At 54.6% G+C, this 65,639-nt stretch overlaps 7 protein-coding genes across 13 annotated transcripts in view; 5 read left to right on the top strand and 2 right to left on the bottom strand.

The window, feature by feature from the left end:
* Positions 1-647: 647 nt before the first annotated feature.
* PITPNM1 (phosphatidylinositol transfer protein membrane associated 1) lies at positions 648-13,523 on the top strand. Of its 2 annotated transcripts, none has more exons than XM_074230931.1 (24): positions 648-896; positions 1,833-1,976; positions 2,242-2,456; positions 2,613-2,734; positions 3,189-3,413; positions 3,570-3,896; positions 4,130-4,225; positions 5,146-5,262; positions 5,563-5,636; positions 6,153-6,400; positions 6,507-6,696; positions 7,860-7,967; positions 8,188-8,348; positions 8,934-9,112; positions 9,393-9,563; positions 10,414-10,578; positions 10,656-10,804; positions 11,120-11,230; positions 11,308-11,424; positions 11,661-11,809; positions 12,037-12,186; positions 12,299-12,482; positions 12,592-12,720; positions 13,053-13,523. In XM_074230931.1, exons 2-24 carry the CDS (start codon positions 1,899-1,901, stop codon positions 13,311-13,313), a joined length of 3,726 nt encoding a protein of 1,241 aa, XP_074087032.1. In that variant the 5' UTR covers positions 648-896; positions 1,833-1,898; the 3' UTR covers positions 13,314-13,523. The 2 variants fall into 2 exon arrangements, with proteins under 2 accessions (XP_074087032.1, XP_074087031.1); XM_074230930.1 differs by lacking the exon at positions 648-896 and adding an exon at positions 944-1,060.
* Positions 13,524-14,155: 632 nt separating this feature from the next.
* Positions 14,156-20,399, bottom strand: AIP (AHR interacting HSP90 co-chaperone). Of its 4 annotated transcripts, XM_074230934.1 has the most exons (7): positions 18,967-20,395; positions 18,561-18,792; positions 18,002-18,181; positions 15,991-16,179; positions 15,100-15,276; positions 14,870-15,011; positions 14,156-14,414 (listed from the first exon to the last, which is right to left on the bottom strand). In XM_074230934.1, exons 1-7 carry the CDS (start codon positions 18,969-18,971, stop codon positions 14,209-14,211), a joined length of 1,131 nt encoding a protein of 376 aa, XP_074087035.1. In that variant the 5' UTR covers positions 18,972-20,395; the 3' UTR covers positions 14,156-14,208. The 4 variants fall into 4 exon arrangements, with proteins under 4 accessions (XP_074087035.1, XP_074087034.1, XP_074087036.1 ...); XM_074230933.1 differs by having other exon boundaries at positions 14,939-15,011; positions 18,561-20,399; XM_074230935.1 differs by having other exon boundaries at positions 14,866-15,011; positions 18,561-20,398.
* A 4,812-nt stretch (positions 20,400-25,211) lies between these two features.
* On the top strand, positions 25,212-28,794 carry TMEM134 (transmembrane protein 134). 2 transcript variants are annotated; one of them, XM_074230937.1, is made up of 7 exons: positions 25,212-25,598; positions 26,159-26,223; positions 26,301-26,393; positions 26,688-26,764; positions 27,621-27,665; positions 27,893-27,946; positions 28,052-28,794. In XM_074230937.1, the coding sequence occupies exons 1-7, from the start codon at positions 25,425-25,427 to the stop codon at positions 28,132-28,134; spliced, it is 591 nt and encodes a 196-aa protein (XP_074087038.1). In that variant the 5' UTR covers positions 25,212-25,424; the 3' UTR covers positions 28,135-28,794. The 2 variants fall into 2 exon arrangements, with proteins under 2 accessions (XP_074087038.1, XP_074087039.1); XM_074230938.1 differs by having other exon boundaries at positions 25,220-25,598; positions 26,304-26,393.
* Positions 25,926-37,884, bottom strand: CABP4 (calcium binding protein 4). The gene is made up of 6 exons (XM_074231646.1): positions 37,477-37,884; positions 36,530-36,560; positions 36,192-36,335; positions 33,123-33,232; positions 32,763-32,910; positions 25,926-32,664 (listed from the first exon to the last, which is right to left on the bottom strand). The coding sequence occupies exons 1-6, from the start codon at positions 37,882-37,884 to the stop codon at positions 32,636-32,638; spliced, it is 870 nt and encodes a 289-aa protein (XP_074087747.1). The 3' UTR covers positions 25,926-32,635.
* A 7,135-nt stretch (positions 37,885-45,019) lies between these two features.
* Positions 45,020-46,513, top strand: GPR152 (G protein-coupled receptor 152). The gene is made up of 2 exons (XM_074227626.1): positions 45,020-46,078; positions 46,247-46,513. The coding sequence occupies exons 1-2, from the start codon at positions 45,020-45,022 to the stop codon at positions 46,511-46,513; spliced, it is 1,326 nt and encodes a 441-aa protein (XP_074083727.1).
* A 9,343-nt stretch (positions 46,514-55,856) lies between these two features.
* CORO1B (coronin 1B) lies at positions 55,857-63,511 on the top strand. Of its 2 annotated transcripts, none has more exons than XM_074230939.1 (11): positions 55,857-55,924; positions 56,678-56,880; positions 58,482-58,604; positions 58,698-58,827; positions 59,479-59,660; positions 59,989-60,108; positions 60,517-60,621; positions 60,719-60,864; positions 60,958-61,015; positions 62,509-62,805; positions 63,068-63,511. In XM_074230939.1, exons 2-11 carry the CDS (start codon positions 56,680-56,682, stop codon positions 63,191-63,193), a joined length of 1,488 nt encoding a protein of 495 aa, XP_074087040.1. In that variant the 5' UTR covers positions 55,857-55,924; positions 56,678-56,679; the 3' UTR covers positions 63,194-63,511. The 2 variants fall into 2 exon arrangements, with proteins under 2 accessions (XP_074087040.1, XP_074087041.1); XM_074230940.1 differs by lacking the exon at positions 55,857-55,924 and adding an exon at positions 56,244-56,332.
* Positions 63,512-64,918: 1,407 nt separating this feature from the next.
* The window catches only part of PTPRCAP (protein tyrosine phosphatase receptor type C associated protein), a 3,222-nt gene continuing 2,501 nt past the window's right edge, over positions 64,919-65,639 (top strand). Inside the window, exon 1 of the mRNA XM_074230944.1 lies at positions 64,919-65,043. Within this exon, the coding sequence (XP_074087045.1) occupies positions 65,041-65,043 (3 nt within the window). The 5' untranslated portion in view covers positions 64,919-65,040. The remainder of the gene's footprint in view (positions 65,044-65,639) is intronic.

Genomic DNA, 65,639 nt, shown 5'->3' on the forward strand with positions numbered 1-65,639 from the left:
GATCCTAAGGCAGGTTTGGGCAGGGTGGTCTGTTCTCCCTGTGCTGTGTCTGGGGAGGGAGGATGGGGGGTGGGGCTCAGGGATTTGACTGATGCCTTCCTTCCCAGAGCCTCCAGAGAAATAGACTCTTGGTCCAGTGACTGGGGCATCTGTTAGACCTAGGGAAAGGCATTGTGGTGTAATAGGGAGATAAGGGCTGGTGGGTGGAGTGGAGGGCCAGGGGTGCATGGATGTGGGCCTAAATGGGAAATGGAAACAGGCCAAGGATCTGGGGGTGGGCCTGTGTCAGGGTTCATTCAGGAAGGTCGGGACTTTTTCCAAAAAAAAACCAAAACACAAAAACCAGGCAGAGAAGTCACTTGGCTGAGGTCACACCATTACTGTGACACCTGTCATGGGGGGGCGGGGTGGCAGAACAGTGAAGGGTCGAGGAATGGGAGGACAGGAAAGGATAGTTTTGTCCCTTCTAGCCCGGGTCACTGGGCCCTACTTCCCCATCTAGGAGGCTTCCTGCCAGGGCCCCAGGTTTTGGCCCACCCCACCCTGCCCTATCTAGTTCCTTGGGCCAGGCCCAAAGCAGCCAGTGAGATTGTTGGGTGATACTTCCCCTTCTGGGAGGTTTCCTGCCAGGGCCCCAGCCTGGGCTCCCACGTCCTTCCGGAAGGAGGGTGGCCAGTTAGGCTTGGGCCCTCCCATTGCCAGGCCTGTCCGTGGGGGCAGACCCTGGAAAGGTTGAGTGGAGGTGTCCCCCAGCCTGGATCTCGGTGGCACCTGGGGAGGAGCGAGAAGGAGTGAATCCTGGAGGACCAGGCCGAGGCCTGAGGGGAGACTGAGCAGCACGGAGCTGCTGGGATGGAGCCCTGCGGGTCCCAAGGAAATTCTGGGGGGACTGGGAGGTAGGACTGCCCAGCTGGGGGTGGAGAGAGATTGGGGAAAGGAGTTTTCAGGGGAGCCACTTCAGAGAGCTCTGGGGAGCAGAGAGGGTGAAGGGGGGCTGCCCAGAGAAAGGGTATGAAGGCAGTGGGCAGAGATGGCGGTCCCCCCCCACCCAACACTCCAGGTAGCTATTGCCCCAGGCCCTAGGGGGAGCTTGGAGGATCCAGATGGATGTGGGGGGGGACGAGGTCCGGGCATCAGGAGGGGAGGGGAGATAGGTGATGGAGAGGAGGAGGAGGAGGAGGAGGTGTTGGGGACAAAGCCAGGGGATTACGGGGAGGGGGAGGGAGGCGGAAAGGGAAAGGAGCTTGGGGAAATGGAGAGGGGGCAGGGGCAGGGATGGGGAGATGGGGAGGGCCGGGAGCAGGCTGTGTTTGGGGAGGGATGGTGGGGTCCAGGGGAGGGGCGGACCGCACAGGGCCGCCCGAGGGGGCAGGGCAGAGGGCCGGGCAGGTCGGGGGAGGGGCCAAACTGCCAGCCCGAGGCACTGGGGGAGGGGGCCGGCTCGGCTCCCCCAGGGGCGGCCGCGTCAGCACTCCGTTGCCAAGGCGACGGGGAAGGAGGGGGGTGGGGACCGCGGCGGTGGCGTTTGAAAGGAGGTCAGAGGGAGCTGGGCTTGAGCTCCGGCCCCGGCCCCCGCGGCAGGCCGCCGCCGCCCCCCGCTCCTCCTCCTCCCCCCCCCAGCCTGTGCTTGCAGCTCCAAGGCTCCCCGGGCTCCCCCTCCTCCTCCATGCGGGGGGCGGGCGCGGGGCCGGGGCCGGGCCGCCCGATGGGGCTGGGGGGCTGCGGGGAAGCGCAGGGCGGCCGGGGCCAGGGCCGGGCTCCTCCCCGAGCTGGGGGGCCGGACACCCTGAAGGCGCCCCAGCCCTGACGGGCGCGCCCCGATCCCGAGCCAGGAGGCGAGGCGAGGCGCGGCAGGCGGGCAGCGGCTCCGCTGGCCGGGCAGCGGGCAGCCGGGCACCATGCTGATCAAGGAATACCACATCCTCCTGCCCATGAGCCTGGAGGAGTACCAGGTGGCCCAGCTGTACATGATCCAGGTGGGGGCCCGGCCGGGGCTGGGGGGGGCGGGGATGGGGAAAGCAGGAGTGGGGGCAGCGGGGGGGGGGGGGAGTAAAGAAGGAGGAGGGAGAGGAAGAAGGAAGGGGGAGGGGACAGGAGATTGCAGAGGAGCTAAAGGTGGGGGAGGGAAGCTCCGAGGGGGAGGGAGAGGATGGGGGAGGGGCCCAGGCTGGAGGAGGGGGTTGGGTGCTGGGGGGGCCGGGGCGGTCACTGGCCTCTGACCCGACCTCTGGGCCTTTGCAGAAGAAGAGCCGAGAAGAGTCCAGTGGCGAGGGCAGCGGGGTGGAAATCTTGGCCAACAGGCCCTACGAAGATGGGCCGGGGGGCAGTGGGCAGTATACCCACAAAGTCTACCACGTGGGCTCCCATATCCCTGGGTGGTTCCGGGCCCTGTTGCCCAAGGCTGCCCTGCAGGTGGAGGAGGAGTCTTGGAATGCCTACCCCTACACCAGGACCCGGTGAGGCTCCTCGGAAGGGTCCCCCGGGCCGAGAGGGCCCCCTGGGGACGTGGGGGAGCTGAGCCCGGGACGGGCGGCCAGCCTGGGGATGGGGGGGGGGATCCCTGGGCAGAGTGACTGCCCACCGCCCTAACTCTAAGCCTGGCCCTCCCACAGCTACACCTGCCCCTTCGTGGAGAAATTCTCCATTGAGATAGAAACCTACTACCGGCCAGACGGGGGTCAGCAGCCCAACGTCTTCAACCTGAGTGGGGCGGAGAGGAGGCAGCGCATCCTGGGTATGGCCTGGGGAGGGCCTCTGTCTGTGCTCTGCCACTGGGTGACCTTGGGCTGGTCGCTGGCTTTCTGGGTCTTTGGCCCGGCCTCGTGGAGGCAGAAGGCCCTGGCTTGGGGCCTCGGCCCATCCTGACTCAGTCATTTTACTCTGGGGGCTCAGGTGTCGCTCTCTACTCCTCTGAGATGCAGAGCGGTTGCCAAGATTAGGGAGGGAGGGGAATTTCCACACCAGGAATACCCCCAGTCCAGACCAAACCAGATAAGCCTCAGGAGCCCCAGCCTGCTCTCTTTACAGGTCTCATAGAAGAGCAAGGAGGCCCCTGGGCTAAACCATACTGTTTATCAGCCTCTTGCTTCCCCAGACCTCAGTTTCCTCATCTGTAAAATTGGGGGGGGGTGGATTCCATGAATTCTGACTGGATGACCCAGGAAGGCCCTGTGTTGCCTCGCCCTTAGATACCATCGACATTGTCCGGGATCCCGTGGCCCCTGGCGAGTACAAAGCTGAGGAGGACCCGCGGCTATACCGCTCTACCAAGACAGGCCGGGGTCCCCTCGGGGACGACTGGGCACGGCTGGCTGCTCAGTCGGGCCCCCTGATGTGTGCCTACAAACTCTGCAAGGTGGAATTCCGCTACTGGGGCATGCAGGCCAAGATCGAACAGTTCATCCATGATGTGGGTGAGGGCCGGCAGGAAGGGGAAGGGTCCGGGCCCTTGCTAGGGGTTCTGCCCTGGTGCACCTCTGCTCCTGCTCTGGGGCCTGCAGCCCATCCCAAGCTCCCCCTCCCCCCACCCTGGGCCTGCCCCAGCTCCAGCCCTGGCTCTTCCTTTCCAGGTCTACGGAGGGTGATGCTTCGAGCCCACCGCCAGGCCTGGTGCTGGCAGGATGAATGGACGGAGCTCAGCATGGCGGACATCCGGGCTCTGGAGGAGGAGACCGCCCGCATGCTGGCCAGAAAGATGGCCAAGTGCACCACCCCTGAGGAGGAAGGCGCCGAACCCCCCGGGAAGCCCGAGGTCGAGGCCCGGAGCTCTTCCAGCCAAGTGGGCACTCCTGAGGGGCCAGAGGGCCCAGCCCCGGCCGATGTGTCCCCAGACACTGACAGCTTTTCCAAACAGTGGTCTTCCTCCCCTCGGTCCTCCTACTCCTCCCAGCATGGAGGTGAGGTGGGGGAGGGAAAGGCCAACGGAGCTAGGCCATGGGGAAGGCGAGTGCCCAGGGAGAACGGCAACAGGGCCAAGGGAGGGGGGCAGCTTGGAGAGGCCCCTCCCCTTTGGATCTCAGTTTCCTCTATCTCCAGGTACTTTTAGGGGGCCTTCCAGCTTTAAGCATAGGAGCTGACTCAGGCAGGGGCTGGGGACTCAGGCAAAGGGGTGACAAAGGGGTCCTTGCAGGGGGGGCGTCCCCACAGAGCTTGTCCGAGTGGCGAATGCAGAATATTGCCCGCGACTCAGAAAACAGCTCCGAGGATGAATTCTTTGATGCACATGGTAACTTCCTCCCTCCCTCCTTCCTCCTTTCCTTCCTCGCTTCCTTCCCTCCTAACTCCTTTTTCTCTCCTCTCCCTTCCTTCAAGCATGTGTGAAGATCTCCTTACCACATGCTAAGCACCAGATTGGGGACCAGGGAAACAAGCACCCACAGCCCCCCTTAGCAGCTGCTGTTGTCCAGGGTGGACACACTTCACCCAGTGAGGGGAAGGTCTATGGCCGGTCTCCTCCAGACCAGTAGATTACTCCCAATGGCCCCAGATGAGGATGAACCCTAAGGGCCCAAGGGGGATCACACATGGTGTTCAGGGGCAGATTCGCCTGGCACATCAGACCTGGGCCTAGTTAAGAGGTGAAGGACACACTGGCCCAGGACTCTGATGCACAAACTTCTCAGAGAGGAGCAGACCCTAGCTTGGTTGGGGGGGGGGGGGGTCCAACAGGACAATTTAGAGGGCTCCCCTGGAGGCAGAGGCTCTGCTCCTGACAGGGGGCAGGGGGACTGGAGGCAGGCTTCTGGCTGGAACCTCTCGCTGCCTCTTGGCTCCCAGTCTCCCCTTCTCCATTCAGGCAGCGACGTCTCTGCTCCCCCTCCTCCCTTCTTCACTTTGTTCTCCTCCCTCTGCTCCCCCTCCTCCCCGCCTCACTTTGTTCTCTGCCTCCCTCTGCTCCCCCTCCCCATTCTCATCCTACCTCCTCCACCTCATCCTGCTCCCCATCCCCCTCATTTTGTTCTCCACTTCCCCCTTGCCAGCTTGCTCCCCACCTCCCTCACCCCATTCAACTCCTTATCTTCTCCTCCTCGCCCCTTGCCCCCCCACTCCCCATCTCCATCCGGTTTCCCCAAGCCCCTGCTCCCCTCTCCCCCTCGGGTGCAGCGGCCCCCCTGCTCCCAGCCTTAGCACGTGTCCCCTCTGCAGAAGGCTTCTCGGACAGTGAGGACGTTTTCCCCAAGGAGATAACCAAGTGGAACTCCAACGACTTCATCGACTCCTTTGCCTCCCCAGCTGTGGTCGAAGTGGCCGAAGAGGCTCTGGGTGAGCCCCGGGAGGCTTCCCTTAGCCTGGGCGGAGGTGGCTGAGCCCCGTCCCTGCCCAACCTGACCTTGAACCTCAGAGAGACCCTTGCTTTCCTGAGCCTTACTGCCTGGCCCAGAGATGGGTGACCTGAGGCCTGGCCTGGCCTGGCCACCTGACAGCTGGGCGACAGGTCCCGGCTCTCCCTTCCTTTGTGGGCCCCAGCTCCAGGCGGCCAGGTTCCTCCCTGTGTGGGAAAGGAAGAGGGGTGGTGGGGAGGTGCTGTTTGCTGCCAGTGCCCTCACTGACCTCCTTCTCCAGACCCTATAGACCCTGGGGCCGAGGTCACTAAGGGAGAAGAGGAAGGTGAGGCAGAAATGTCCAGGGACTCTGAGGTGAGTCAACCTCCCTCCTGGAGCCCCGGCTCCCCCCCTTCCCCTGCTGCCCGGGAAGCCCAGTCCCCTTGGTGCTTCTCTGAGCAGAACAGGAGCCTTTCAGCCCATTTCCAGCCCCAGATGTGTACCTGTGTGTCTGTGAGGCGCACAAAGCTATAACTAGGCCAGTGCAACCAGGGCTTCACCCCAGGGCCCCGCAACTCATTGCACAGAGAGATTAGCACCTAGTTAGAGGTGGGGACTGAACCTCTGATGTTCTTGCTGAATGAGGGAAGGAGCCCCCTCTGGGCCCTTAGACCCCTGAAAAGCCAGGAGGCTTGCCCTGGGTCTGAGGGGTCCACCAAGGCCGGCCAGTTCTTGACCTCCAATCACACCGGGGGGGGGGGGGGCGGAAAGACTTTAGAAGTTCTCAGCTGATAGACAGAAGGGATCTCCTCCCCTCCCCAATACGCTTGGCCCTGACCCCAAGTCTGTTTGGGTCCTTGGTACCTGCTGACAGTTGGGTACCTCCTCCAGGGGCTGGGGGCTGGGGACCTGGTGCCCAAGGCCTGTGCCGTGCACGCCCTCTTCCTCATCCTGCACAGCGGGAACATTCTGGACTCTGGCCCAGGAGACCTGGACTCCAAGCAGGCCGACGTACAGACCCTGAGTACAGCCTTCGATGCCATCACCCGGGTCCACTTCCCTGAGGCCTTAGGTCACGTAGCCCTGCGCCTGGTGCCCTGCCCACCCATCTGTGCTGCCGCCTACGCCCTCGTCTCCAAGTACCCCTCTGGGGTGGACTGAGGGAGGGGCTGGGGGGAAGCTATGGGAGATGAAATGGGGGGAGGGGAAGTGTGCCACCAACCCTGGTTCTCCCCCCACCCCCAGTCTGAGTCCCTACAGTCACGATGGGGACAGCCTGTCGCGCTCCCAGGACCACATCCCCCTGGCCGCCCTGCCCCTGCTAGCCACCTCCTCCTCCCGCTACCAAGGAGCAGTGACCACCGTTATCACCCGCACCAACCAGGCCTACACTGCCTTCCTGCGCTCCCCCGAAGGCGCCGGCTTCTGTGGGCAGGTCAGGGGGTGACCTCGGCAAGGGCACCAGAGAGGGGAGGGGTCAGAAAAGGAGAAGGACCAGGTGGAGTAGTGATGGGGGGAGGCGGAGGACCAGCAAGGCAACATCTCCCTGTGGCTGCCAGGCTGAGTGGCCTTGGGCAGTTTGACCCACCGCCCCAGAACGATGTCTGGACAGGTAGGGGGAACAAGGCTTAGCAGGATAGCTGAGCTGGAGGACGGTCACATCCCCCCTCCCCACCCCACCCCCCATCCCCGCAGGCTGAAACAAGGGGCTGGAAGAAAGGAGAGGGAGCTCAGGACAGGGAAAGGCGGTATCCTGGACCTGGACTCCAGACCTCAGGGAAGGCCAGGGGAGACCAGGAAGCATCTGAGAGATGAGGGGCTCCTTGGGGGCCGTGTGTTCAACCTGAGTTGGGGGGATGCCAGGAAGCTAACAGCGTCTTAGCTCCGATTTGAAAGGGCAGAGAGGCGTTCGGGGCAGGGGAGTATGGGGGGGGGTTGTTTCAGGGCAGAGGATCTGGCCGTTCTTTGCCTCATTTAGACTCATCCGGACTCTTGGGGGTCACAATCTGGGAAAGCCTTGAATGAGGCAGGTCTAGGTCAAGGACAGCCGGGGGGGGGGGCACAAAGGACCTGAGAGCAGGCCCACCCTCACAGGAACTGTGGAAGGGCTCAGGAATGGAGGGGAGATTTGATGACCATTATCTGTCAAAGGGCTAACCTGTGGAAAGGCCAATGACCCCAAGGAGGCCCCCCAGGAGCTTGGGGGGGAAAGTATAAAGAAGGCAATTGAGGCTGGCTGTCAGGAAGAGTTTGGCAGTACCCAGAGCTGTCCCTCAGCAGAAAGGGCCTGGGCACCCCCTTCCTAGAGGGCCCTTGATGAGGAAGGGTTAGAGGGCTTCCTGGGGTCAAGTCCACAGCCTAAAGCCCCCTCAATTATCCACACCAGTCTCCTTGGCTTGGCCAATCACAGGCCCAGAATGTGGCCCGACCAGGGAACAGCCCCCACGTAGACAGTTTCTTGGATAGGAACACCCTTTGAGGAAGGTGCCTTTGGGGGTCGATGGGATGCCCGGGGAGTAGCTGCTGAGCCAGAAAAGGGGTGTTTTGGAGGGGGAGCTTCCAGGATGATGGGCTCAGGAACCATCTGCCCTTCTCCAGGTGGTGCTGATTGGAGATGGTGTTGGTGGCATCCTGGGCTTCGATGCATTGTGCTACAGCAGCAATGCCAGTTTGGGGAGCCTGGGCAGCAGCCGCCGGGGCAGCGTGGTCAGTGCTCTTCTGGCCTCAGGGCCCGATCCCTTCTTTCCATCCTTTCCCCTTCTTCTCTGTCTTCCCTTCCCTCCTCCTTCCTCCTTCCTCTCTCTGTCAGCCCCGTCCCATTCTAAATGGGGAGATACACCGGCAGGGGGACGTGGGCACCCTCTTGGCTACCAGGCCCCATGGTCAGAAGGGACAGCCCGACCGAGGGATTTCTCCTTCCTTCCAGAACGAGTTGCTGTCCCCGGAGCAAGGCCCAGGACGGGATCCACTGGCCGATGGCGTGGAGACCCTGGGCCGGGCCAGCCCAGAGCCTGGCTCTCTTTCTGCCCAACGCCTGCCCAGTGACAGCCCGGCCCTGGAGCTGGACTCCCTGTCCTCTTCCTGCAGGTTGGTGTCTCCAAGTTCCCCAACGCCACAGCGTTTCTCCCCCCACCCCTGGTAGTGCGGGGGTGTGGGCAACTGCAGAATTTGGAGTCGGAGGCCTGCGTTTAAACCTCGGCTCTCTGGAGCTTGGATGAGCTCTGTAGGGGCTTCAGTTTCTTCATCTGTACAGTGAGGGGGTTGGATTAGCCAGCCTCGGAGGCCACTGGGGCTGGAAAGCCTCAGATGCCATGTCATTAATTCACTGAGAAGCCCTGAAACATCCCCCAAACCCAAGCTCTTGATTCCTTCAAATGGGGAAAATACTGAGAAAAGGCAAGACAGTACTTGGCGGGAGGGCACGCCGATGGAAGAAGCTGGGCAATCTTAGAGGTTGAGGAGAGAAGGGAGGTCAGGCCAGGAGCAGGACCAGCCTAGGCAAAGCCATGGAGAGGAGAGAGTGGCATGTCGGAGACATGGCGAGGGGGCCACCTTAGTGGAATGTATCCAGAGGGGCACTGTGTGGTCGGCCTGGCTAGGTCCCGGGCTCTCCTCACCCACCCACGTTGTTCCCACCCTCCTCTCTCCCCCTACTTGCCTCTTACCGGCCAGCCTGCAGGCTGGCACGTCCCCAGCAGAACCCCGGCGGGGGAGCACCGTCTCCTGCCCAGCCCCAGAGGCCACGGACGGCCCCACCCGCCTTGACTTCAAGGTGTCTGGCTTCTTCCTCTTTGGCTCACCCCTGGGCCTGGTGCTAGCCCTCCGCAAGACCGTGATGCCCGCCCTGGAGGGTGAGGGGCCAAGCTGGGGCCATGGGGAGGAAGGTCAACTGTCTGCCCCAGAATACCAGTCCACCTCCTGAAGCCTGTGAAACCTCCCCCTAAGTTTTGTCCACACATCCACACGTGCTGGCCACGGAGGCCACCCCCTGAAGCATCAGAACTTCAGCCTGCCTGGGGCTGGGGTGCTCCCCACTCCCTCCCCACTGTGCCAAGGGACACATGATGTGGACTCCTGCCTGGCGGTCACAACTCCCTAAGAGTTGCCCTTCCCCCTCTCTCCTTGCCTCAGTGGCCCAGATGCGCCCGGCCTGTGAGCAGATCTACAATCTCTTTCACGCTGCTGACCCCTGTGCCTCCCGCCTGGAGCCTCTGCTGGCCCCCAAGTTCCAGGCCATTGCCCCCCTGACTGTGCCCCGCTATCAGAAATTCCCCCTGGGAGATGGCAGCTCCCTGTTGCTAGGTAAGGTTCAGGAGGGAAGAGAGGGCAGGGGGCTCTTGCCCAAGGTCTAGGGAGAGGGGAGAGGTGACCTCCTTCTGGGTGCTGCCAAAATTCCAGCTGCTTCTGGGGTCACCCCGGACTTCAGGAGCCGTATCAGGATCCACCCATGTCACTGGTGGGTTGGGAGGCCCTGGACGACAAGAGAGAGCAGTGGGGTTTATGGGTGTTTTGGGGGGATGTGGATGGATGTACTTGAGTGTGGACATCTGTATGGCCGGGGCCTGTCTCGTACAGTACATGTGTGCTGTCCTTTGGGCAACAAGCATTTATTATGCACCTACTGTGTACTAGGCCCTGGGCTAAGGCTTGGGGATGCAAAGGAAGGCCCAGGAGCTCCCGGTCTGATGTGTGGGCACCAGCAGATGGGCCCTTGTGGCCTTCCTGTGGCCCGGAAGGCCTGAGAGGAAGGAGCATAGTGTTTGTGGCCAGAGACCCTGGCTTCCCATCTGGCTCTGTTCCTCCTGCCGAGCAGGGGCAAGGCCTTTGCCTCCCTGGACTCCGGGGTTCCGGCTGGTCCAGGGCTCCAAGCCTTCAGGAGGGTGGTTCCACTGGGCTGACACAGCTTCTCTTGTCCCTGTTTTATGGAGGCTGATGCCAAGCCACCTTGGCCAGCCAGTAAAGGGCCAGCCTGCACCCCCTCCCTGAGGGCTGAGGTCCTAGCAGACTGGTGGGGTCTAGAGGGTGCAGAGGAGTCCTGGGTTCAAATCCAGGTCCAGGAGAGCCAAGGCCTGCACAGATGGAATCCATTGTGGAGAGGCAGACTCCAGAATGGGGAGCTGCCTCTCACCCATGCCCGCTATGCCCTTGCCAGCTGACACTTTACAGACCCACTCGGGTCTCTTCTTGGAGGAAATGGAGATGATGGTGCCATCCACCCCGACCTCAGCCAGCGGGGGCTTCTGGCGGGGCAACGAGCTGGGCTCTGAGCCCCCAGCCCCAGCCAATGCCCCTAGCACAGCCAGTGAGGTAGTCAAAAGTGAGTCAGGTGGGCAGGGAGCGGGGCTGGGTGGGGGTCGGCCCAGAAGGGGCTTTGACTGGCTGTGTGGTCCACAGTCCTGGAGCGCTGGTGGGGGTCCAAGCGCATCGACTATTCCCTCTACTGCCCGGAGGCTCTCACGGCCTTCCCTACGGTGACGCTGCCCCATCTCTTCCACGCCAGCTACTGGGAGTCTGCAGATGTGGTGGCCTTCATTTTGCGACAGGTGTGGGGGAGGGGAGGGGAGCCAGCATGCTGACCACAGGCTTCGGGACTGGGAGAGGGGGCTCCTGGGAAAACCCAATGGGACTTTGACTTATGCCATGTCCATAAGCCATGGGCTATGCCTAGTTCCCCCAAAACCCAACGTCCGAGCTTAGAACAGAGGACGTGGAATGTCCCAAAGACCTAGAATGCAGTGACTTTGGCCCTTGGACACCAGCAGTCACCTCACTCTATAGATAGGGGTGTTTGGGGACGCTCCAGGTCTAGCCCGCAGGAGGGAGATGGGAGCTGAGAGCCCCCCTTCGTACCTCCCCAGGTCATTGAGAAGGAGAGGCCCCAGCTGGCTGAGTGCGAGGAACCGTCCATGTATAGCCCGGCCTTTCCTCGGGAGAAGTGGCAGAGGAAGAGGACCCAAGTCAAGATTCGGGTATGGTTCCCACTGTCCCCTCTGCCCCCATCTCCCAGTTCAGCCTTCACCACAGCACCCCCCTCCTCTACCTGCAGAACGTGACCTCCAACCATAGGGCGAGTGACATTATCGTATGTGAGGGTCGGCCACAGGTGTTGAGTGGCCGCTTCATGTATGGGCCCCTGGATGTGGTGACGCTGACCGGAGAAAAGGTTAGTGCCTGTCAGGGGGGCCCCCACATGTCCAGTCCCCCCCCCCAGAGATAGGTCCAGTTCCCACTACCAGGTGGGGGAGGGGAGTGGGGGGTGAGACCCCATGGTGGGACCCCCCCCAGCCAAGTGACACCCTATTTCATCTCAGACTCAGGGTCTCCAAGGGTCCCCAGCCACCCTGTGTGTATTCCGTGGTGCCCCTTCCCAGTGATCCCACCTGCTCCCTTCGATAACAGGTGGATGTCTACATCATGACCCAACCCCTCTCCGGAAAGTGGATTCACTTTGGCACTGAAGTAACCAACAGCTCTGGCCGGCTCACCTTTCCCGTGCCTCCAGAGCGCTCCCTGGGCATCGGCGTCTACCCTGTCCGGATGGTGGTCAGGTAAGGGGCCGGAACAGGCCATGGGGAAGGCTGGTGGCCTGTTAGGGGCCAGGGTGGGCCACATGGGAAGGCCAGTGGCCAGGTGAGGGACTGGGCTTGGCCACAGGAGAAGACCAGCAATTGGGGCAAGGGGCTGGGCAGACCGTGGGGAAGACCGGTGGTTGAGGAACCAGGGTGGGTCCCTGGGGAAGGCCCATCACCCTGGCTACCTGTTCCCACCTTTTCAGGGGAGATCACACTCATGCCGAATGTTGTCTGACCGTGGTGGCCCGTGGGACCGAGGCCGTGGTGTTCAGTATTGACGGATCCTTCACCGCCAGCGTCTCCATCATGGGCAGCGACCCCAAAGTGAGGGCTGGCGCAGTCGATGTCGTCAGGTTCGAGAGTCCCCTTTCCCAACCCATCCCACTCCCAGGCCCTGCTCCCAGATTGGGAGAGCTGGGTTCCAATCCTGCCTCGGACAGGCCCTAACTGTTGCTGCTCCTGTAGACACTGGCAAGACTCCGGCTACCTGATCGTGTATGTGACGGGCCGGCCAGACATGCAGAAGCACCGCGTGGTGGCCTGGCTTTCCCAGCACAACTTCCCCCACGGGGTGGTCTCCTTCTGCGACGGCCTCACCCATGACCCCCTGCGGCAGAAGGCCATGTTCCTGCAGAGCCTCATACAGGAGGTGAGGCCCCAGATTCTAATCCTGCCCACGATGCTCACTAGCTTGGGGGGAGGGATGGGGAGTGGGCAGAGTGGCCATGGTCAGTGGCACCACCTGACTCGCACCACAGGTGGAGCTGAACATCGTAGCCGGCTATGGCTCCCCCAAAGACGTGGCTGTGTACGGGGCGCTTGGCCTCCCTCCCAGCCAGACCTACATTGTGGGCCGTGTCGTCCGCAAGCTTCAGTCTCAGTGTCAGGTGAGTGGCTGGCTGTGGGGGAACCAGGGGTTCTGGGGCACAGTGTCCGCCGGGCAGGGGTAGCAGCTCCAGGCCCTCCCCCTGGGGGCAGTCACATAGCCCAGGGGCCAGAAGAACCAAGTTCAAAGTCAGCTTCAGATACCACTTGTGTGGCCCTGAGCAAGTCACTTGTCTGCCTCAGTTTCCTCAACTATAAAATGGGGGCTAACAGCTACTCCCCAGATTTGTTACAAGGACCAAATGTGAATTTTGATAAGACACTTAGCACATGCTCTCCACCCCCATCCTCATCCAGGGCAGGCCCCCTCCTAAAGCTCCTTATCCCCCCACAGTTCTTGTCTGAAGGCTACGTGGCCCACCTGGCCCAGCTGGAAACAGGAGCCCACCCTCACGCCCCCCAAACCTCAACCAGGACAGCACTGGCCAAGAGTAGTTATGTGGCAGCTCCTGTGGACTTCCTCCGCAAACAGAGCCAACTGCTCCGCTCACGGGGGCCCAGTCAGGCCGATCGTGAGGGGCCAGGGACACCTCCCACTGCCCTGGCCCGGTCCAAGACCCGAAGCATCAGCCTGAAGTTGGACAGTGAGGAGTGATGGGCCCCAGACCCCTGGGGACCCACCACTTATTTGTGGACAATCCCCCCAGCCCACCCACAAGGGGGAGGGGTTGGCTTCTGTGCCCACCTACCCAAGACTTGGCCCTCCTGCTTCCCCCTGGCCTGTGCCATATCATTGTGTGTTCCCCGGTCCCTGTCAATGTGTTACAAATCCCTTTAATGTGGGGGGGGGGGGTTGGGTCTTTGGGGAGAGGGCAGGGGTAGGGGCAGGGGCAGGTGCCCCAAGGCTTCCATGACTTGTGAAACTGTGAACATTAAACCCCACCCCTACCATTGCCTGGCGTCTTGTGCTCTGTGGGGTCTGCACTTGGGGCCCCCTCCAGGCCCCTAGGGGTCTGCTTTCAATGCCCCAAACCCAGGGCCTCTTTCTGGCTTCCTGTCCCACTGGCCCTGGATCTCTGGGACCCTGGTCCCGGGTCAGAAAGAGCCTCAGGCCACAGGGATGGGATTAGAACCCCAGTCCTATGACCAACCCCTCCCCATTGCCTGTGCTCCCCTTCTGGGACATAGTCCCTAGGCTGCTGGAACCTCAGAGAGAGCTGGAAGAGACCAGCCCCTCATTTTACAGATGAGGAAACTGAGGTCCAAGGTGAGACAGGGTCTAGCCTGAGCCCACCCAGGAAGAGACAGGGTTGGGATGTCTCTGCCACACCCGAGAGCCAGGACAACATGGGACACCCTAATGGAACATCCTTCGACCCTCGGTGATCCCCACAGGGAAGGCTGGGAGGGACCAGAGAAGGTCAATGCCTGGCCCAAGGTCACATGTCAGCAAGCAGTAGAGCTCTGGGACCCCACAGAAGAGCGGGGACACAGGCAGGCAGATAAATACAACATTTATACAGGGGGCAGGCACAGCAGAGCAGGGGCAGTCACGGGGAGAAGATGCCCTGAAAACGGGCCTTGTCCTCAAGGTCCTTCTGGCGCAGCCGGTGCTGGAGCTCACGCAGCTCACGGCTCACCACAGGGCCTAGCGCCGGCTGCAGCTGGAGCACTTTGGCGAAGTCGGCCTGGGCTTCCCGGGCATTCCACACTGCTGCGTGGGCCTTGCCCCGCTTGAAATAGGCCTTCACGTTGTCTGTGGGAGATGCCAGGGAGAAGGGTAAGGCCCTGGAGCCTCCCGCAGGGACCCCTCTTCTCTCCCAACCAGGTCTCATGGGGAAAGGGGTCTTCCTCGGGACGCCCAGATCCTAGGGAGCAGAGCTGGCATTCAGACCCAAACCCAGTGTTTGTCACTGCCTGCCAGGGGAGAGAAAAGGCAGAGACAATGTGCCACACAGGCCAGGGGAGGAGAGGGAAAGTCACGAGAGTCAGTGGAGGAAGAAGAGAAACATAAAGGTCAGTGGAAGAAAGGAAGAGCCACGAGGGTCAGTGGAGGAAGGAAAGAGTCACGAGGGTCAGCAGGAGGAGGAAGCCATGAGGGTCAGCAGTGGGGAAGGGGCTTGGGAGCACCGTGTCTCCCTGGGCAGAGGCAGCAGCTAAGGGAAGCCCTGAGGTGGGTCGGCTCGGAGGGTCAGTGAGCCGGGCACTCACCCTCGTATTTGTTGAGGATGGTGGAGCAGTGGTCCAACACTTCATAGTACTCCTGGGCCACCAACTTACACTGGCAATAGTTGAGCAGCAGGGGTGTGATCTGCAGGTCCAGCTGGATCCAGTCAGCAGAGCCGGGCTGCTCCTGGGCGCAGGGAAGAGAAGGGAGGAGTCAGGGAGGCGGGCAGCGGCCTGGAGGCTGTGGTAGCTCTGGCTCCCTCTCCTGCCCCCACCTTCATCTGCAGATTCTTGAGGCAGGCGATGGCATCATAGTACTTGATGGAGGCCTCCTTGATGCGCCCCTCCCGGTACAGGCGGTTGCCTTCTTCGTGGATGAGGGGTACGGCCTTTATCTTCTCCTCATCGCTCATGGCCCATGGATCCTGTTGGTAGGTACCAGGAGCCTCGACCTGCGGGCACAGGGGGCGGGATCACACCTCGGGAGGGCATCAAAGCCGCTTCAGCCGCTGGGACGACAAGAACCCACAAGGGGTTGAGAGCATCCCCATTGGTAAGGCCCTTCTATCTCTACCTCACCTGTGCTCCCAGAATTATTGAAGGTCTGAGCTGGGGGGTGGGGGGGGTGGGCGGCTTTACAACACAGAATATCAGCTCTAAGAGGAGACCTTAGAACACAGACCATCAGAGCTGGGGGGGGGGGTGTCTTATAATATAGAACATAGAAATCTGAATGGGGGGTCTGAGAACACAGAGTATCATTGGCTGGTCAGTTAAACAGGGAAGGGGCCTCGGTTTCCAAGCCTATAAAATGGAGCCAGGACACAAGCCCTTCTTTTCCCTGCTTTTTGAGGTCCCTATAAGACAAAGTCAAAGAGCAGCATCACTGTCAGTGTCACCCCAGAGCAGTCTGTTACTTGCAGATGGGCTTTGGGAACTGCTGTGGCTGAGGGGCACCTTGACCTTGAGCCCCAGGCCCACCCACTGACCCATCAGGCCAATGTCCCAGAAGCTAGCCGAGGCCATGGCGGAGAGGCGCCAGAGAAAGACCCATGGGAATTGTTCTTGAAGCTTCCCCTCTGGGACCCGGGTCCCCCAGCAGCCCATACAAGGCAGGGCTGAGCCCCCTCCCAGGTGTCCCTGGCCAGCCTCCCTGGGACCTTCACCTTGATCATCTCGATGTGAAAGATGAGGGGCTGTGGGTGCTGCTGCAGCTCATCCAGGTCAGCATGGCCCAGGGAGCTGTGCTCCTGCATCTGGGCGATGCCACAGCAATGGCGCTGGCCCTCCAGGGGGTCCTTGCCTGCGGCAATGTTCCGGAGGCTTTTGGATACCAGTGGGTACAGGACCACATGCTGCAGTCAGAGAGAATGGGGTCTTAGAGCTGAGAGGGGGCTTAGAACATGGAGGGTTGGGGCTGGGAGAGGCCTCAGAAAGCCTCCTGTTGGAGAAGAAACTGGCCAGAGCAGAGGAGTCACTCACCGGAGTCCACAGGGAACTGGAAGCACGCCTGGCAGGACTCTGCCCACTGCCCCTCGGCTGGGCCTGGGGCCCTTCCCTCTCATCTCAGCTCTCTTCCCAGCTCATCTCCCATGGCTTCCAGCCAAACACAGCCCCTGCCCACCTGGGCGTGGGCACCCCAGGCTGTCCATTCTCAGCTCTGCCCCGGCTGGACAACCTTCACCCATCCACGCCAAGGATCTAACTCCCGAGGCTGCCTCGAGCCCCACCTGCTCTGGGGGGAGGGGGCTCCTGGCTAACTCCCAGGCACAGGGACAGCTTTGCCCTCCCCAGGGCAGGCCCCCCCTATATCCCTGACTCCCCTAAGTTCTAGGCCAGGGCTGGGAAGAGCCTCTGACTGTGAACCCCACAGAGGAGCACAGGAAGACTGTGAGAACCCAGACCTTCGGAGCAGAGGGATCCAGGCCGAGCGCGCTCCCCAGTTTCCCAACTAATATTGGGCAGGAGGCAGGCCCTGGAGCCCAGGGGTGCATCAGCCTCCCAAACCAAGGTTGCTCCCATCACACCCTGCAGGAGGATGCCTGGCTGGGGATGGAGCTGCCTGAGGAGCCCAGGAAGAACTTTTCACCTGAGACAAGGAAGTGGGGGGCTCATCTAGAGGCCTGAGCACCGTGGGGGCTCATCTCTGGTCCCTGTTACAGAGAGGTCGGACCAGTTAAGGGCCAGACCAGCTAAGGAGAGGACTAGGAGGCCTTGAGGAGGGGTCTCCCTACTCCGTGTGGCCCCAGGAAACCCAGCCATGATGGAGGTCACCAGTTGGGGACTCTCAGAACTGCCTCCTCCTTGGGGTCCCCGCACCAACATTTATCACAAGTTCATGGCCTGGGGAACCAGGATCCTGGCCCAGACCCAGTGGGGGTGAGCAGCCCCGGAGGGGAGGGGGCACCGGTCCTGGAGTTCAGCGCCCTGGGGACTCAGGGGTCCTGGGGGCTCAGCACCCTGGGGGTCCTGGGGTCTCAGAGCCCTGGGGGTCCTGGGAGTCCTGGGGTCTCAGCACCCTGGGGGTCCTGGGGCCTCAGAGGTCCTGAGGTCTCAGCACCCTGGGGGTCCTGGGGTCTTGGCACCCTGGGGGTCCTGGGGGCTCAGGGGTCCTGAGGTCTCAGCACCCTGGGGGTCCTGGGGGCTTGGCACCCTGGGGGTCCTGGGGTCTCGGCACCCTGGGGGTCCTGGGAGTCCTGGGGTCTCGGCACCCTGGGGGTCCTGGGGTCTCGGGGGTCCTGAGGTCTCGGGGGTCCTGGGGTCTCGGGGGTCTTGGGGTCTCGGGGGTCCTGGGGTCTCGGGGGTCCTGGGTCTCAGGGGTCCTGGGGGCTCAGCACCCTGGGGGTCCTGGGGTCTCGGCACCCTGGGGGTCCTGGGGGCTCAGGGGCCCTGGGGGTCCTGGGGTCTCAGAGCCCTGGGGGTCCTGGGAGTCCTGGGGTCTCAGCACCCTGGGGGTCCTGGGGTCTCAGCACCCTGGGGGTCCTGGGGTCTCAGGGGGTCCCTCAGCACCCTGGGGGTCCTGGGAGTCCTGGGGTCTCGGCACCCTGGGGGTCCTGGGGTCTCGGGGGTCCTGGGGTCTCAGGGGTCCTGGGGGCTCAGCACCCTGGGGGTCCTGGGGGTCCTGGGGGGCTCAGGGGTCCTGGGGGCTCAGGGGCCCTGGGGGTCCTGGGGCCTCACCTTGACGTCGCACAGGAACTCTGCCACCTCCCCGGGCCGCATGGTGCCCACGATGGCCTCCCACACGGGCAGCTTGAACTGCTTGCCCAGGATGAGCTCCATGGGCTTGCCCCGCTGGCGGCTGTCATCGATGACCGCCCGGTGCTCGTCGCTGCGCAGCGTCCGGAAGTGGAAGGTGGCCTGGGGGGCGCGCGGGTCAGCACCACGGCCAGCGCCGGGGTGGGGGCGCCTCCCTCTCTGCCCCCCCCCAGGCCCCCAGCCCCATCTCTGTCAGACACCCCCCCCCCAGCTAGAGCCAGGGAGGGGCTCGGCCAAGTTCGGGGGGCGGGGCCCAGGGGAGCCTCCTGCCCGGCCGCCAGGTGGCGCTCCGGAGCCAGACGCCGGCCACGCCCGGGGCGGGGCAGCCCCGCCCGGCCCCGCCCCCCCGGCCCGCGCCGGCCAATCGGGACGAGCGAGCCCGTGAGTGCCGGGGCCGCGGGCCAACGGGGGCCGCGCCACCGCCCGCTCCGCCGCCTGCCCCCGCCCCGCGCGCCCGGCCCGCGGGGCGCCCGCGCCCTACCTTGGTCCCGTCCCGGAAGTCGGGCAGCTCCCCGGTGCCCTCCCGGACGAGCCGCTTCTCGATGCCCTCCGCCCGCAGCTTCTCGACTAAGTCCGCCATCCTGCTTCCCCGGGGCCCTCCTCTCGGAAGCTTCCGGACAATCTCGGCCGCTTCCGGAAACGCTTCGGGGTCCGGGCAGCTTCCGGAACCGCCGGGTGGGCAACTTCCGGAGGCGGCTGCGGCGCCATCTTTACTGAGGGGAGAAGCCGGCGGGAGAGGTTGCACATGCGCAGACGGGGCCCGGCCCCGCAGCCCGGGGGGCGGGGCAGTCCGGCCGGGCAGGAGCCTGGCCGCGGGGACACCCGCTCGTGGGGGGGCCGCCCCCCCCCCCGGGCTCCCCTCCTGGTCCCGGGACCCCGCGGCCCACCTCATGTGGAGGGCGAAGTGTGTGGAAGGTTCTCGAGCCGCGGCCAGTCCGAGAGCCGAGCCGGCGCCCAGGGCAGCTTGTGGCCATCCCGACAGTTAGCCCCGACACCCAACACATCAGCGGCATCACCATCATAATGAAGGGGCTGGCCCCCAGAGACAGCCGCCAGAGCCGGGCGCGTGCAGCCTTGCCACCAGGCTGCCATCTGGACCAGCCCGATGCCGCCTCTGTGAAGCCCGATGAAGTGAAGCTGCTCGTCTAGAGCTTCATGTAATGACTGGCCCGGCCGGGCACCGCAGGAATGCCGCCCCGTGGCAGCCAGCGCCCGGCCTCATCTCCCACCCTGCGGTGGGCCCTGCGGGTGCCACCCTCCGGGCTGGTCTTGGCTTTCTAGGCCTTCTTGGTGTTGTCCTCTCCTGGTCTTCCTTCCGTTCCTCGCCCCCCTCCTTCTCAGTTTCCTTCCCGCCCCTCCGTGTGCCATATCAAGCTGCCCTCGGTACCCCCAAGCTGGCTCCTGAGCCACAGTCCTTCACCGCCTGCCACTTGAGCATCTCGGACTGAGAATCTTGTAGCACCTCCACTTCTTCCCTGTATCCAGGTGTTTGGATACCCACTGAGTCAAGGTGATAGTTTGGGCCTTCTCTATCCTCTAGCTCGTCTTCTTGCCCCAAACCCCGGAGCCCTTTTCCTTTCTTAGGTGAGAGGAACCTGGGAAAGATCATATTTGCTTTTCGTAATTTTTAGATAATTACATTCATGACAAGCTGAGAAAAAAGTCACTTGGAAAGCCTGGCATCTCTGTGATAGGGTATGGGCAGTTCCTGTGCCCTCCATGTCGGTGACTTGCGTTATTGCAGTGGTCTGGAACAGAAGCTGCCATATCTCTGAGGTTTACCTATACCTCGTCTGATCTTAACTATTAGAGGCAGGTGCTATTATTAGACCCATTTGATAGCTATCTTAACAATAACTTAGAGGGAGGTGCTATTATTATAATACCCATTTGATAGGGTATAATAGGGAGACAGGGGTTCAGTGACGTACCCAGGGTCCCACAGCCAGTGAGTGTTTGAGGACGTGTTGGAGCTCCAGGTCAAGCACTCCACACATTTGTGCCCTCTAGTGGCCTCAGGGGCACACTGGCCAGGACTAGAGTTGGCATTAGGAGGAAGGCACTTAGAATTCCATCCAGGGACTCAGTCCTGCCAGTGGTGGTGCAAATTGTGGGGGTGGGGCACGACAGGACCAATCCGGGATGCTTGAGCCGAGCTTTGGAGGAGGCCAGAGGTAGGGGTCCCAGCATGGGAAGAGCAGGAAAGTAAGCCCCAGAAAGTAGAGTGTGTGAAGGAAGAGAATAGGAACAAACCTGCTTTAGAAAGGCCATTTTGGCAGCTCTGGAAAAGACAGATTGGAGCCAGGAGAGACCTGGGGCAGTGAAGCCAATGCGGCGGGGGGGGGGGGGGGGGGGCTGCCCTATTAGTGCAAGTGTGAGATGATGACATTCTGAGCCACCATGAGGGTAGAGTAAATACAAGAATACAAAGAAGGGACAGGGGTAAGAGAGTATGGGGGAGGGGGGTGCTAGGTGGCTCAGTGGATAAAGCACCAGCCCTGGAGTCAGGAGTACCTGGGTCCCAATCCAGTCTCAGACACTTAATAATGACCTAGCTGTGTGGCCTTGGGCAAGCCACTTAACCCTATTTGCCTTGTAAAAACCTTAAGAAAAAAAGAGAGTATTGGGGCAGAAGCTATAGAATTTGGCCATTGATTGAGGGAAACTAAGGAGCTGATGAAGGCTCTGGAGTGACTAGAAGGATGAGAGACAGAGAAGAGACAGAGGCCACTTAGGGCTAGGGGCAGATTTGGAAGTGCTTGGTGAAGGGACGCTCTGAACCAAGTGGGAGCCAAGGGAAAGAGTGCATCCAAGAGGACAGCACCTTGGAGAGCATCCATGGAGAGTGGGCTCAGGAGGCTGGGCCCGCAAAGAAGATGGAGGAAGAGAGTGCTGTCACCTGAGCCCAGAAGGGAGAGGAGAACAAGAGAGGGGGACCACTGGCTCAGATGCTGAAGAGCAGTCAAGGGGGATAAAGCATGGAAGGCTTTTAGCACTTTTTCAATTCTCATTTTGGCTTCTTCAGGAATATGTGACCTGCTGCCACCTTTCACCTAGGCTATTGCCTTCTAGCTGGTCCTACTGCTTCAGTCTCTCCCTTTGCCTAAATCTATCTGAGATTCTGCTGTCATGAGGATTTTCCTAAAGCGCATGTCTCTCTTCCTCTCTCCTTTTTGTCTCTGCCTCTGTTTCTCCCCATCTCTGTCTTCCTCCTCTCTTCCTTTTCCATCTTTCTGTATCTCTGTATCTTTCTCCCCCCCCACACACACATACACACACACAATCCATTGACTCCCTTAGAGCTCCTGTTGTAGCAGAGTGCCCAAAGAGCAATCTCAGAACCAGGATGAGATGGGTTCAAGTCCCACCTTTGACTTGGTGACCCTAGGCAAATCACTGAACTTCTCAACGATCTAAGCAACTCTCATTGAGACTTGTTCATCTTTCATTCTTGAAGAGGACCCATGACTTCAGAGGGGGATGCCAAGTCATGCTTGTGAACTGGATTTGAGGGAGGCAGAGCTACGCAAAGTCACCAGCCCCACTGTCCTCCAGAGCCATTGGTGTCCAGTGACAGGATCTAGAGCAGGACGGCGGGCAATGGCCCACATGCAGTAGGAGACCTGGGCCTTTTAAGCTAAGGTCTTTCCCAGGTCTCAGTTTGTCTGAAGCAACACCCATTCAGTGATTAAAGGCTAAGGAAGAATGGAGGCAAAGGATAACTTAGTTTGCTGTCACAAATGAATCAATCAGGGAGAGGGAGACGCTCAGAGAAACAGTTGCTATTTACACTCACTTTGAGCCATCCAAACCAAAACAGTGAGCAAGTGAAGCCTGGACTGAGGCCTATTATTGGCCAATGAGTGCGAGCCATAGTGATTTGGGTTTAAAGGCATAGCCAGATTAGCTCCATCTGAATCCCAGTGGGCTTTATCAAAGTCTGATTTCGGGGGGTATATTTTGAGAAATCAAAAATAAAAACTTTTATGAGACAAAAGTAATTGTCCCAGTGTTTTCTTAAATGATAGAATAAATAATTAGGGAATAAAAAAATCTGGCCCAAGATACCTTTCAAAGTATAAGCAGTTAAAACATATTCCTTTGGACAGAGGGCTCACAAGTAAGGAGGGAAAAATAGAAAGTCTTGGGAGGGAAGAGAAGCCATAACTACTACTACTCACAGATTATTGTTTGTTCTTTCTCTTCCCTCCACCTCACCCCAGGCAATGGGGCAGGTTAAATGACTTGCCCACGGTCACACAGCTATATAAGTGTCAAGTATCTGAGGTCATATTTGAATTCTGGCCCCCCTGACTTCAAGGCCATTGCTCTCTCCCCTGCACCACTTAGTTGTCCCAATCATTCTTTATTCTCAAGGAAATCCAATGACATCAGGAGGGTGCTGTCATGATTTAAAAGTAAATTGGATTTCTGAGGAAGACTTGTACAAAGTCATCAGCCCCATTCTCTCTTCCACAGCCATAGGAGTCCAGTGACAAGACACAGGACAGGAGATGATCCTTCTAAGCTAAGATCTTTCTCAGGTCTCAGTCTGTCTGAGACAAAACCCATTCAGAGGTTAAAAGCTCTCTGAGACTCTAGATTACAAGAGTGCCGACCTGCATTGGTGGAGGGGCTTTCTCACCTGGGAGTTATCAGTGAAATCTCAGGTTCATTCCCTATTACCAGTAAATTGAATTGATTTATCTTTGTAAATGTCATTTTCCCCATTAGAATATATAAGAGGAAGGGGCATCATCAGAAGAGCCTCTTCCTTATCTGATTACATGACAAGACAAAGGTTTGAAGCATCTGAGGGTCACCTCCCTATGGATTATAGTCTATAAAATGGGTCAGGCACATCCCATATCTAGAACAAGAGTCTAATTGCCTCATTTTCCAGATGTGGAAACTGAGGGTTACAGTGGGGAAGTGACTTGACCAAGGTCATCCAAGAAGTAGCCTATGTGACAGCGACAAGATCCACACTCATGTCTTCAAAATCAGTCAATTTTGACATTACCATGGAGCACTGGCACAAGGAATCACCAATTGGTTGACTGGCTCAGGGGAGAAATCTTGTTAAGAGAAGTTGGCCCCCCATTACCTAGAACCCAACTCACACTCATTGTCTTCAGGATTTCCTCCTCACCTTTTACCTTGGGCCCTCTTCAAAAGGTTAGCAATTGGGATTTCCAATTTTCAATGTTTCTCTTCTCCGTCTCCTCACAGCAATTTGGCATTGTGGACAGAGAATTAGGCCGGGAGTCAGGAAGACCTGAGTTCAAATTTAACCCCAGACACCTGGTAGCTGTGTGACCCTGGGCAATTCATTTAACCTGTTTGCCTCAATTTCCTCACCTGTGAAATGAGGATAATGATAACACTTTCTTCCCAGGATTGTTGTGAGAATCAACTTAGATAATAATTCTAAACATTTAGTATAGGTGCCTGAAAAGAAGGGGCATTTCTGGAACTCCTCTTCCTTCCGAAATTGATCTTCCTGCTGGGTGGCCTCTTGGAGAAGGAAAAGGCTAATCCTCATAGTCCTTGCTGCAGTGTCCTACTTAAAGGGTGAAGCTCGTGGTTTTGTGCCAGGAAGAACATTACTTGATCTGTAGCCCCAAAACTAGAACTTTTGGGGAGCTGGGGATTCTGAGCTACCTGCTCACCAAACTCGAGTCAAACAGGAATGGGATTAGAATGTCACTGAAAAATGTTGAACAAAATGATAAAAATACAATACAACCTAGATCAGCGTAGGATGTGGTTTTGTAAGGCAATTGCTGCCCACGGGGTTCCCTTTCTATAAACCACTCTCTTGGAGAGGTGGGGAGGAGATGGTGCAAAATTATGTGGGAAAGAGCCACAGACCAGAATGTCAACTATCTGAATGAATCTCAAAGCAATCTGACTTCCAGTACCCTTCCACAGGAGCTTAGGAATTGTTTGAGGGTTTTATGAGTCTATTTATAGGCTCCTGTGAGTGCTTTCTACCTCTTCATTTTCTGTGGCCAGAAATAAAGGCCATCCTGTACTCATTATGTATTTGTTGCCTTGAGTGCCTGTACCAGGGCACTCCCATTTGGGCTAACTTAGACATGAACCATATCAAGAGTAAATTGGGTTTTCCAAGTGGGGATGGGCACAAAAGAAAGATGGAAAAGTATCTCCTTGGGGTCATATCCCAAGGTCTACCCAATCATAATAATAATAATGATAATAATACTACAAAGTAACCACCCCCGTTGTTCACGTGGACTGCTTGTGCCCCATCTGTGGTGGAGTATTCCAAGCTCCTGTTGGCCTGATCAGCCACACTTCGATCTGCCTCAAACAGTGCTATCATTTCAGTCTTCTTCAAGAACCAAGGTCAAGAATCATAATAATAATAGCTAATATTTACATCACACTTAATATGGACCGGGCACTGGACTAAGCACTTTATCATCTCATTTGATTCTAAATGTCTTGCCCAGAGTCAAATGGCTAGGTGGCTATAGTCTGGAATCCTAAAGATTGCTCTTCCTGGGCACTTAATGTATGGCCCTGGACAAGTGACTTAACCCTGCTTACCTCAGTTTCCTCCTCTGTAAAATAAATCGGAGAAGGGTATGGCAAGGGGATCGGGTATCTTTGCCATGAAAACCACACAAAAAGGGGTGGCAAAGACTCAGATGAGACTGAATCACAATGGTAATGCCCCCCCCCCACTCAGGTCCTCAGGACACTAGATCCAGCTGGCTCTCCACCGAACTTCAGCTGTCCCTACTTAGTAGAGAATTAACCAGGGCTGGTTGGCATTGGTGCTGCACGTGATTCCTGTAAGAGGCGCTTCTGGCTGAACTGCCAAAGCACCCAGTGGCCTCGGGTAGAGTTTGCAGGCCACTGGAACCCTCAGATCATTTTCACAGGAATAGCTTAAATAACCCCGCCTCCCACATCTCATCTAGCACTCCCTGGTGGTTTCCTCCTTCCTCCTCTTCCTTTCCACTCCTCCCAATTCCCCCTACCCCCACCCACTGGTGCCCCTCCTCCCTCCCGGACTGGGGGAAGCCATCCAGTCATAGGCAGTTGACTGCTCCTGCCTCGCCTCCCTGGGGGGGTGGGGACCCTAGCTCCTCCTCTCTGCTCCTAGCAGCACCCCCCATCCCACACCAGGGCTGGAGTAAGGACCAGCGTCCCGGGAGGCGGAGGCGAGATTCGAGGTAGATCCCGGTGCCAACTGGCCAGCCCAGCGCCCTGCCCAGCGCGCCCGGGGCCATGGGCCTCTGAGGCCGGCCCGGACGGGCCAGCTGCGCGCAGCTAGGCTCAGCTTCGGCAGCTCCATGCGGGGGGCCGAGCCATGAGCAGCGGCCGCACCGAGTTCAGCATCGATGATGCCTTTGAACTGTCCCTGGAGGAGGGGGGCCCGGGCCCCGGCGGGAGCTCCCCGCGTTTTGGGGCGCTGCACTTTGAGCGCAAGGGCCGGGGGGACTCGGAAGAGGAGGGCGAGAAGCAGTCTCGTCTCAAGTACCAGGTGAGCCTTCCCCCCACTCCCCCAGGACGACCGGCACCCCGGCTTCTCGGTGCCTCAGTCTCCTCATCTGTAAAATGGGGGGAAGCGCTCCTCGCCCAGGCCCCTTCCAGCTTTGCATCTTGCAGGATCCGTGACTGGCCCGAAGCCCAAGACTTCAAACTGGAAGAGACCCCAGAATCCAAGGCCCCCCCACCCCACTCCCACCCCCCACTTCCCAGTTCGGGAAAGGCCCGCCCTTGAGTCGCGCAGAGGGGGCTCCCCAGCCAGGCCCCCTTCCCTTCCCCAGACATCCCTCCCCCCCCACCCAGCCCCAGATCCTCTCCCCGGGACGGTCCCCTTGCAGACATCCTTCTCAGCCCTTGCCTCACTGGGCAGGCAACTCCCAGCCCGGGCTCCAGCTCAGCCTTCTGAGCCACCCACCTCCCAATGCTCTGGCTGAATCATCAGACTCGTCAGGCTGGTGAGCAGCTGTCCCAAGACAGTCGGGGCTGCTTCCAGGCTGGAGAAGAGGTGGGGGCCCAGGGAACCCCCCAACAATCTGCTCTTTTATTTTGGAGCAGAACTTGGAGAATGATGAGGATGGCACCCGGATTCCATCGGATCCCGATGGAGCCATGAAGCTCAGGTTAGGATGCCCTCTTTTCCCCTCCTGGCCTTCGCCAGCTCCTGGGGGGACCCCCTTCTCAGTGTGGCCTCTCCCAGCAGGGACCCGGGCCCATCTTCCACCCGAAGTTCTCAGTGGTCATTCAGCACCATCAGCAACACTACTCAGCGCTCCTACCACGCCTGCTTCAGGTGAGGGCAGGGCCCCCTCCCTCCTGGGCAGGGCTCCTTCCCGGCCTCATCCTACCCTCCCTCCCGGATGCTCTCCGACTCCAACCTTCTCCTTAACAGGACTTGGAACCCAGAGATCAGTCTTCACTCCACCCCTCACTTGCTCTGTGACTGCAATCTCTCTAGGTCTCAGTTTCCTTCTCCATAAAATGGGGTTAAATGAGATGACTTAGAACTCCCGAATGTTATTCATGTGGGAGCTGTTATCTTCCCCACCAGCAGTATCACTATTTGTGTTTTCTTGTTTGGCCTCAGCTGGACACAACACCCTCTGATCCAGAAGAACCGTCGGGTGGTTCTGGCCTCCTTCCTGTTGTTGTTGCTGGGCCTCAGTGAGTGTCTGGCTCCCAGGCCATATGTTCAACCTCATACCCTAACTAACCACTGACCTTACATGCTGGGGGACTGGGAGTGGGGAGTTGGGAATGGTGCTGGGAGAAGGAAGGGAAGGACAGATAGAAGGAAGGAGGGACAGAAGAGTTGGCCATGCAGCTCCAGGCTTCCTTCCAAATCCAAGATCTAACTTGACTCTTGAAAGTGAATCGGTTGACTTCACATCCAAGAGAGAATGGAGACAATTTAGAGATCTGAGGAGAAAATCAAGGGAGGACCTGGGGAAGCCTGTGTATAGAGAAGACACCTCTGCCCTCTTGGAGCTCACACACCCACACACATTTCTCCTTGCCAGCATTAGTAGTGGCAAAGCTGGTTGAACTGGAACAATCACTTTCCCTCTCTGGGCTTGTTTCTTCCATCTAAAATGGTGATGTGAACCAAGTTCTAAGCCCCCTGTGGTCTTCAGATGCTCACATCCTTCTGGGAAAAAGAATAGGCAAAAGAAACATGGAGGAACTTTGATGCAGTTGGTGAGGGTAGGGGGAATAGAGAATTTGGAGGCAAAAAAGACTAATATCTGGGTGACCAATAGGCCTTGGATTTCTCACCTGTCAAATGAAGGTTTTGGACTAGCTGTCCCTAAATCTGTGACTCTCTGGGGCACTGGGGGAAGATTCAGGAGGGGCCTCATATGGGTGGTGGCACCTTCCAAAGATGGCCTTGCAGGAAGTGGGGGGTATCTCAGGAGCGAGTAAGAAATTACAAAGTCCAATGATCAATAGAGATTCTCTGACCTAGCACTCCCCATTCTCCCACTTGCCTTCTGCCCCTCTCCTGACCTTCTGACTGAAGCACTCATCCTTATTGGGATAGGACTCCAGGTGAAGCCTTCTTCAGGTGAGAGCCCCCTTTGTACCCCCAGTCTCCTTCCCTGGAATCTCTGAGATGCATGATGGGTAGGGAAGGTTTGGGGAGGAGAAAAGAGAGGCTCATTCCTAGGATCAACTTGGCTCCCAGCCCCTACATAATCCAGCTGCCCCACCCCCTTGGCTTTTTTCTAGCCTTGACCTAGGCTGGCCTTTGGGGTTGGGATTGAGTCCAACCTGCCTCCTCTCTCCCTGCAGGTGTCTCCAGTGCCATCTTCTTTGTCCCTGGCTTCCTGTTGCTCATCCCTGGAGGTGCACCCCAGGCCTGGTGGGGAGAGGGGAGGGGAAGGTCCCCACTTCCTGGGACCGGGGGAAGGGTGGCTAAGGATAAATTGGTGACAGACTGCTCCCTTGCAGTGTACCACGTCATCTTCATTTACTTCGCCGTCAAGGGCCACCGAGGCTTCCAGTTCTTCTACTTGCCTTACTTTGAGAAATGAGCCCTGGGCCTGCATCTGGGATGAAGCTCCCCCACGCCATGCTGCCTCAGCAGCCAGGAAATAGACACAGCTGGCCGGATACTTGGAGGCCGGACAGCTCCAGGCTGGGTGGGAGGAAGAGGGTGGGGAAGGGGGCCTGACAGGACGGAGGCATCCCCTTCCCCCTCCTAGAACTGAAAGAGACCTCCAAGGTCAACCAGGCCAATGCTCTGCTTTTCCCAAGGAGGGAGCAATAGTGCCTTACCCAGTGACAGCCAGCAAGGCTGTCATGGAACCCAGATTGGGACCTGGACCTTCTGCTTCCTCATCACTACATTCCAACGACCTCTGAGCCTGCTAAGACAGGCAAGAGTTGGCACTGATGCCCATTGCTCCTTGCCCAGTCCTCCATGACCCAGCCACCACAGGACTCCTGGAGGTCAGAGCTGGAGGTTCTCTCAGGAAGTTTACTCTCCCCAGTTCTGCCCGTCCTTCCTCTGTCTTTGCCCTCCTTGGGTTTCCCTGGCTCTGGGGCCAGGCCTTCCTCAGTCCTTACCCCCCACCCCGACTTTAATTCTGGTGCCTTTAACTTATTAGGAAGACCCTGAAGCCATCCTCACATTTAGGGTCTCCTGTCCAAATAAAGTGGCTTTTGATTCTGATTGGGGAAAGTGTGCTCTTTTCTCTTCCCTTAAAATCCCTCACTCCCCCAACTAGGACAGGTTCAAAGACTAAGACGACCCTTTGAAGGAGGTCACATGAATAGGACTGTCCCCTCAGTGTAGATGAGGAAAGTGACCCAGAAGGGTCCAGTCACTTGTTCAAGATGACAAAGCTCCTACACTCCAGAGGAGGGGACTCGTCTTAACTGCAGATCTGGCTCCCTTCCCATCCTGCCCTCCACAGGGCCTTCCTCTTCTCTTTTGGCAAGGCAATAGAGTTAAGTGACTTGCCCAAAGAAGTCACATAGCTAGTAAGTATCAAGTATCTGATGTCACATTTGAACTCAGGTCCTCCTGACTCCATGGCCAGTGCTCTAAATATTGTACCACCTAGCTGTTCCAGTCCCTCTTTTTAGACTTTTTATAGTTCTTTTATTTTTATATTATTATTACTATTATTATTTTAGGTTTTTGCAAGGCAATGGGGTTAAGTGGCTTGCCCAAGGCCACACAGCTAGGTAATCATTAAGTGTCTGAGGCCGGATTTGAACCCAGGTCCTCCTGACTCCAGGGCCGGTGCTCTATCCACTGCACCACCTAGCTGCCCCCATTATTATTTTCAAATAGATTCTACCTTCCTTCTCTAGGAATCCTTTGTAAGAAAAAGACCGGGGGGAGGGAACAGCTGTGAAAAATTCACCAATGTATCAGCTATGTCTGATAGCATATAATAGACCTATGGTCCCCCCCTACCCCTGGAAAAAAGCCCTCCTCAAAAAAAAATGAAAAAGGGGTTGAAGTGTCTTGTTTTTATCACTGACACACAAGCCAAAGATTCCTTCCCCCCCACCCCATAACAAAGCAAAACACAGTAGCCAATGTAGGCTTCATTCCACACATGGGGCTCACCACCTCTCGGGCCAAAGGTCTGGAGATTGCTTTTTCACCATTAGACTGGTCATTGCCTTGGGCACAGTCCTTGCACCTTATGGTTGTTCCCCTTAATAGAACTGGGATCATCTTCTAAATTGTTCCTTGGACCTGTTTTCTTGGCTTTGTGTCATTTGATACAAATCTTTGGATTCTTCATATTCATGCCTTGCAGAATATGCCATTCCATGCCCTGGTTGGTCCCCTGGGCTCTCTTTCATGCCTTTGGCCTTGCTCCTCCCACCTCTCAGGTTTGGGCTTCTCACCACTACCCCTCCCCCTTCCCTGGCAGTTAGATGAACAGCCTGGTCAGTGAGGGAGGAATGCTCAAAACTGGCTCTGGAAGGGGCCTTTGCCTCGTTCCCTCCTTTAAGGACCCAAGTCACGGCCACACAGAGTTGGAAGGGACTCCAGCCCAGCTGGTGTGACTCATACCCCAAAGGAACCCTCCTAAGATAGGCTAGAATTGGCAGCCTCTGCCCAAAGAGCTCCCAGGAGACCTGCCCTGCTCTGTCCCAAGCAGGACACCTGACATCTTTCAGAAATCCTTCATGATATCCTGACCTCGCTCTAGTCGTTGCTCCTGGTCCTGCTCTTTGGGTGCCCCACAGCACAAATTGGATCTCTTCCCCCTACGGAGCCCTTTAAATCCTCGAAGCCAGTTCATAGCCTTTTCTTCTCCAGGCTAAGCAACGGCCATTCCTTCAAGTGGGATGACTGTCCACACTCTCCTCTGAAATGGGGGTGACCAGAACCACCACGACTCGCCTTGAGTTCCCCCAGGATGGCCCTCTGGGGTAGAGGGAGTCTCTGGGTCAGATCCCAGAATGAAGGTCAAGGCCTCTCCAGGCAGGCCCACTGTACGCCCCAGAGAGGAGCTGAAGCACTGAGATGGGGAGAGAGCTTGGTAGCCATCCCTCTGGTGTAACCCCTTCTCCTACTAAGAATAGCAGACTCTAACATCTGTACTTATTTCATTTGATTCACATTGCAGCCCGTGTCACAGATGAGAGAACTACATCAGAGTCAAAGGCAGGATCTATAGGATGGCTGGGTGAACCAGTGGATGGGCAGTTCCTGATGCAGTTAGGGAGATGGGGTCGAACCCGCCTCAGATACTTACTGACGCTGTGTGCGGTTTCTTTAGGTGAGCATTTGAATTCACTTCTCTCCTTAGTCTAATGGGGTAATAAGAGCTCCAGCAACGTTGCAAACCTTAAAGCATTGCATCAACGTGAGCTCTTAGGAGCCCAGGGCTTCCCAGCTGCAAGGCCAAAGAGGTAGGTGACTCCAATGGGGTGGCTGTACCCTGGCCCATACTTTAGTGAGGAAGGGTCTAAGGACATGCCCCTGAGATCCCCCCTACTCTCAAATTCTGAGGCCCCATGACTTACAGGTAGTCCTAATGCCAGCTGGAAGAAAATATAGGGCTTTTTCATTTAAAAATAAAATAAGCATTTAAAAAGTAATTAGAGCCCCATCTTTGTTTCACCTCAAGCCCAGATGCTTTCTCCAACATGTGACCTGCCCTGAGCCTCAGAGACTGTACGGTACCTCTAGGCCCCACTTCCTGCTTCCCCCAAAGGTGGGGGCCCCAGGCCTTTCTTATCTAGAGAGAGAACCTTCTCAGGCTAGCAGCCCCTGCTTCTTCCTGGCCCTAGGATGGCAGCTGGGCTGATGTTTCCGATGCCCAGGGAACAAGGACACCAGAGAGAATGACGTGGAAATGGGAATTGGAGGCCAATGTCCTGGTTCATAGCCTGGTGCTGGTTCCTCCAGGGGCCACCAGAGCCATCCCAGAATGTGGGCCATGCTACAAAACTGGCACCTGCCCCATCTCTCTGGCTCCTGCTGATCCGGAGATCCCTTTCCCTGCCTCTTCTTGGGACAGATGGAGGACAAAAGGCAGGGCAAGCAGATGGACGGTGCCCTCTGATGTCAGCTGTGGATCTGGGCAGGCAGGAGGAGTGAGATCAGAACAGCCAAGCAGGAGATAAGCCAGTGAGCCAAGGAGGAGGAAGTCCTGGTGTTCTGGGGCGGCCAATTAGGGCATCTGGTCAATTCCCAGTGGTTCGAGTTGGAAAACCTCTGGCAACAACCCTCCTAACCCTGCCCTCGCTAGTGCTCTGATCCCAGTTGGCCTGGTTGGCCCTTTCTCCCCACTTACTTAGATAATTCTGCAAGTGCCAGTGTGCCAGTGTGCCATGAGCCCAACCTTGGGTGGGCTGGGGTCAGGGAGTCAGGAAAAGGGATTGAAACCAGCCCTTGCCCCTTGCAGAGATCTCCCACACAGGCAGGGCCCAGCTAGAGGCTCTGGGACAGTGCGTGACCAACTGTGAAATGGGAACCTGAGACAAAAGAGGAACTGTGTGGGTTGGGGTGAGCCAAGGAGGACTTCCCGGAGGCGAGACTCAGGCTGGGCAGGAAATTGCCTTCAAATCCCTGCTCTGCCAATTGCTCTCTTTATGATGGGGAACAGCTGGAAGGGACCTCAAAGGTCTTCCCTCTAATCCCCTCATTTTTCAGGTGAGGAAACCAAGGCCCAGAAAATAATGTGAGGGGCCCAAGGTCACCCAAATGACCAGTGCTAGGAATAGAATTTGAACTCAGGTTCTCTGTTTCTAGATGTCAGAGGGGCTGCAGAGATGAGATAGGTATGCTCTCGCCTGAGCTGACCCCCTTCCTTTCTCTAGACTCAGTGTTCTCTTCTGTAGAACTAAGGAGAAGGTTAGACCGGTCTCATGTAGGGTCTCATGGTAGGGTCTCTATGTCTTTGGGGATGAGTGGGTAGGCGTGGTAGTCCAGAAGGGAATATCAGCAAATGAAGGAGGAAGCATTAGGGCTCCCCAGGGTCATCAAAAGCAGGCTGCCCCATCAGACTTAGCTGATTTCTGGGCATTGTGGGGTGCCTGGGTCCAGTATCCTTCAACTTAGCGGGCTGACAGCATCATCACAAACTCTGGGGGGGAGAGATGAGAGATGAGAGATGAGAGCAGGTGGAATGGGGAAATTGGGGTAAAGCAGAAGATTAGGGAAGTACATTGGGTGGGGACTCACCATCAAAGTCCACATGCCCATCTCCATTGAGATCGACCTCTCGAAGGATCTCGTCCAACTCAGGCCCCACCAAAGGCTCCCCAAGCAGGGCAGGGGCAGCAGCCCGCAGTTCAGCCACAGTGATCCGACCATCCCTGTCTGCATCAAACTACAGGAAAGCCAGGCAGAGGGGCTCAGCACCCCCCGTCCGGGTCCTCCCCCCCCCCCCACAGTCAGTGCTTCCTTGGACCCTGACTCTGCCCTCCAGGGTCTACCTATTACTCCCCTTTCTTTGTCCCTCCCCAGCCCCATGACTTTGTTCCCCTCCTACACACACACACACACACACACACACACACACACACACAAACACACTCCTACCTCTCGGAAAGCAATGCGAAGTTCCCGGATGCCCAACATATGAGCTGTTTCCTCTCGGAGTTTTGGCCCCATCATCTCCACAAAATCTTCAAAGTCCACACAGCCACCCACTGTAGGACCCAAGGAGGAGCTTTAGGATGGCAGTGTGGCCTGGCTCTCTAACTGGGGCCCTAGAGGGCACTTCCCCCACCCCAGACACTATGCTGGAATAGGATGGTCAGGAAACTTTTGTAAGCCTTAGCTGCCTCAGCCCCCTCAAGGGGCCCATGCCCAGGATTGGCTCCCTCATTGGAAGACCCTTGTTCATACATTTTAGGAAACTTTGACCCCCAGGTTATATTCTCTGGAGGCTCAGAAGAATCTTTCTCTCACTGCACAGAGTGAAAGTCCCACGAGTTTGGAGACAGAGGAGGGGCTCCTCTGGAGAGGCGGAAGGATCTGATTAATCCAAACCTTCTCCTACTGACTCTTCAGGAACCATCTGCAATCTTGCTTCCAGCCTCATCACTCAATCGAAGTTACGCTCCTCCCCCCACCCCCAAGTCGCCAGCCATCTCTTAATGGCCATAGCTGGCAGTCTCATCCCCATCAATGTCTCTCCAGCACCACCTTCAGGGCACTCTCTCTGCCCTGGGCTCCTGGACACATCTAACCCTCAGACCATTCCTCTTCAGCCTCCTCAGCCCCATCTCTGTCTAGCTAATAGGTGTCTCCCTAAGTTCTGACTTGGGCTCTCTGCCTTTCCCCTTCAGCATTGTCCCATTGGGTGACGATCTCAATTAACCATGGGATCAACTCTCCTCCCTGCGTGAGAAGCCCAGTTCTGAAGATGTCAAAGGTCCCAACCAGATCAAATCTTCCATCTTTTGACTGGCTTTGAAAGCTCTTCATGGCCTGCTTCCTTGCTCCCTTTTCAGTCTCCAGACACCCTAGTTCTCTCCAAATACTCAGTGATGGGACAGCCGCTGGCTTCCTTGCTGTTTCACGAGCAAAATAGTCCATCTTCCACCTCCGGGACTTTGCCTAGGCTGTGTCCTGACTAGGCAGAGCTGCACTCTCTTTCCTCTCCTGCTTAGTTTTCTTAGCTTCCTTTGAGATTCTCCTCAAAACCTTCTTTACGAGACTTTTTCCAGCTAGTAGCACGTCTCCTCCCAGATGACCTTCCCACTCTGTATCTATTATGTGAGTGTAACAGAAAACAATGCAGGGAAGAGATGAACCCTCCTCCTGGCCCTGCTATCTTCTGAGACCTTGAGCAAATCTCTTTCTCTGTGGGCCTCACGGACCACATTGTAAAATAAGGGAGTTGAACCAGATGATCTCTGACATCCCTTTCAGCCCCAGGTTTACGACTGCATTAAAAACAAAACTCAAAACCTTTCCCAGGCTGGCCCAGGGGGCATCTGCATCCAACCCAGGTCTCCTGCATCTCCACTCACACTTCTGCCTGCTGATCACTGACACCCAGCCTGGTGACAGCCATCTCCCAGAAGGAAGGGTGAATCGGACAAGGAAGCCCTCTAGAGGCAACTTGCCCTCCCTCCCTCCATATGTGTCTGCAATCTGGTCAGCTGCCACTGGCCGACCCCCAGGGAGGCTCAGCCTTCCGGCTTGCCAGCCAGGAAGTGGCAGTTGTCTGGTTGCGTTTTCTTATAGAAATGAACTAAAATGAGGAAAATTCAGTCAATGTCACAAGACTAGTCTTGTCTGAATTGGAGAAATTGCCTCGAGAATCCTAGAGACAGTTGGTCCATTAGTATTCAAAAACAGAGAGGACAGTTCTGGGGGCACCAAAGGTTCTGCCACAGCTCTCTATTTGTGCTGAAAGGACTTCCTTCAAACCCCCTCCCAAGTGCCTTGTTCTAAACCTGTGCTGTCCACCTCATACAATGAGAGCCTCTCAGAATGTTGGGGATGAGAGAGCCCTTAGAACATAAAAGGTTAAAGCTGGAAAGGTCTTAGAACATAGAACACAGAGTGTCAGAGCTGGGCGGGCCCTTAGAACACAAAAGGTCAAAGATAAAAGGGCTGTTAGAACATAGAACACAGGATGTCAGAACTGGGAGGAAACTTAGAACCTGGCACACAGATTATCAGAGCAGGGAGGGCCTTCAGAATACAGACACAGAGTGTCAGAGCTGGGAGGGACTTAGAAAATAAAAAGTCAGCTCTGGGAGGACTCAGATTATAGAACACAACAGAGACCAGAATATTAGAGCTGAGAGGGTCCTTAGAACATAAAAAGTCAAAGTTGGAGGTCCTTAGAATATAGAACACAGAGGATCAGAGCTGGGAGGTCCTTTAGAACATAGAACACAGTGTGTTAGAACTGGGAGGGAACACAATACAGTGTCAGAACTAGAAGGGTCCTTAGAACATAAAACGTCAGTTTTGGAAGCACCTTCAAATAGAGAACCCAGAGTGTCAGAGCTGGGAGGGCCCTTAGAACATTAAATATAAAAGTCTCAATGATGGAAGGAACCTCAGCACATAAAAAGTCAGTCCTAAGAATATAGAACACTGAATATCAGAGCTAAGAAGGTCTCTAGAACATAGAACATGGAAAATCAGAACTGGGAGGAACCACAGAATGCCACAGCGGAGCAACCTCTAGAACACAGAACATGGAATGTCAGAGCTAGGAAGGCCTTTAGATCATAGGACACAATGTCAAAATTGGGAGGGACTCTAGGACATGAAATGTCAGAGTTGAAGGGAACCTTAGAACATAAAACATAGAATTTCACCTCTGGGAGGAACCTTGGAATATCAGACCTTAGAGAATATCTCCATCTTTCCTGATCACTAGATTTTGATAGACTTTTAGTTCTTTCTTTCCAGACTGAAAAGTTTACCCCCCCCTTTACTACTCCAATTTTCAGTCTGATGTTGAGAGGAACTTTAAACCTTCCCCCTGTAGACCCCTCTATCTAGGTGCCCCCTTCCACCCCATTATGCCCACTCTATCCTACCCCTCACTTCCAGGCCTTGTCCCTATAACCAAACACAAGTCACTACACAGACACACACCGGCCCCCCCAACACACCCCAGGGATTCTGGACACTGACTTCTCATCTTGACATGCTGGGAAATCTCAATCAGCTCCATCTCGGTGGGCATGTATCCCAGTGTCCTCATGCAGGCCCCCAACTCTCGGTAGCTGATGTAGCCATCTTGGTCAGTGTCAAACTCATTGAAGGCCTCGAGCAGCTCTGTCCATGTTCAATGGTGTGGTAGGGAAGGGAAGGTCAGGGCTCAGCCCCCACCTCCCAACATCACGGGCTCCCTATCCCTCCTAGTCCACATCACTCATCTACCCCCAGCTCCCAGAACTCCCCCAACCTCCTGCTCCAATGGGCCCCCTCCCCTCTTTCTGCTGCCAACCTCAGTTTCCCCAATGGCTTACCATCCAGCTCCTCAGGGCCCAGCTCCCGATCCTGCAGGAAGAAAGATCAGATCAAAGTCTCTGCTCCCTACACTCAGCCCTCTCCCTAACTCCTGCCCTTCATGCTGGTCTCCCTAGTCTGAGAAGGCACCATCTGCCTTGGAAAGAGCTTGGGTTAGGAGTCAGATCCAGGTGCTCACTCACAGTGAACTCTCCTCTGCTCTGGGACTCAGTTTCCTCACCTGTGAAATGGGGAGGTTGAACTGACTCTTAACTAAGGTCCCTCCCAGCTCTAATAATCCATTTTCAACATATCCACACATCTATTGGTTAGCATTTTACAAAGAAATTTCTTCTCCATTAACTCCTAGGAGACATTTGGCAGCCCCAGAAAGGGGTAGCTGGCAGGGAAAGAATTGTCTTCATTTTACAAATGCAGTCACTGAGGCACAGAGATATTGGGATTGATCTAAGGTCACATGGCAGTTACCCATTCCTGGGCCCAGTACCCGCTCTACCTCCAGCCCCTGAACTGTGTGTGTGTTTCATATGGGAGTCAGAAACTGTCTTCTCTAAATTCCCTATATCCCCTTGTGCTCAGCCCTGATTGGAACTTGTCCAGGAGAATGATTGTCCAGTTCTTCTTCTCCATGCCCCAACCTGGGCCCCTAGCCCTGGATACTCAGCCTCTTTCAGGGGCCCCTGCTATGGAGAGGTTATTTCAATGTGTATGGATACATGTGTGTGTATTTATATGTGTGCATGTGTGTCTGAGGGTGAGAGTGTATGAGAGAGAGAGAGAGAGAGAGAGAGAGAGAGAGAGTGTGTGTGTGTGTGTGTGTGTGTGTGTAGGGGGAGTGTGCATGTGAGTGTGTGTGTACATGAACCTTGGGATTCATCATTGTCCTAGGACTGTCCCCTGGAGGGTTGGACCCCCACCCCCCGAATCCCAACTCCCAGACCCTCACCTTGCCAAAGACACTGTTCAGCAGGGGCCAGTAAGCCTTGTGAGCAGGATCGTGGTGAGAGTCTCCCCGATGTCGATGGGAGAGCCTTCGGGGGGCAGGTGCCAGGGCAGCCTGGGAGCCTCCCCCAGACCCAGGCTCTGGCTCAGCAGAGGCCTCACTGCTCTTGACATCTCCCTGACTTCTGCCAGAGGGCTTCTCCTCCTCTTCAGCCTTCTCCCCAGAAGCACTACCTCTGCCTCTCTGGGCTTCCTTGTGCCCCTTCTCTCGCCTGCTTCTCCTCATACTGGACTCTTTCAGGAATCCTCCCTCAGACTTGGCCTTGGCAGACTCCCCTGGGGGATGTTTCTCAGGACCCCCACCTGGGCCATCCCCATCCTTCTTGTGTTTGCTCCCATGTTTAGTAGCCATTCAGGGCAGGGCCAAGGGGCAATGGTGTAACCAAGTTCACATTCTGTCCTCAAGGATCCAGAAAATCAGCTTAGTTCCATCCCCTCCCCCCTTACCCCCCCAAGGGAACAGCAGGGCTGGGGTCACTGACCTGGGATTAAGGTAAGAAGGACATGGCCCAGGCTGATTATCCAATGGGGCCCTAGTCCTCTGCCCATCCCCACTCAGGGGCTACTGAGGCCCCCAGCCTCAGGTCTCTGGACCCCCCGGACCCAAAGAAGATCAGTGACCACAGAAACATTGCATCTGGGGGGTGGGTGTCAGGATCCAGCCCCAGGACCAACTCCATTGCCCACAGCCACCTTCAGACATGGCATGGCCTAAGCCTCCTGGAGACACAATTTGTTTGAAATCTCAAACTTCACATGATTTGGCAGCCAATTCTGAGGACTTAGATGAAGTTGGAGCTCACTTTGGATAGCTTTTGACAACCTTCCCATTTTACAGGGGAAGAAATGGGACCTCAAGAGGGGACACAGGCTTCTGGGGGGTGGGTGGGGGGAGGGAAGGGAGGGTGGGGGAAAATTGTAAAATTCAAAACATTACAAAAAAATGATACGTAGAAACTACTATTGTATGTAATTAAATCGGAAAACATAAAATACTTATTAAAAAAAAAGGGATGCAGGGTCACACAGGTAGCTGAGCCCAAATCTAATACTCCAATCCCAGATCTGGCCATCCCCCCCTCCCCCCGACTCTCAATGTAGAAGGGAAGAACGAGCCAAACAATCATACAGAAATGGGTGGCATTATTATGAGGGTAATGTAGCTATCATCTTACTTCTAGAAGAGGCTGCTGTTCCCCCCCATCCACACACATAACCATACACATTCACGGGGGCTTTCTGGAGTGGGATTTCAGGTGGATGGGGAGAAGCACCTTTTTGGTTTAGAAAGCTATGTGGTTAAATAATCCATGAACTGATATCAATCTGTTAATCAATCAACAAACATTTATCAAATGACTGATATCAGAGAGCTGTTGTGGGTGCTACAGACACTAAGACAGAAAACCCAACAACTCCTCACCCTTAGAAAGTACAGTGAGTGCAGGAAAAAACAAATCAGAATCTGAATGTAAGCTAGGTTCACTTTTTTTCACTGAGAAATCTTTACTTATTTTTTAAACATTTTATAATTTCCCCCCAATCTTACTTCCCTCCCCCCCACCCCCCACCAAAGGCAGTCTGATAGTCTTTACATTGTTTCCATGGTGTGCATTGATCCAAACTGAATGTGTTGAGAGAGAAATCATATCCTTATGGAAAAAATAAAGTATAAGAGATAGCAAAATGATATAACATTTTTTAAAAATTAAAGGTAATAGTGGCATAGTGGATAAAGCACTGGCCTTGGAGTCAGGAGTACCTGGGTTCAAATCCTGTCTCAGACACTTAATAATGACCTAGCTGTGTGGTCTTGGGCAAGCCATTTAACCCCACTTGCCTTGCAAAAACCTAAAAAAAAAAATTAAAAGTAATAGTCTTTGGTCTTTTTTTTTTGTTAATTTTTTTTTTATTTAACGCAATGGGGTTAAGTGACTTGCCCAAGGTCACACAGCTAGGCAATTATTAAATGTCTGAGGTCGGATTTGAACTCAGGTCCTCCTGATTCCAGGGCTATTGCTCTATCCACTGGGCCACCTAGCTGCCCCTAATCTTTGCTTGAATTCCACAATTCTTTCTCTGGATACAGATGGCACTCTCCGTGGCAAATACCCCAAAATTGTCCCTGGTTGTTGCACTGATGGAATGAGCAAATCCACATCACCCCGATGTTGCTGTTGGGGTGTACAATGTTCTTCTGGTTCTGCTCATCTCACTCAGCATCAGTTCATGCAAATCCCTCCAGGCTTCCCTGAAATCCCCTCCCTCCTGGTTTCTAATAGAACACTAGTGTTCCATGACACATATATACCACAGTTTGCTAAGCCATTCCCCAATTGAAGAACATTCACTCAGTTTCCAATTCTTTGCCCCCACAAACAGGGTTGCTATGAATATTTTTGTACATGGTTGTTTTTACCCTTTTTCATCATCTCTTCAGGGTATAGACCCAGTAGTGGTATTGCTGGGTCAAAGGTGATGCGCATTTTTGTTGCCCTTTGGGCATAGTTCCAAATAGCTCTCCAGAAGGGTTGGATGAGTTCACAGCTCCACCAACAATGTATTAGTGTCCCAGATTTCCCACAACCCTTCCAACATTGATTATTGTCCTTTATGGTCATATTGGCCAGTCTGAGAGGTGTGAGGTGGTAGCTAGGTTCACTTTTTAAAAACTTATTTTATGTTTTTCCTTCCTATCTCATGGCTTTCTTGCTTTCCCCTTAGTCCTAATTCATCTTACACAAAATGACTAATATGAAAATGCATTAAACACAAATATATACGTACAACTTTTATCAGACTTTTTTCCACCATGGGGAAGAAGGAAAGAAGGGAAGGTGGTAGAAAAATGAATAAATTATAAATTTGCAAATGGATATATGTAGAAAAACTATCATAGTATATAATTGGAGAAATAAAATATCAATAAGTCATGTGAACTAAGTCTGGGACACAGGTGAAGACTGAATAATTCTTGGATCTTCTTCTAGGCTCACCTATAGCTGAGTTAGGCAGAATGGGTGGAAACTTAGAACCTGATCAGCTGTAGAAGACGTCAGGGTCATCCATTACAACCTGGACCATCACTGTTGACTTTGTCTTGCCACTGGACTTTGATAACTCAGGAAGAGCGATGAGGCTGATGATGATTTTGTGCATCTCTGCCTCACTTAAATCCAATTCATTTGTGAGTCAAGAGGATCCAGAGGAACAAAGAAAAGAAGGAAGGAAATATGGAAGAAAGGAAGGAAGAGAGAGAGAGAGAGAGAGAGAGAGAGAGAGAGAGAGAGAGAGAGAGAGAGAGAGAGAGAGAGAAGAAAGGAAATAATGAAAGAGAGAGAGAGAGAAAGGAAGGAATGAAGGAGGGAGGGAGGGAGGGAGGGAGGAAGGAAGGAAGGAAGGAAAGAAGGAAGGAAGGAAGGAAGGAAGGAAGGAAGGAAGGAATGAAGGAGGGAGGGAGGGAGGGAGGGAGGAAGGAAGGAAGGAAGAAGAAAAGCAGGGTTGGGAAGTCTTTCTGTAGAAGATGGAATCTTACTTGGGTCTTGCAGGAGGCAGAAATGAAGAGAGAGAACCTTGCAGACTAGTTTATTTGTGGAACTTCAGTGGCTCCCAGTCACCTTGAGAGTCCAATAGAAAATCCTCTGCTTGGCATTCGAAGCCCTTCATAGCCTTCCTCCCTATGCACTCCCTTCCTCATGCCCCCCAACTTCCTCACAAAGGATATTACAACCAAAGCCACCACTGCTGCCAAAACCTTGTCTTATCCTAGAGCCCCAGTTATCCCATTGACATCATCTTGGAAATGGTTGTTAGTACTTTGTCTCTCCCACGTGACAGTGAGCTCCTTGAGGTCAGGGACTGCCTGTTGCCCTTTTTCGGAATGCTTGTTGAGTGACCACTGCTTTTAAGGGCCCCAACATATCCCTGAAACACAAAATCTCTTAAATATCTACATTCTTTTTTAATGTGATTTTTTCTTTATTTGTGATTGTGATTTCTTTATTATGTGATTTCCTTTATTTTTTCAATTACATGTAAATCTAGTTTTCAACATTCATTTTTTGTAAGATTTTGAGTTCCCTCCCCAGGACAGCTTATAATCTGATAAAGATTCTCCATATACAACTATGTTAAACATATTTCCTTATAAACACCTATATTCTTTTCTCTTTTTTTTGCAAGGCAGTGGGTTCAGTGGCTTGCCCAAGGCCACACAGCTAGGTCATTATTAAGTGTCTGAGGCTGGATTTGAACCCAGGTCCTCCTGACTGTAGGGCTGGTGCTTTATCCACTGCACCACCTAGCCACCCCTAAACACCTCTATTCTTAATCTTTATCAAATTTCTGGCCTTCTCAATGAGGGGGTGGGGAGGGGAGGAATTTGGAACTTGACATTGTAAAGAACAAAGGCTCAAAATTGCTTTTACATGTAATTGGAAAAAATAAAATAGTTAAAATAATAAACACCTTCCTTTTTTTCTGGCAAGGTTATTTGACTGAGAGCCAGGGAGCACCACTCTCTTTGGAGGCTGAAGCATTCAAGATATGTATGGAATTCGAACTGTGAGTTATTCAAGGGCATTCAAGGAGGGTCTCGGCAGGAAATGGCGCATCATGGACCAACACTTATAGAGGCCACGTTTCATAAAGGAGTGTGACCAAGAGCTAGGACCAGAGCTAGCGAGTGGCCAAGGAACAGGCCCCATGGATCACTGGCATCCAATCAAGGTCAACATCCACCACAGGAGGATGTGGCCAACAGTGCAGTGGCATGGAGGGTTGTTTGGAAGATGCTTCTCAAATGGGAGGTGGCAGCTTCATCAAAGATAGCAAGTTTGATATCAGGAAAAATTTCTACTAATGAGAGCTATCTACTAATGAAAACTTCTGGGGGTGACAGCTGGGTGAGAGCTTTCCAGACTTCCGGCTCAGATACTAGTTGGTCCCTGAGGTCCCTTCCACCTTGGAGAGTCAAATACTAACATAGTAGACCCTCTGGGATACTCCATTGGAGTATGAGTTTCTTGAGGGCAGGGTCTGTCTTTGACCTCTTTTTGTATTCTCAGTGCTTAGCACTGGCTCTGGAGCCTAGTAGGGGCTTAAGAAATGCTTCCAGACTGATTGATGAGTGTTGCCCCTGGCTCGATTGGGCTGAATCCCTAGGTGATCCCTGGTCTACTCTGACTACCTGCTCGTTCTCAACAGTTGTCTGAGTCCCTTCCTCTGCATTACTATTCCCAGGTTCTAGGGGCCCTGGGGGTTGGGCAAGATTTGGAGATCCAAGAGGAGTGAAAGGCTCAAGATCATTTAGAAGAGAGCCAGGCTCTGTGCATCCAACAACCAGGCAGGCTGTCAAGAGCCTTGAATGTCAATCTAAAGGATGTTTGGGGCAGAGATGCAGAGGGGTCCGAGGGTCTTTCAGGCCTGTGTCCGCATATTATAAGGTGCAAGATGAATAATGATGACTCTCCTTGGAGGAAGGTCTCTTGGTTCTTCCTGGCTCCCCCTTCCACCTCAGAATTCATCCAAATGATGTTGACTTCCTAGTCTCTCCCTGTGGGAGAAAAGGGGGTGATATTTCTAAGATGCTAATGATCTCCTGGGCAGGGATGAGGTGGAGGCAGAGCTGCCACAGGCCTGGGGGCCTGATTGGGGGGACTCTAGATCACTGGCCAGCAGGGACTGGGGTTAGAGTTTCTCCAGGAGAGGAGCTCCATGAATGTTTAATGGACCAGGCGGGCTTGGGTTTCCTCTCCCAACACCGAAGTGCATGGGGCGACTGTCCACTATACCCAGAGCCCAAGCCCAGGCAGACAGACTGGCAGACAGGTGGTCACACCCCTTACACCATCGCTGCCTGGCAAGGGGAGCTGGAAGCAGACACAGAGAAGTCAGACTGTGCGTGTGTGGGGGCTGCTCTCTGCCCCCATCCTCATCTCTGTCCTGGTGGCCACTCCCCACCTGCCGGTAAGCTTATCTGCTCCAGGAACCCCAGGCCATGGCCTCATCCAGACCTTGGGATCCCAAGGGAGGTTTGGAGAGTAGCTTTCTAGTGATGGGGTCTTGTATGGTGGGAAGGACAGTCCCCTCAATAGTTTACAACAAGAGTTCCCCATAGTGAGTGTGCCCAGTCATAGGAGCCACTTCCCAGGCATGGGCACAGAAGCCACTAGGAAGCTGGACAGAGAAATAAAAGATGATAGGATTTATCACTAGAAGTGACCTTAGAGACCATGGGAGCTTACACTTTCATTTTACAGAGGAGGAAACTGAGGTCCAGAGAAGGGAAAAAGTTTGCCCAAGCTCTCACAGTTGAATCTGGATAAGAACTCACTTGTTACTCCAACTAGAGACCAATTGACCTTATTACTTCTTGGTTCCCAAGAAGGACCAATCTGGAAGGACTCCTGGGAAAGAGAGTTCTATGTCTACAAGGGTCCTGAGAGATCATGTAGCCCATTTTACAGGGGGGGATAAACTGATGCTCAAAAAAGAAGGGAGGGAGGGAGGGAGGGAGGGAGGGAAGAAGGAAGGAAGGAGGAAGGGAGGGATGGAAAGGAGGAAGGAAGGGAGGAAGGAAGGGAGGGAGGGAGGAAGAAAGGGAAGGAGGGAGGGAGGAAGGGAGGAAGGGAGGGAGGGAAGGAGGCCTCCAGCTCTGCAGTTACCTTTCCCATCTCCTCCAGAACCTCCAGGTCAGGGAGCCCTTCGGGCTGCATCCTGACTCCTTCCTCCTCTGAAACTGGATCTCTGAGGGAACAGAAAAAAGTTCAGCAAACTAATCTCTGATGCTGTACCTGAAGTCATAAAGACCTGAGTTCAAATCTTGCCTCAGATACTTACTAGCTGGACAAGTCCCTTCACCTTCTGGGCCTCAGTTTCCTAACTTATAAATCAGAGCCTTGGATTGATTAGATGCTAAGCTCCCCCTGATGCTAAATCTCTAGTGTTACAAGTATGCATTTAATAGATACCATGTGCCCTAGGCACCAGAAACACAAGTCAAAACAAGGGATTTCTGCCTTCAAGGAGCTTGCGTTCTATCTGGGAAACAACACGTACATATAAAGGGAATGCAGGTAACTTGGGGTGGCTCAGGGGGCTCATTTTATACATGAGGAAACTGCTTTCCAGGAGGATGGCTTGCCCAAAGTTCTACAGATAGCTAAGGTGGGATTTGAATCCAGGTCTTCGGGCTCCAAGCCCAGCATTCCTTTCACCATCTGTCACAACTCCTCCAAAGGTTGGGAAGGATCCAGAAGCCAGGTCTTCCCAGGACAATAGAATCAAACACCTTTAAGAGCCCAGTCATGTGTCCGGAAAAAGCTGGGCAGGATTCCCAGAGGTTCAGACCACCCTTTACCTGACCCTGCTCTGGGGCTAAGATCCTCCCTCCCTGCCCATAGCTGATCTCGCCCCATACAAAGCCCCCATTCTCCCTTCTATCCTCTCCCTCTGCCCTGCAGGCCCATCAGCCTGGCCCCCCAGCAATGGAAGCAGGCAGTGCCAGGCTGGCTCCACCCTGGAGGGCCAGATCTGAGTTGGATGATGACTATTATCCCCAAGGCGGTTGGGACACGGCCTTCTTAGTCACACTGCTGCTGCTGGGACTGCCAGCCAACGGGCTCATGGCATGGCTAGCAGGCTCCCAGGCCCGGCACAGGACTGGCAAGCGTCTAGCCCTCTTCTTGCTCAGCCTGGCCATCTCAGACTTCCTCTTCCTGGTGGCCGCTGCCTTCCAGATCATGGAGATTCGCCTACAGGGCCACTGGCCCCTTGGAACAGCTGCCTGCCGATTCTATTACTTCCTCTGGGGCATCTCCTACTCCTCGGGCCTCTTCCTGTTGGCCGTTCTCAGCCTTGACCGTTGTCTAATGGCATTGTTCCCTCGGTGGTATCCCTGCCATCGCCCATCACGCCTGCCACTCTGGCTGTGTTCAGGGTCCTGGATGCTGGCCACCTTGTACAGCGTGCCCTGGCTCATCTTTCCTGAGGCCAATGTGTGGTGGTATGACCTTGTCATCTGCCTCGACTTCTGGGACACCGAAGAGCTGCCCCTGCGGGTCCTGGAGATCCTTGGTGGGATGTTGCCCTTCCTCCTCCTCCTGGGCTCTCATGTGCTGACCCAAATCCAGGCTTGCTGCCGTCGCCGGCAGCAGCCGCAGCATGGCAGAACTGGGCCTCGCCTAGAGGGCTTCTCTCGCGTAGCCTCCACCATCCTGTCGGCCTACATTGTCCTCCGCCTGCCCTACCAGCTGGCCCAGCTGCTCTACCTGGCTTACCTGTGGGACTTCTACCCTGGCTACTTTCTCTGGGAGGCACTGGTCTACTCTGACTACCTGCTCGTTCTCAACAGTTGTCTGAGTCCCTTCCTCTGCATCTTGGCCAGTGCCAACATCCGAGCCCTCCTTCATTCTATGCTCTCTTCCTTTGCCACTGCTTTGGCTGAGGAGCAGTTCAGGGTCGCCATGCCTGTGGCCTCCCCACCAGCTCAGCCAGAGTCTTCTGTCCAGCTCCAGACCACTCCTACTACCCAACTCCAGCCTCAAGCAAACCCCACGGCTCAGGTCCAGATGAACCCCACAGCTCAGGACCAGATGAACCCCACAGCTCAGGAACAGATGAACCCTACGGCTCAGGATCAGATGAACCCCATGGCTCAGGACCAGATGAACCCCACGGCTCAGGACCAGATGAACCCCACGGCTCAGGACCAGATGAACCCCACGGCTCAGGACCAGGTGAACTCTACTGCTCAGTCCCAGCCAAACTCGACAGATCAACCTCAGGCCAACCCTACAGTTCAGTCCTCTGAACTTCCCCCTACCTCAACCTCTGACCCCTGTGAAGGACCCACATCTAGTCTACCTACAGAACAGACCACACCTGTTCCCCAAGAAGAGTTGGCCATGCCCCCTGCCCCTGAGGGAGACAGTTCTGGGGATGCTCTTCCAGAGACATCTCCCACCCAGGGTCCTTCTTGAGAGGAGGAATATGGTCTGGGGTGAGGGAGGCAGACAAGGATGCCCCTCCCCACAGAGAACCTGGATAACCAACCACTCCTAGCCAATGGGCTGAGAGTCAGAACAGAGAAAGAAGTCAAGGGAAAATCCCTCCTATTCACCTGCACCCAGGTGCCAGAGGGAAGGAAAGCTCATCCAAGGAACCAACATCTCCCTCCATCCACTCAACAAATAGCTCCCCATGGACTGCTGACTTGAGGGTCAGAGTTAGCAATGAAGAGTGTGCCACTGGTCCCCTCCAACCTTCAGAGCCTTGTAGCTAGGCCCTAAACTGGCAATCAGGTCCTGGTTCTCTCTTGCTCACTCTGGCCTCCACCTGGGATAGTAACAGGTCCCTTCAATCATGCCTTCCCATCCACCTCAATCTCCTTTAGAATGCCAAGAAGAGGGTGGGGGACCCCTAGTCTCCTCTCCAGACTGCCCCCAAAATGAACTTCCACCGGAAGATTTTCATGACTCTCTGAAGAAAGGCTGAAGCCCAGTCTCTGGTCCCTGGTAGGTGACAACACATCTGATTATCCCAAAGATAAACCAGGGGATGGCAGGAGGGTTCTTGCCTTCTCCAAAGGGATCCCTTCCATTTTCCTTTACCCTCCATGCTAGTCAAGTGTAGTTTGATTTACCAGATGCTGATTTGTGCCCAGCTTCTCAGGAAGCCTCCTGTTGGATGGAGCCCTCCTTGGGTCAGGCCATGGGGCCCTAGTCTCTATTGGGCTGCCCACCTTCAACTCCAACCTTTCCACCATTGGTTACAGTCTCAGTGATGGATGGGCCCTTCCCAGGGGTCATCTAGTCCAACCAAGGCTTAAGAAGGAGTATCTCTGGGACATCCCTGCCACCCTCTGCTCACAGACCACCAAGGAGCAAGAACTCCCCTACCTCCCAAGAGCTTAGCCCACTCTCTCAGGGATTTTTTTCTTTGAATCCACTGTTCCAGGTCCTGCTTCCAAGGGCCAAGGGAACACAGAAGACATTTCATCTTTTTTTCCATATGACAGGGAGCACAGTCTCTCTGCCAAGTCTTATCTTCTCACCACCATCAAGCAAGTCTCATATGGAATGATTCAAGGTCCATCACTACAACTGGACAAATTGTTTATTTTTATTATTTTATTTATTTATTAAGTGCTTGCTGTATAGGAACCTTTTAACCAAGGAATGCTCACCCAGCCAACAATGGCTTTGCTAAATGTGACATCCAAAGCGGAATATAGCTATGCAAATGTGGGCAGCATAGAGCAACTGGAAGGTGGGTTAAAATGACATTAGCTTTCTTGGCTGCCTTGGGCTTGTTCTTGTGGTCCACTCAAACCCCCAGAGCTTTTCTTCCAGGAACTGCTTTCTAAACACATTTTCCCATTTTGCTCTTGTGAAGTTTATATCTGAAACCCAAGTATACAACTTATCTTTATTGAATTCCAGCTTATTTATTTCAGCCAAATATTTTAACTAGTTGAAAGCATTTAGGATCTGTGTTGGGTCTTCTTAGATTCAATATATTTGTTGTCCTTCCTAGCTGTGTGTCATTTGCAAATTTGACAAGAGTGCCATCTCTGATGGGCAGCATGGTGTGGAGCAATGGCTTCAGCATCAGAGTGACCCTAGCTTCAAGTCTTGCCTCTGATGCAAGAGCTGTGTGACCTCGGGCAATTCAGTTTCTCCGAGCTTTCAACCAACTCCCTAAATTGGATTGGGGGGCTCTCTGACTCTTAGTGCTCCCCTAAATTGTTGAGCTGTTGCTAATCTGCTTTGGGACATTGAGGGAGGGAGATTCCTCACCAGAAGTTCCATATATCCATGAGTCTGGACCAAAAGACAAACACTATTTCTAGTCTACTCTATCCAAGGAATTGATAAAAGGAGTAAACAGTCCAGGATCAGGTGCTTAACCTTGGGAACTTCCCTGGAGATTTCTTTATGAATTGACAAGGAGCCACGGATGACTATTCATCCAGTCCCATGCCTTACATTTTTTCATGCCTTAATATACATCTCTGGCCATGTTACCCTCCCACATACACTCAAAAATATTTGGTAACTCCTTGATAAAGTTCCATTTCCTTAGGTTGGCATTCAAGACCCTCACCTTATAGTCCATTACCCCTCACCATGAACCCTAGACATCAATCTAACTACTCTTTTTTTCTACATTTGCTTGATTGCTATTCAAAAGTATAAGAAACTGCTTTGGGAGGTGCTGAATTTCTCTGTAACCCGAGATCTTCTAATAGAGGTCTTCCCCTAACAAGAAAAAGAGGGGCAAGTTGAGAGCAACAGCAAAAATGACTGAGTCCAAATGTGCAGGATCTGATACTGCTGTGGACAGCTTGAGCCGGCCTTCTCATCTGACAAGAGTCCCTGGGCTCCCTTCATTTGAAATTTCTTCCTTAACTTACAAGGACAGGCTTGTCCAGTCTTCCACCTTCCTATGTCTACCTCAGTATAAAACCACATTGACTCAACCGCCTAGGAGCCATGCCGAATCAGTCTGTGGTTATAGATGAACTGGATGTGTAAATCTAGATACGTGCATTGTGTAGATGTCTTATGTATTTGTCTATGTTTCTTATGTATTTGTGTGTCTGAACATATTTCTATATCATAGTCTATATCTATATTTCTTAGAACCAAACAAAAATGGGTTCAAAGTTCAAGATGAAGGCCATCTCCTTGTGTTTTTCTGTGTGTGTGTGTGTAACCGGGTGTTAGATTAGATGTGGGTGAACCATGTTTTATGCTTGGTGATGCAGGACAGGACTAGGGCATAGAAGCTAGATGGGCAGCGTCTGTGGGGGATGTCACTAAGGGCATGCCTCTTTCACAGGTATCCAGTAAGCTCTAGATCCTCCAAAGACTCTTCCAGGGCTTGAGAATTCTCTGTGCACCTATTTTCTCCCACCACCTACCCAGCTTTTGAGGTTCAATTCAAAGCCACCTCTTCCCCGGAGCTTTCCAAGATTTCCTCCCTTCCCATTCCCCAGCCAACCATTCGTCTTTTGGAAATCCTCTCCTATGCCAGAGGTTGCTCTATTGGCATTATGCCTATTTACTAAACTGAGAATATTCTGCCGGCAGGAGTTGAATTTTAGCTATCCCTGTTGCCCCTCTTCAATGTGTCCCAGAAGAGACAAGGGATAAATGCCCACCACCTGACTGACAAATATCACCAGCCAATGAACCCATCAAGCTGAAAATTGACTTGAGTTCTCCTGGGAGGTGAGGTGGGCCCTGGACTGGGTGCTGTTAGAAGACCCCAGATAGAAACTACACCAAGGCTACCTGTAGTCCAGTCCTTGCAATGGATCGAGGTAACATGTGACTTCCCAGATTTCCCTGGCCACTCCTCCCAGTGTGCGTCCATGGTGCCCCAACATGTCCCAGCTCCCTTGGCTTTTGCCCTAGCTTCCAAAATTACCTTCTGGAGCCCCCAAAACTCACAACCTTCAGTCCTTCAGGATGCGGTTCTCTGAGACTGAGTGTTGAGTAACTAATACCAGCTTAATATAGTTGGCCCACTAAGGGGACTTGCGTTTTAAAAACAGATGTCTGGGGGCAGCTAGGTGGCTCAGTGGATAGAGCACTGGTCCTGGAGTCAGGAGTACGTGAGTTCAAATCTGACCTCAGACACTTAATAATTGCCTAGCTGTGTGACCTTGGGCAAGTCACTTTACCCCATTGCCTTAAATTAAAAAACAAAAATAAAAGCAGATGTCTGCAGAGGCTGCAAAAGTCTCATGGTGGAATTTCAGACTCCTTGAAAAGACTTCAGGTGCTGCAGCTGGGGACCCATCTTGTTCTGGCCCCCAAAGTTTCCCTTTTCCCATTCCCAAAGCCAATGTAGAGCCAGCCAAAATAACACTCCAGTTCTTTGGATTGATGTTCAAAGCCCTCCAATACATCTGACCAGAGGTTCCCTTCCCCAGCTCCCTGCCTTTTCCCATGACTCAATTTTGGCCAGGCCAGACTCTCCTTCCACTTTGCAACCCAGTGCACCCATCGCTGGGGGCCCAGTACCTTCAGGAAACACCATTATGATTAACAAACCATAGGCCAGGGAAGTTCCTATTATAGTTGTCTTTGTACCCAATTTCCAGGGGCACCCAAGGCCAATGGTGAATATCAGATCTCAGAGCTGACTAGATCTGCTTGGATTCTGGACCTAGGCCTCTCTCCACTAGGCCTCATGGCCCCGATAAGACTGGGAAGGGCAATGTTGTATCCAAAGGCGCTGGGACCCGGACCTCGTGTCAAACAACCCAAGCTTCCTGGATCAGCTTATCAACCAGTTTCCCGCTGTGCCTGGAATAGTCTGGATACAACAAATAATACTGGGGACAGACTGAAGATGGCTGCAGAGCTTGGTTGGTTTAGAGATAAAAAGGAATCATAATCCAGGGCATCCCTTAGAGTCCTTGGGGGCTGCACGGGTGCTCAGGCTGGGTCCAGAGGAGTCTCCTCAGGGAACTGGATCCCCTCTAATCCTTTCTCCCCCTCAGACCTTGAGGTCTATTTCTTTGAGACCTACTCACCACAAATGACCATGAGGCAGATGGCTCAGAATAAAACAGACTTTTATTTCAAATCAGAGTATCATATAACATGGAATGTCTGTGCTGGGAGAGCCTTGCAACATGGAGGTATATCTTCCGGAGTCCAAAAACACCACTCTCTCCTCTGGGGGAATCCTGCCTTTTGTGCAGGTGTGAAGTCAGTAGATGCTCTCTGAGCTCCTTCCCACTCTGAAAAGATAAGATTCTAAAATAGGTCTTAGTCTCTATAGCAGCAATTTTATTTCCAGGTGCTTCCTGGGCACCATGATTTGTAATGACCTTGGCCTAAGAAGAAAAATAGCCAGTCTCCCTGACTTCAGGCCACTGTGACACCACTTGGCTTCCCAGGGCAGCTAGGTGGTCCAAGTGGATAGAGCGCTGGTCTTGGAGTAAGGAGGACAGGAATTAGAATCCTGCCTCAGACATAGGACTCTTACTAGCTGTGTGACCTTGGGCAAGTCACTTAACCTTGACTGCCTCACATCCAGGGCCATCTCCAGTTGTCCTGATTCCTATCTGGCCACAAGACCCAGATGACTCTGGAGGAGAAAGTGAGGCTGGTGACTTAGCACAGCACCCCCCCCCCACTCAAATCCAATTCACATGCTTGTCATGGTATCACCTCCCTGATGTCATGGGCTTCTTCGAAAATGAAGGACACACATTTTTACCCAATTATCTGTGGGCTCTCCTATTAGACAGGGCTTTGCTTTGCTTGACCCCAGAGGTCAGAACTAAAAACAGTGGAGGAAGAAGCTCCACAAAAGGGCAGATTTGAACTTGATCAGAAAGAGATGTCTGAACAGTGAAGGCAGCCTGGATTGAGGCTGTGAGCTTCCCAGTAGGAGAGGTCTTCAGGGGAGGCAAGGGGCCTCATTTTGGGGAATTTCTATACAAAGATGTTCCTTTCTAGCTCCAACCTTTAGAGATTCTCTCATTCCAAGAACCATGGTGGTAGCTGCTAGGCCCTGTGATCCTTCATTCTCCCAGTGCAGGCTGATGTGCCTGTGGCAAGGATCTGTCTCTCTATTATTAGTCTTTCTTAGTCCTCAATCCATCCCTCTATCCCAAATTCCAACACAAACACCCATTAATATTCCTTAAGTCACATTTTTATCATGACTTTGGCCACATTGCTCTCTGTACTAGTTTCTTCACCTGTGATATGAGGGAATAGACTCAATGGCCTACCAACTCTAAATCTAAGACCCCAAGATCATGCTAACTCCTGGGATCTTCAATGGCTCCCAACTGCTAAGAAAATTCCAACTCCTCAACATGGGTCTCTCCTACCACTAAATTTCATCTTTCACTAATTCTCCAACTTTCAGACTCTGTGAGCCAGTCTGGGCTCCTCAGAGACCCTCATCCTTCTGCCCCACAAATCTCTAGATGGGCCTATACTGAACTTTAATTCATGTTGTGATTTCCCCATCTGGAATACCATGCTCTCTCCTATTACTGAAAAAATCCCCACCCTGCCACTGCTGTCCTTCAGAACCCACTTAGAATCCCATGTTTTGGGGCAGCTAGGTGGCGTAGTGGATAAAGCACCAGCCCTGGAGTCAGGAGTACCTGGGTTCAAATCTGGTCTCAGACACTTAATAATTACCTAGCTGTGTGGCCTTGGGCAAGCCACTTAACCCCCTTTGCCTTGGCAAAAAAAACTAAAAAAAAAAAAAAGAATCCCATGTTTTGTTTTATTATTATTTTAACTTTCAGTTCCAAATTCTCTCCCCTTTCCTCTACCCCTTTCCCTACCCACCGAGAAGGCAAGAAATACAACCTCCATTTTACATTTAAAGTCAAGGCAAAACATATTTCCACGTTAGCCATGTTGCAGGAGAAAAAAGCAAGAACAATCAAGGAAAATGGGAAAAAAAATCTCAACTCAGGATTCATCAATTCTCTAAGGTGGTGGGGGTGGGGGGAGCAGGGAATAACATTTTCCCCTCAAGAATACTTTGAAATTAAAGTGGCTCATTGTCTGGGTCAGAATAGCTAAGGCGATCATTGTTACACTTGCTGTTACTTTGTATCTGGTTCTGCTCACTTCACTTTACATCAGCTCATACAAGTCTTCCCAAATTTTCCAAACCCATCCCCCTCATCATTTTTCATAGTACAATAGCATCCCATCACAATCACATCACAACTCCTTCAGCCATTCCACAATTGATGGGCATTCCTTTCATTTCCAATTCTTTACCACCAAAAAAAAAGTTGCTAGAAATATTTGTGTACATTTGGATCTTTTTGCTTTTTCTTTGATGTCTTCAGGATACAGACCTATCAGTGTATTTCTGGGTCAGAACATATGCATTTTTATGACCCTTTGGGCATCATTCTAAATTACTTTCCAGAATGGTTGGATCAGTTCACAATTGCACCAACAATATATCAGTGTCCCAGTTTCCCCCCATTCCCACCAACATTTGTCATTTTTCCTTTTCTGTCATATTAGCCAGTCTGATAGGTATGGGGTGGTAGGTATCTCAGAGGACTTTTAATTTACATTTCTCTGATGGATAGTGATTTAGAGCATTTTTAAAATATACTATAGATAGTTTTGATTTCTTCTGAAAACTTCTGTGCATATCCTTTGACCATTTATCAATTAGGAAGTGATTTTTATTATTATAAATTGGACTCGGTTCTCTATGTAATTGAGAGTTGGAAGTCTCATCATTCTTAATAATTATAATGGAGATGACAGGTCTCTAGTGTATCAATACAATTAGTAATATAGCTCATCGAGCTACTTTCGTCAACATCTCAAAGCTTCATGATGTTACCACCAAGGCAGATTACAGCCCCTAGATGACCTGGAAGGTGGCCTTTGAATGTTGATGGAAATAAACCTGTGGGACTTCAGCCAGCACACTATCACTGGACCTTCCTGGGGAGCCTTCCCAGTTTTCCAGAATCTGATAACACCGGAGCTGTGCTGGCAATAGCTTCCATAGGCCAGGGTCACCTTTCTCACAAGGCCAGGCTTTGGCCTCCTGGCTCGACTGCAAACCAGAACCTATCTCCAAACTGGACTGGGGCATTTTTTTTTCTGGCTGACACCTCCTGCCCAGAATTTTTTCCTTCCTTGTCTCCCCTTCCAGGATTCCCTGGTTGCCTCCAAGTCTCAACTAAAATCTCACTGTCCCCAAGCCCTCCTAATTCTAGGGCTTCCCTTCTGTTGATTATTTCATATTTAGTTTGTGTTCATAGATGTCTCCCTCACTAGATGGTGTACTCCTTGAGGGCAGGGAATGACTTTGGCCTTTCTTTGGATCACCAGTGCTTTACACAAAATCTGGCACATATTCGTTGACTAACTGGCAAGCAGACCAAATCCAACTTCTTATGGGTCCATTTGCCAGAGGAGGTGAAAGAATGCTGAATGGTTGGCCCAAAGACGTCACAGCTGGGATGGCTTAGCTCCCAAGTTCCTCCCACGCTCTCCTCCAAGAGGACCGGTTTGGCCCAACTAACGGAGCTCAGAATTTTCTTGGGGAGGGAAAATGGGAAGGGAAGTGGGAGTGGGTTTTCTTCCCAGATCCTGTCAGTGGGGCCAGCCGGGCTCCATTCCCACTTCTCCTGAGTTTACATACTTCCATTCCATTGCTTACTTAGCTTTCCCAGGTCGAAGTTAGCAGAAATGGAGGTTGGGGTGAGGGTGGGGGCGGAGGGACTAAGAATTTTATTAATAACTTCCCTTCTTAGACACCCTCTTCAGACATACTTTGGAATGGGAAGACCTGGGTTCAAATCTCATCCAGCCACTGGGCAGCTTTGGGACCTGCAAGGTGGGAGTGAGGTCCTTTCCTTTAGGGCCTTAGTTTCCATTCTCTGTATCTCCCCCCCCCCCCAAGGCAATAGGGTTAAGTGACTTGCTCAGGGTCACACAGCGAAGTGATAAGTGTGTGAGGCTGCATTTGAACTCAAGTCCTCCTGCTCCTCTAGCCACTGCCCCATCTAGCTGCCCTCCTTCTCTAAATCTTTTCACCTCACCCCCCTGCACTGGGAGTCGGAATCCTCCAGGAGTAGTCCCGCCTCATCCTACGTCACTCTCCCTCACTTGGGCCTTGGTTTGCCCAGCTGTAAAGGGGAGGATGTGCTGTGAAGTGGGAAGGCAGTCTCTGCCATTTGTCCCCTGGGCTCCAGCCTAGATGGCGCTCAGGATTTAGAGCTGGGAGGAGCCTTGGTGACTTCTGGTGCAAACACTTGGTTTTACAAAGGAGGAAACTGAGGCTCAGAGAAAAGCTCGAAGGCAGGTTAGCACTCAGGTCGTCAGGCTTCGGAGAAGTGTCCTGCTCCCTGGACCCCAGGGCCTAAGGGGCTTCTTCGGGGCCGAATGGACTCAGTGGGCCTTTTGTCCCCCCAGGTCTGCGGCCCCCACCCCCACCCCGCCCCCGATCACCAAGGCTCGGGCTCTTTACGGGTCATTCCAAGGGACGATGGTGGGGGAGGGGCCCCCTTCTCAGGACGGCTCCCCGCCCCCCAGGCCTGCTGTGGCCTCCCGCGCCCCTCCCCCTCCCCTGCGCCCCCTCCCCGTCCTGAGTGCCACCACTGCCTCCCCCTTGCCTGGGGACCCCGGGACCTTCCAAGAGCCAGCCTGGGTGCGGGGTGCAGGGGGGCCTGGCAGAGGAGGGGGCGAGGGGCCCCTGCTGCCCCCCTCAGAGCTCAACTCCTCCCCCCGCCCCCCGCCCCGCCCCCGGGCATCCTCGGTCACTTCCTGATTCCCGCTTCCTGCTTCCCAGACTTGGGGCTCCAGAGCCGCGGCCGGACTCGATCCCGCGGCCCCGCCAGCGGCGCCCCCCGCCCCCCGGTGAGTAGGGGCGGGGCTGGGGAGGGGGCGCGGCCGCCCCCAGCAGCCCTCCGCCCCCTGGCCTTGGGACCCGGGGTGCAGGGGAACGGGGGGCCGAGGGGCCCCTGCCGCGCACCGGCCCCCCACCTCCGCCCACCTGCCGTAGCCTGGACCCTGGCCGAGGCCCCCCGGGGCGGGCAGCAGCGGGCAGCGGGCCTGGGGCAGGGGCACCCCCGGAGCGGGCGCTGGAAGGGGGTGGTTTAAGGACAGCCCCACTTCCCAAGGCCCACTGCCGGCTGGGAGCAGCCCAAGGAAGGCGCCCCAAGGCCCCCAGGAAGCCCCAGAGAGCCCGCGGCTTCCCTTGCAGGACAGATTGCCCTCGCGCTTAGGAGGGAAGGAGGCAAGGACGGGCACTGCCCCATTTTACAGGTAGGAAGACTGAGGTCCAGAGAGAGAGAAATAGGCTTGGCCAGAGGCGGACAGGAATACCTGCACAAGACGGGATGTTGGGGGGACTGGGGTCAAGAGCTGGCCCTGCGGCGTATCACCTGGATGAATTTGGACAGGCCCCTTTTCCTTCCTGGCCTCAGTTTCCCCATCTGTAAAATGAAAGGATTGCACTCCATGGGTCATAAGGTCTTTTAAGGCTGAGAGTTTTCCCTGCCCCCCTAAAGCTCGGGGATGGCCTCTCCTGGCCAGGGAGGGAGGGGGCGCCTAGGGTAATGGTGGGGGTAGGGTGGGGGGCAGGGTTCATTTCTGCTTTTCTCTTCCCAGACATGTCATTCCGCAAAGTGGTCAGACAGAGCAAGTTCCGGCATGTCTTTGGGCAGCCAGTTAAGAATGACCAGTGCTATGAAGACATCAGGGTGTCCCGTGTCACCTGGGACAGCACCTTCTGCGCTGTGAACCCCAAATTCCTGGCCATCATCGTGGAGGCCAGCGGTGGAGGGGCCTTCATGGTGCTGCCCCTGAGCAAGGTGCCTGCATGGGCAGGGGCAGAACCCCCTGAGGTTGTTTATCAAGGGCTTACTCTGGGCTAGACCCAGGCCCTCAAGGAGATGATGCTCTTCAGCGGGGAGGGAGGAGTGACTAAAAACCATACCAAAGTCATTAGAGGGGGCAGAGAACATGAAGAATTGGGGCTATCTAGAAAAACCTGGTATGGGAAGTATCTACTTAGAATTCCCAAGAGCACAGATGAGGAGTGAGTGCATTCCAGGCTGGGGAAGCCTGGAGAAGCCTAGGGAAAGGGGGAGGGGGTGAGAATGACCTGTAGCCATGAGGCCAGGTGGACTGGCTGGAATGTAGAGTGCATGGGGGGAGTCATGTAATATCAGTCTCGAAAAACAGGTTATTGTCAGAAGGGGAAAGGCCAGAAATGCAGAACAGGCACTCCCTTGGCTCCTGGAGGTAATAGGGAGCCAGTGAAGGTGATGGGGTAGGAGAGTGCTCTGTTCCTCAGAGCTGGGTTTTAGGAGACTCACTTGAGTGATTGAAGTGGGGGGGGAAACGAGCAGGGAGACCAATTGGCTGTTTTTCTTGAACTTTGTAGTCCATGAATGTCTTATTGCATTTTAAACTCCAAGTCTGAATCATGGTTCTGGCCTACCTTAGGCCTGGTCCACAACAGAGGCCAAAGCAATGGATGCTGCCAGGCTGAGCTAGGGAGGGCGGGGGCCAAGGAGAGGGAAGGGGGATGGTGTGGAAGGGGAAGGGATGAGACTTGGCAGCTGACTGGAGGTCTGGTGGGGTGGGGGTGAGGGCAGTGAGGAATCAAGGATGACTTTGAGGTCATGAACCCAGGGGACCCTAGCAGAAGTAAGGCAAGGAGGTAGTCCAATGGCGAGAGCCCTGGGCCTGGAGTCAGGAAGAGCTGCATTCCCTAACTGTGTGACCCTGGTCAAGTCATTTAACCCCATTTTAGGTTTTTAAAAAAATTTTCTATAAGGCATTGGGATTAAGTGACTTGTCCAAGGCCACACAGCTAGGGAATTATGAGGTGTCTGACTCCAGGGCCAGGGTTCTAGCCACTTGTGCCACCTAGCAGCCCCAATGTAACTGTTTGCCTCAGTTTCTTCATCTGTAAAACTGAGCTGGAGAAGGAAATGACAGAGCACATCGAGAAAATCCCAAAAGGGATTTTGATGAGCAGAATTAGGGGTGTGAATTATCCTGTCTCAGACTCCATTTTCCCTAAGCCTCTGGAGAAGAGACTAACCATCTCCGTGTTTGCTCATGTCTCTTATCTTTGTCTTGACCCTGAAAAAGAAGCAGCGAGGCTGGGCAAGTGCTGCGAGGCCCTTTCTAGATACAAGGAAGTGAAGGCCCAAGATATAAATTAATTCCCCCAAGGTCACCCAGTTTCTTCGTGCCACAGTTGAAAATTGCTCTTGGGTTTGGGCTGGGCTGGGAGTCCCAGCGCTCACTCCCTGTGGGACTTTGGGCCAGTTCTTGCATCATGTAGTGGAATTCTCTCTAAGGCTCCCCAGCCCTAGAGCTAGAACCTCTCCTGTGACAACTGGGGAATCTCTAAGGCTTCCAAGTTCTAGAGCCTCCCCTCCCTGTTCCATGCCTACAGACAGGGCGCATTGACAAGTCATACCCCACGGTATGTGGGCACACGGGACCCGTCCTCGATATCGACTGGTGTCCACACAATGATGAAGTTATCGCCAGCGGATCAGAGGACTGCACGGTCATGGTGAGGGGCTCACTCTTGGGCAGCCGTGGGGAGAGGGGAGGGTCCCTCCTCTGGGAGCTTCTATTAACACAACCATGGGGGTCTGGCCCACAGGTCTGGCAGATCCCAGAGAATGGCCTGGTGACGCCCCTGACAGAACCTGTGGTTGTTCTAGAGGGCCACTCCAAGAGAGTGGGCATTGTGACCTGGCATCCCACAGCCCGGAATGTTCTTCTCAGTGCAGGTCTGAAACCCCTTCTCAAACTGCTATGAGCTGTTTTAAATTTTCCCCAAGTGGTCATGGATAAACCTTGGAGGGAGGTGGAGGCAGCTAGGTGGATTAGGAGTCAGTGAGATCTGAGTTCAAATGGTTCCTCAGTTGCTTTTTTTTACCTGGACACATCAGTCAGTCTCTTGGCCTCAGTTTCTTCATCTGCAAAATGGGGATCACAACCACGCCTGCCTCAGAGGGTTATTGTGGGGATCCACTGAGTTGATGTTTGGAAAGAATTGGCCACTTCCTAGCCGGGTGACCTCTGGGCCCCAGTTCCTCTTCCCCCCACCTTGTGTTCCGTCCCAGTTCTTCTTCTGGGCTCCTGGCACTGGGTTTGTTATCGGCAGCCATGACCAGCTGGCTCCCATAATTAGAAGGGCTGTCCTTAATTACTCCATTATGCAATCGGATTTCTTCACTTTTGCCATTCTAAGCATTATCATTATTATTATTACCCCATTTGCCAGATAGGATAATCGAGGGCCCAGAGGAGAACAATTTCCTCAAGGCCACACAGCAAGTTAGTGACAGAGCCAGAATTCAGACCCATGCCTTGGACATGAGGTGGTAGGCAGGTGTCTGAGCCTGGACAGGACTGACAGTCAGGCTGGGATTCCTCAGGCTGTGACAATGTGGTGCTCATCTGGAACGTGGGTACGGCAGAGGAGCTGTACCGCCTGGACGACCTGCACCCCGACCTCATCTACAACATCTCTTGGAACCGCAATGGCAGTCTCTTCTGTTCTGCTTGCAAAGATAAAAGTGTGCGCATCATTGACCCTCGCCGTGGGACCCTAGTGGCGGTATGTGAGGACCCTCCCACTGGCCCACCATGAGAGGGAGTCTGGGCACCATCTTTTAGTTCAATAGGAAAGCACAGGGTCATTCAGGGAGAGATTGGGAGCTGGAGTCCAATGAGGGTGTGGAAGTGGTGCAAGAGGGTCAATGCTGAGCCTTGGAGAAGATGGCAGGCTGGGAAATCAATCCCGGGGCCCTGTGGGGCCATGGAGCAGGCATACACCCCAGAGGAATCAATGGATGGGCTTCAATGGCCCGGGCCCTTAGGGAAGGCAGGGAGTCAGGACTCTGAAGCTCCTTGCTGGTACAGATGGTCGGCCTCTGTGTCCACAGGAACGAGAGAAGGCTCATGAGGGAGCCCGGCCCATGCGCGCCATTTTCCTGGCCAATGGCAAGGTGTTTACCACAGGCTTCAGCCGGATGAGTGAGCGGCAGCTGGCTCTTTGGGACCCGGTACGTTGAGGCCGGCAGGGGCCAATGGGACTGGGGCTTCTGAGAGCATCTGGAGCATAGGCTGGGACACTGATGCCCAGAAAAGGGCACTAAGTACATGAGTGGGAATCCTAACCCTAATTCCTGGAGAAGGTAGGAATGAAAGCTCTTAACATTATGGAATGCCAGAGGGAACAGAGAACATGGAATAAACTGGCATCATAGCACATGGATTTGACTATCAGACCCTAGTACCCAGAACGTCAGGACTTTGGGCAATCTAGAACGTGGAATGGTAGGGATGGAACGGACCACAGAGCATAGAACAGAATGGACAGTAGGGGCTGACTGCCCTTGGAGGATAGAGGTGACAGAGAACAGGGACTCTGAGCCTCCACCACCCCTCTAATGGACCCTCTCCCATGGCAGGAGAGCCTGGAGGAGCCAATGGCTCTGCAGGAACTGGACTCAAGCAATGGAGCCCTGCTTCCCTTTTATGACCCCGATACCAACGTCATCTACGTCTGTGGCAAGGTGGGGCTATGGTGCCATGGGCATGGGCAGGGGCATGGGGAGAGTGGAGGATATACACAGGACCCTGACGTCCCTTGGACCCTCATCTGTTCTCTAGGGAGACTCAAGTATCCGCTACTTTGAGATCACAGCTGAACCCCCCTATATCCACTTCCTGAATACCTTTACCAGCAAGGAGCCTCAACGGGGCATGGGACGCATGCCCAAGAGAGGCCTGGACGTGAGCAAGTGTGAGATCGCCAGGTGAGAGAGTTGGGAGCTTAGGGAGCCCCAATTGGGTTGGCAGGCTGGTGGGCAAGTCTTGACCCGGGTTCATGCCCCTTCTCCCCCACTCAGATTCTACAAGCTCCATGAACGGAAGTGTGAACCCATCATCATGACTGTGCCCAGAAAGGTGAGTGGCATCCCTCCCTCTGACCCTGGGCTACCTGATCCCCTGCCCCTCCCCATCTCCTACCCTCTTCAGTCCTTTGGCCCCATCGGGCTGCGGATAGGCAAGTAAACAAGATGGGGAAGGACTAGTGGAAGGGAACGGGGCTGTTCAGTTTGGAGTGGAAGACTCGGGTGGTGAGGGGTGATTGCTGTGCTCCCCACTGGGGGGGAGGGACACTGTATCCCCAGAAGTCAAACTGGTCCTTGATGTCAGAGGAACAAGGAGAAGGTGTCAGGAGTTGGATTTCTGCCCTATTGAACTTGACAGACCCAGAATTTGAGAGTGGGTGGCCTTCAGCACCAGCCCCAAGGAAAGCCCAGCAAGTCTGCCACAGCAGTCCCCCTCCCACCCCACCTGGGGCAGATCTCTTGCAACTTCCCCTGTTCCCCTTGGGACCCAGGAGAACAAATCTCCTCCTTCCCTCTACTGGTCCAAGGGAGCTCTGGACCCGAGTCTTAAACATCCATCCTCATTCAACCCTTCTGATCTGTCCATCCTCATGTGACATGGGCACTTCACCAGCCTAGGCCCTGGCCACACTCCAACTTCCCACAATGGCCTTCCTGGGGCCCCCAGGGATGGTCTAACTGGGGCAGGATGTCAGAGCTGTCCCCGGGTGGAACGCCCGGCTGCCCCTAGAGGGAGCGGGGCCCCCTTCCTGGGAAGTCTTCCCAAGAGGCTGGATGACTCACTTGGTGATGTGGCACAGACCCTTTCATTTCTCATTGGACTCGATGCCTCCAAGGTCCTTTCCCACCCCGAGAGTGACCTCAATGGACAAAAGTGTTTGGAGAACAGGGGGTCAGGGGCCGAGGCGGGGAACTTGGGTGCTAAGAGGAGGAACTAGCATGAAGGCCAAGGTGTGGAGGTTGGACAGCTCCTGACTGGGGGCACAGGATTTCTGAGGGTGGCAGTAAAGCAACAGCTGCCCAGGTGGAGGGCCAGAGGAGGGAGGCCCAGACATTTGGACTTTGTCCTGTCCTCCCTGGGAGCTGTCTGTCTGCCAGAGGTGGACACCTGAGGGTGGAGACTAGAGACGGGGAGCCGATCAGATTCCCTTAGGAGGTCGGATGAGGACTGAGCACCAGGAGAGAGGTCAGAGGGAAAGGTGCTAGGGCCCAAGAAGTGACCAGGTTTAACCAGTCCTTGACTAGAAGCTGGGGCCCTGGGCCTCAGTGATGTTCCTGGAGATAGGTAGCGTCTCCACAGGGAGGCTGGGAATACACGGGGACTGACCACTGGGAGTCAAAGAAGGACGAGAAAAGCCCCTTCCTGTGGAAGGCCGCTCTCTCCTCCGGACCTGTTTCTTTATTTGTAACTTGGAGCTCAGGAGAGCTCAAAGGGCTTTTCTAACCCCAGCACCTGGCTGTCCATCTCATTGCCTTCTCGGGGAGGGAGAGGTCAAGTCTTCCTCCTCCTCCCTTGCCTAGTGAGACTCTCTCCTGCCCCCGCAGTCGGACCTTTTTCAGGATGACCTGTACCCAGACACAGCAGGGCCTGAGGCTGCCCTGGAGGCCGAAGAATGGGTGAGTGGGAAGGATGCTGAGCCCCTGCTCATCTCCCTTCGGGAAGCCTACGTGCCCAGCAAGCAGAGGGACCTCAAGGTCAACCGAAAAAACGTCCTCCATGACAGCCGAGCAGCCTCGGCTCCCACACCCACCCGGGCTGGGGCTTCCGCCCCTGCCTCTGCCACCACCTCGGTCAGTGCCCCAAGCAGCAGCATCAGTGGCAGCAGCCTTGCCATGGCTGGGGTAGGTACCTGCCTGCCATCTTGGCCTAGGGTCCTCTGGGACTCAGAAAAGGCCTGCTTCTCAACTGCCCCTTCTGGGGAAGGGGCAGAACAAAGGGCTGGGGTCCTCAAGTTTGAGGGGTGCCAGGGGGCAGGTTCTGGGAGTATCCCCAAGAGGTCTGATGGAAGGGAAACATTTCCCCTGCTCCTTGTCCCCCTCCAGCCCCCACCCCCCGGCCCTGCCTGGGTCTGCCTGGGCCTGACTGGTCCTGGTTCCCCTGTAGGAGTCTGGGAAGCTAGAAGAGGTGACCCGAGAGTTGCGGCTGCTCCGGACCCTGGTGAAGGAGCAGGGCGAGCGCATTACCCGCCTAGAAGAACAGCTGGGCCGCATGGAGAATGGGGACGTGTAGCACCTGGCCTGGGCCTTCCTCCACCCCAGATTCTGTCGCTAATTCAGCGCCACAACCCCTCCTGGCCAAGAAGCAGGAAGCTCTGGCCTGGACCACTTTTATACTCATTACCAAGAATGATTTTTTTTTATATACCAGACAAGAACTTCCCATACCTCCAAGGGAAGGTCCCTCTCCCATAGTCCCCCAGCCCACACTCCCAGGCTCCCCCAGACACAAGCCTCCTGCCCTCTGCTCCCTGGTGGAAGTTGTGGGGCTGACTCTATATTTTCATTCCAAATAAAAAGCTTTCTAAGAACTTGGCCGGGCCTCACCCCTTGCTGTTGGGGGCCGGAGAAGTGGGGGACGTGGCTCTCCAGACCCCTCAGCCTCAAATACTGAGTCTGCTGTTTGCTTCCTTATTGATAAGAAGGGTCCTGCCTGCTTTCAGTCCCCGATCCTACAAGTTCATGGCTCTGGGGCAGAGACTGGCCCATCCCTCTACTCACAAACACGCCCTTCATTTATCTGCCCATAGTTCTCCTGCCTTTTGTGGTTAACTCCTTGAGAAAATATTCTACACTTCCCCACTCACTTCCTGTCCTCCCCAGTGCTTAAACTTTCCATCCGTGCTCCCTCAGCTTCTAGTGTTAGTGGGCTGTCTGAAGCCAGCAGAGGTGAAGGGACTCACCCAAGGTCACCCAGTCAGAGGGCATCTTCTCTAGATTTGGGGACACCTCCTGGGCCACCTTTCTAAGCTTCCCCTCATCTTGGGGAACTCTTCAGGCCTCAAGTTTCATGGGGATCCCCCTCCTCACTTCCTTTCAACCCCTAGGGCTTCACAGAACACCTTTCTATCCAGCCCTGGTCTTCCCCTTGCCCAACTGAAACTTGGGACATCTCGGATTGAATATCCTATTGGCAGAATTTCCAATCAAAAATTTCTCAAGCAGAACTCTTCTTTCCCCGCAAAGCTCCCCCGACCCAACTTTGCTGTGACTATCCAAAGCATCCCCCGGATGGAGGTGACCCTGGCTCAAAACCTGAGTATCATCCTGGACTCCTCCCTTCCACACTCCCTTCATGTGGCCAGGCTGTTACGTGGCCATCTCCAATCAGAACCCATCATTCCCATGGCCATCCATGACTCAGGCTCATACTTCACACATGCATCCCTGCCTGGCCTCCACTCAGCAGTCTGGTGATTTTCCCAAACCCCAGATCTGATGGTGTCACTCCTACTCAAGAAACTCCCATGGCTCCCTATTACCTTCAAGATCAGATAGAAAGCCCTTCCTGCTTTTCCCAACTCTGAGCTCCTCCATCTCCCCTGCCTCTAAGGTCATCCCTTCACCTTGGCCTCCGGCTTCCTTCCAGCCCTTCCTGGCCTCCACTCCCAGCAGCTCTGGGATTCCAGATCACTTGAATGTTCATCGTTCTTGATCATTTCCCTCACAAGAATGTGAGGTTCTTGAGGGCCAGGACAGTGCTTCCCTTTAATTTTGCATCTCAGAACTTAATAAAATCAATACCCAGCATCCCTAGCCCTTGGGTCCCAGGCTTTATTTGGTAGAGAAAGGGTTCAAGTCAAGAGAAAGGCTACTAGGTAGCGCCTCCCCCACCCCCCAGGCTGATGTGCACTGCCTGCCTCCCCTTCCCCCCTCCCCAGCTTCATGTGCGCCAGCTTCCCCCCACCCTGCTCTTCCCCATCACAGGGCCCCTGCCTGCTACAGGGAGGGGGTGGGCAAGAGACAGGAAGCCGGAAGCCCCAATCAAACCCTTCACCCAGTCTGCCCACCCCAGGCTGTGACAGAGCAGAGCTCCCAACACCAGAGTAGTGGGATCCAGTTCAGAGACCGGAGGGCCAGATGGTGAGTCAGGGGGAACACTGGGGAAGGGGAAGTGGGTCCGGCTACTCAGGGAAGCAAGACAGGGGTGGCTCTGCCGGCCCCGGGTCCTCCAGCCCACTCCAGCAATGGAGTCCTGGCTCTGCCTCGCTGATCCCTGACTCCTAGGACTTACTTTTGACCCAACCTTTATTCTAGGGGTGTTGGGAACCCCCAGGCCTGCCCTGAAGACTCTAGTGTTAGCAAGGTGTCCGAGGCGTCAGAGGTGAAGGGACTCACTCAAGGTCACCCAACCAGAGAGTGGTCCCAGCAGGCTCCATTCTTAGGCCGCTCGCCCAACCTGGGATCCTGTGATGCCAGGGCTGGGTCAGAACAGCTCAGAGGGGATGGGGGGGGGAGGCCAGAGCTGAGGGACCAAGGCTGGAGGTGCTAGGGCCCTCACCAGGGTGGAGAAGCGAGGGGCCACAAGTGGAGGCGTTCCGCTCTCTGCGCCACCCCAGCTCAACAACCTCCACCTGCTCTGTTCCAACCGCAAACTTCCTCTGACAGAGGTGGCCATAGCAGCAGCCTCAGTCACATGTCTCAGGGGACCCCTCCCCCAGCTATTCAAGCGGAGAGCT

This window comes from Macrotis lagotis, chromosome 3 (assembly GCF_037893015.1).
Source record: "Macrotis lagotis isolate mMagLag1 chromosome 3, bilby.v1.9.chrom.fasta, whole genome shotgun sequence".
Lineage (NCBI taxonomy): Eukaryota > Metazoa > Chordata > Mammalia > Peramelemorphia > Peramelidae > Macrotis > Macrotis lagotis.

Coding starts and splice junctions, on each gene's coding strand:
- CABP4 (XM_074231646.1), bottom strand. CDS start 37,884: ATGGCTACTAAACATGGGAGCAAACACAAGAAGGATGGGGATGGCCCA. Junction 33,233..36,191: donor CCAGCATGTCAAGATGAGAA/GTCAGTGTCCAG, acceptor TGGGTCCTACAG/TGGGTGGCTGTGTGGACTTT. Junction 32,911..33,122: donor TTCGCATTGCTTTCCGAGAG/GTAGGAGTGTGT, acceptor GCTTTCCTGTAG/TTTGATGCAGACAGGGATGG.
- CORO1B (XM_074230939.1), top strand. CDS start 56,680: ATGTCATTCCGCAAAGTGGTCAGACAGAGCAAGTTCCGGCATGTCTTT. Junction 60,109..60,516: donor AGCTGGCTCTTTGGGACCCG/GTACGTTGAGGC, acceptor CTCCCATGGCAG/GAGAGCCTGGAGGAGCCAAT. Junction 62,806..63,067: donor GCAGCCTTGCCATGGCTGGG/GTAGGTACCTGC, acceptor GTTCCCCTGTAG/GAGTCTGGGAAGCTAGAAGA.
- TMEM134 (XM_074230937.1), top strand. CDS start 25,425: ATGAGCAGCGGCCGCACCGAGTTCAGCATCGATGATGCCTTTGAACTG. Junction 27,666..27,892: donor CCAGGTGAAGCCTTCTTCAG/GTGAGAGCCCCC, acceptor CTCTCCCTGCAG/GTGTCTCCAGTGCCATCTTC. Junction 27,947..28,051: donor CCTGTTGCTCATCCCTGGAG/GTGCACCCCAGG, acceptor GCTCCCTTGCAG/TGTACCACGTCATCTTCATT.
- AIP (XM_074230932.1), bottom strand. CDS start 18,971: ATGAGGTGGGCCGCGGGGTCCCGGGACCAGGAGGGGAGCCCGGGGGGG. Junction 18,182..18,560: donor ACTTCCGGGACGGGACCAAG/GTAGGGCGCGGG, acceptor CGCGCCCCCCAG/GCCACCTTCCACTTCCGGAC. Junction 15,012..15,099: donor TCAAGAATCTGCAGATGAAG/GTGGGGGCAGGA, acceptor CCCTGCGCCCAG/GAGCAGCCCGGCTCTGCTGA.
- GPR152 (XM_074227626.1), top strand. CDS start 45,020: ATGGAAGCAGGCAGTGCCAGGCTGGCTCCACCCTGGAGGGCCAGATCT. Junction 46,079..46,246: donor CTACCCAACTCCAGCCTCAA/GCAAACCCCACG, acceptor GCTCAGGACCAG/ATGAACCCCACGGCTCAGGA.
- PITPNM1 (XM_074230930.1), top strand. CDS start 1,031: ATGGCGGTCCCCCCCCACCCAACACTCCAG. Junction 5,263..5,562: donor AGTGGCCGAAGAGGCTCTGG/GTGAGCCCCGGG, acceptor CTCCTTCTCCAG/ACCCTATAGACCCTGGGGCC. Junction 7,968..8,187: donor GCAGCCGCCGGGGCAGCGTG/GTCAGTGCTCTT, acceptor CCTTCCTTCCAG/AACGAGTTGCTGTCCCCGGA.